At 26.0% G+C, this 72,089-nt stretch overlaps 1 protein-coding gene and 1 long non-coding RNA gene across 6 annotated transcripts; both read left to right on the top strand.

Annotated features, from left to right (window-relative positions):
- The first annotated feature begins 25,341 nt into the window (after window positions 1–25,341).
- Window positions 25,342–25,944, top strand: LOC135922264 (uncharacterized). 2 transcript variants are annotated; one of them, XR_010570818.1, is made up of 4 exons: window positions 25,342–25,518; window positions 25,563–25,631; window positions 25,681–25,731; window positions 25,781–25,944. It is a non-coding gene; the product is annotated as an uncharacterized LOC135922264 (long non-coding RNA). The 2 variants fall into 2 exon arrangements; XR_010570819.1 differs by having other exon boundaries at window positions 25,681–25,745; window positions 25,808–25,911.
- A 16,038-nt stretch (window positions 25,945–41,982) lies between these two features.
- LOC135922037 (zinc finger MYM-type protein 1-like) lies at window positions 41,983–48,878 on the top strand. 4 transcript variants are annotated; one of them, XM_065456448.1, is made up of 16 exons: window positions 41,983–42,092; window positions 42,135–42,219; window positions 43,671–43,755; window positions 43,799–44,056; window positions 44,365–44,448; window positions 44,554–44,637; window positions 44,794–44,880; window positions 44,990–45,073; window positions 45,230–45,316; window positions 45,426–45,512; window positions 45,557–45,807; window positions 45,869–46,969; window positions 47,009–47,298; window positions 47,342–47,492; window positions 47,535–47,839; window positions 47,882–48,878. In XM_065456448.1, the coding sequence occupies exons 4-16, from the start codon at window positions 43,799–43,801 to the stop codon at window positions 48,244–48,246; spliced, it is 3,234 nt and encodes a 1,077-aa protein (XP_065312520.1). In that variant the 5' UTR covers window positions 41,983–42,092; window positions 42,135–42,219; window positions 43,671–43,755; the 3' UTR covers window positions 48,247–48,878. The 4 variants fall into 4 exon arrangements, with proteins under 4 accessions (XP_065312520.1, XP_065312518.1, XP_065312519.1 ...); XM_065456446.1 differs by having other exon boundaries at window positions 42,639–43,755; XM_065456447.1 differs by lacking the exon at window positions 43,671–43,755.
- The last annotated feature ends 23,211 nt before the right edge of the window (window positions 48,879–72,089 follow it).

Genomic DNA, 72,089 nt, shown 5'->3' with positions numbered 1-72,089 from the left:
AATCATTACAATGACAACAGAAAATTTAATAATTAGAGGCAATACAACGAGAGGTTTAACGATGAAAATAATGCAAGAAATTTTGACAGGTACAATCAAAGGTTCAATAATAACACGCAACAATATAGATATTACAATAATAATGATTCACAGCATCAAAACAATAGAGATTACTGACCAGATACAAATCAACCATATGATAATAGATCACATTACAATTACAACAAAAATAACGATACTAGAAATCAGGTAGAATATGGCAACAAGATTAATACAGTAAACATCTAAGAAGATGATGAATTTAAAAGTGATAAAGCAGAAAACAAAGATTTTGACCTATTAAACATAAGCGTAAATAACATGACCGAAGATTTTAATGATAATGACAACAACTCGTATAAAGTAACTTTGAAATTGAACAACCTGTCAACGGTCATGCAGGTTGACACAGGTTCGAGGTTCTCAATAATACCTAGTTCGATAGCTAAGAGCACAGGCGTCATTGAATTGAAGAAATCTAATTCAAAATTAACAGGCTATGACGGCTATCAAATCAAAATATTATGGACGACGCAAATCAGCATAAATTTCGAAGGAGTAACTAAAAACTTACAAGCGATCGTTGTTAATAGCAATAAGAGTCCATTACTTGGCAGAACTTGGCTAAGTGCCTTCAAGAATATTTTAAAAAAATTTGTAGGAAATATAGATGATGATTATTGTAATGATAAACTTACTAAACTCATACATGATTACAAACTAAAAATGGCCGGTAAACCCATCTGCAAAACCAATATCAAGCTTCGCTTATAGCAAGATGCCGTACCAAAGATAATAGCGCCGAGAAGAATACCATACTCCAGAATAGATATAGTAGGTAAAGAATTAAACAGATGGATACAGGACAAAATAATAGAGCCCGTAAAAGATGTACGTTGGGCTAGTCCATACTCCAGTCTTCAAAGACGATGGTAGTCTCAGGTTATGTGCTGACTTTAAAGATACAGTCAATCCTGCGCTGGAAGATTTCAAATACCAAGAATAGACGATTTAATAGCAATTCACCAAAATCGACTTCAAAAGCGCATTTTTGCAAATTCCCATAGATAAGAGCTCTAGGGACATATTGACCATTTCTACACACAAATAATACTTCAGATTTACCAGATACCCTTTGGTCTCAAAACTGCATCTGCTTTATTCCAGCAGACCATGGATAAAATATTCGGAGACATGAAAGATGTAATATTTTATATTGACAATCTTTAACGGGTAAAAATGACGAAATACATATAGAAAATATAAAGAACGTTTTTGAAAGAATATTAAAATATGGTCTCACACCAAATTTTTCAAAGAGCGTATTTATAAAAACCAACGTCAGATTTTTAGGTCATGTTATAGATGCAGAAGGTATACACCCTAATCGAGATAAAATTAGAACTATAATCAACATGCCAGAGCCAAAATCTTATGACGAACTTTCTACATTTTTAGGAATGGCAAGTTACTACAAAAAATTTTTGAATAATTTTGCCGACCTAGTAGACCCGCTATATAAAATAGTCAAAGAAAAATGGAAATGGGAAGCTGAACATGTCAAAAGTTTCAATGAAATAAAAACATTAATCAGTCAACCTCCTACATTAAATTATTTTAATCCAAACTTACCTATAGGTATGGCTGCTGACGCATCCAAACATGGACTTGGAGCAGTACTTTTTCATATAGAGAGCAACGGAAAGGAAAAAACCTATAGACTTTGCATCAAGAACATTATTAAAGGTAGAGATAAACTAATCGAGAGAGAGGCTCTTGCCATAATATTTGCAATTAAAAGATTTCAAGAATACCTAATAGGTACGAAGTTTATTATCATCACCGACCATAAACCCTTGATTTATATCTTTTCCAAAGAGTTGAAAGAAAATACTTCGATGTCGATGCGTTTACAAAAGTGGAATATAGCAATGGGAGCTTATGATTTTAAAATAATTCATAGAACAGGCAAATATAATACAGTTCCTGACTGTCTATCAAGATTACCACTCAGTGTAGATAAGGAAACTATTGATAATATAACACGGACAACACAAAAAACGACTTAGGCGATATTCCGAAATTTTAATAAAGTATTAGAGGAAACATATAAAGACAAAGAAATATTATATTATTAATGACATGAAAGGTGATGGTATAAAAAACAAATCATACAAAAACATGGAAAATGAATTAAGTATTATAAATAATTGTTTGTTCAAAGAAAACAAAATTGTGATTCCTGCAGGCATGAGAAAAACTATGTTGAAGGAATTACACATAGGACACTTAGGTGCCGGAAAGACCAAAGCTTTAGCCAAGGATTATATGTATTGGCCAGGTATGAACACGAGTATCGATCTTGAAGTAAATAATTGTGAATCATGTAATATTTGGGCATCGAATCCCAATTCAATTCAACATCCATGGGTTACTACTTTTAAACCTTTCGAAAGAATACATATAGACTATACGGGACCTTTTTATCAAAAATTTTGGTTAATAATAATATATGCATACAGCAAATTCCCAATAATAACTCCAGTCAAATCTATTACAACAGACATCACTTTAAAAGAACTTATGAAAACAATCAGTATATTTGGAATACCGGAAGAAATAGTAACGGATAACGGTATAAACTTCACGAGGCACTCGTTCGATAAATTTTGCAAAGATCACGGAATCAAACATACCCTAACCGCCGCTTACCATCAGCAGTCTAACGGTTAGGTGGAAAGGATGGTGGGACCTTCAAAATGAGGATGAAGTGAAATATGGAAAGAGAGAACACCAATTTAGACATAGCTCTAGAAAGGTTTTTATTTAATTATCGTAATACTCCGAACAGCTCAACAGGTATAGCACCGAGTAAACTAATATTTTCACATGATACAAGGATAAAATGGGTTCTATTGAAACTGAAAAATGATGACAAAGGTAACAAACACGAACAGGATAATAATGATAGGAGACAACGTATGGTATAAAACATTCATCGAAAACAAATGGGACAAAGGCATCGTCATTGAAAAAGAGAGTGAATTATTATACATAATAGACACCGGTTGTAAAATAATAAGAAGACATATAAACCAAATAAAAAAAAGATCATGCGAGACAGTAACGGTGAACGAACCGATAAGAAATCTTGGAGGGGAAAGAGATGAAAGACCTGTAAAAGCAAAACATTTACCGAGTCATTTCAAAGACTATGTAATGAATGTCAAGGAATACAAAAATTATTTGGAAAAACAAATTATAAACAACACGCGATTTAATAAACATTAAAAAATGAAATAAAAAAAATATAAAAAATAAAATGCTATAAAAATAATAATAATGAAAATTCACATTAAAAAATAAAAAAAAATCAATTATCATTCTATCATTCTATGGATTCTTATTATAATTATTCTACTACAATTCATTAAATGATAATGATAACGAACAAAGAGACGAACAAAAAAACGAACAAAGATATGAACAAGAAGACGTATGAATAGGACAGAAACAAGAGAAACTGGGATAGCAAAGAATTACTCGGAGAAAGAGATGTTAAGATAGTTAAAGGCGATCAAATTCAATTTATTATGTTAAAATTATTCTTATTTTAATGTTACTATGTAAATGTTTTCAATTACTTAAAAACTATATATACTTGTCTTTTTTTTATGTAAGAGATACATATACATTTTATTTTTGATTGAAATTGAAATATAATTTTTACACAAAATGAAATATAATTTTTATACAAAATGTCACAAACACATAAACTTTAATTGACATTTGTCAGAAAATCAACGATAACTATCATAATCGTATCAATTAATGGATTTAAAAAGATTATTATTCAAATCAAAAATTAACCCCCCCCCCCCCCAAAAAAAAATCAATACCTACCCCCAAAAAATAAATGCCTACCCCCAAAAAATCAATATCAACCCCCAAAAATAAATACCTACCCCCAAAAATGCCAATATATTTTGGAGGCATTTGCCCCCCCCCCGGCCATGTAGACGCTGCACTAAATATTAATTTAGCATTAGTTGAAGCTTAATTGACTATTATTATTTAAATTATTTTATAACCCTAATTAAATAAATATAATCATTTATTAATTGAAAACTAAAAAAATTAATATTGTAATTAGCAGAGTTCAAAATGACTAATCAACTGTATATTATTTTTAAATTTTATTATAATACCTATTCCTAAAAATATTTTCAAGGTCCAAATAAGTATAATAAAAAGTAAGTAAGTAGACATATAGCTTATAATCCTCTATTATATACAGTTGTTTATAAAATATTAGATAAAATGCCACTTTTATAGACGTATTTGACAGTTATGATATATTACAGCTATTATTATAATGAATTTTACTAATGTTTTGATAATAAATATAGTAACACTTTGCTTTCAAGTATTTAACGCCATCTATTTAGTTATTAATAATTGTAAAAATTAACCATTTTATTATTCATCCTAAAATAGATGTAATCAATTTGATATCTTTTCTTTTCTTTTTTACGTTAGGAAATCTATTTTTCTCTTTCTCAAAAAACAGTTTTGAGTTAAATTTTTAATAAAAGTATATTTTTGATATTTTTACAAACTACTATTATTTTAAGATTTAATATACCAACTAGAGGTGGTGCGACAATATATAAAATCTTAATTGTTTCATCATATCATTCTGGTCCTTATTTTATAGTTCCAAAATTTTTATTTTTATTATGGCATCCAGTGGCGTCGCTAGAGGGGGGGCGCGCAAGGGCTCGAGCCCCCTGAAAAATTTGAATAGCCCCCTGAAGCAAAATATTTTTTTTAATGGCTCCTTAATAAATCCTTAAGCTAAAAATAAATTTTTAATTGCCCTCTGAATAATTTCTTTTATAATTCTATTGAGTAATATATAGATTTAATTTCATTAAAAAATTAATAAGACTATCTTAATTTTTATTAAATGAATACTATTTTAATTATTACATTAGATTATTACATATAAATTATACTATGTCAGCTTGCAATCAAATTCTGTGTTAAAAATATAACAATTTCACTCACTAAATATTAATTTAGCTTTAACAGTTGAAGCTTAATTGACTTTTATTATTTAAATTATTATATAACCCTAATAAATATAATCATAATTGAAAATTAATAATTTAATATTTTAGCTGAGTTCAAATCACTAATCAACTTTATTATTGATTTTTAAATTTAATTATCATGTCTCTTCCTAAAATTATTTTCAAGGTCCAAATCCAAATAAGTATAAGAGATTTATTTATAAAAAGTATGTAGACATATAGTATATAATCCTCTATTATATATAATATTTTATAAAATATTAAGTAAATGCCACTTTTACAGACGTATCTGACAGTTATATAATATATTAAAGTTAATATTTTTAAAAATTTTACTAATAAATGCTTTTGATAAGAAATAAAAATAACAATTTGCTTACAGATATTTAACGCCATCTATTTATTTAAAATATAATTAAAGTTAAACGTATTATTATTCATCTCATCACACAATAGATGTAATATATTAAGTATCTTTTTTTACTTGTTTTTAGAAAAGCTATATTTTTCTTCTTCGAAAAATAGATTTGAGTTAAATATTTAATACAAATATATTTTTGATATTATTACTAACTACTATTATTTTAAGATATAATATACCAACTAGAGATAGTGCTACAATAATATATAAAATCTTAATTGCTTTCATGATATCACTCTGGTTCTTATTTTGTAGTTAGAAAATGTTTCATTTCTAATATGGCATCCTTGCCGTGTAAATAACTCAAGGCTTCCATATATTTGCATAATTTCTTCTAAAGGTTTTAATGTTTTTGTTGTATCAATTTATCTAACAGAATAAATTGTGATGGGTTACCATCGTGAGTGTTATAGATAAGACTGCAAATTAACCAGCATCTATTATTTGTGTGGCTATGTAATTTAAGATTATTACTACAGCTGCTGTGAGTGCATATGATCGCATATTTTAGATAAGCAACAACTGTGTAGTCGTTTATATAACATTGAAAATGGAAGATAATCTTTCAGAAATTTAATATCATACAATAATTTTCTCGATTACCTATCTAGCTTCCATCATGTCATCTAAGAGGAAGCTCTAACCACCATATAGTTTTATGTGGATTGGTCATTTATATTCTCTTCTTCAATAATTGTTGATTTGGTAAGGTCTATAAATTTTTTCTTATTAGTCTATTCTATAAAACATTGTCTAAAATGGTAATAGAGAGTTATATTAGTTTCATGACCTTTTGTCAATGTAAGTTGATAATATTATATTATATTATGAGTTTTCAAAAACCATTATCAATTGAGGCATATATATATGAATTAATTAACCTTTTTTATCATTTATAATTCTTTAGGCGCAAAATTTTTTTATATCAACAATTGAAAAAATTTTATATTGTAATAAATAGATTTTGTATTAAAAAATATTATTTTTAGAAATGTCTTGTATTATTTTAATGATTTATATGCTAGTTTATTTTGATGCAAAATATAATAAATGACATTCAGAATTATTTAGAGTTAGTAAATAATATATTAATATAAAACCCGCCCGAAGTCCCGCAAATTGGGGGTTATGGGGGCGAAGCCCCCATAAAATTTTTTTAGTTGAGCCCCCTGAGATTGTAAAGGCTAGCGACGCCCCTGTATACTAAGCAACTTAGAATATACTAGTGACGAAGCGTCCATAGAAGCAAGGGAAGCATTGCTTCCCATGAAATTTTTCTTACAAAATTCTTAAATAAACTGAATATAATCTTTATACTATGCTAAATATACTAAACTGACTTCGTTAAAAAAATTAATATTATTTTTACTATATTAAGAAATACTATTATTTTTACTACGTTAAAATTACTATTATTTTTACTACTTTAAAAAATTTACTATTATTTTTACTACGTTAAAAAGAATATATATGAGGGAAGCAAATTTAATATTGCTTATTTTTTTAATAAATAAAGAAAAAATCATGCCATGGTATTGTGTCATTTTACCATTAAAAAATAAGTATTGGGGAAGCATAATAAAAAAATGCTTATTTTTTTTAATAAATAAAAGCGAAAGGAATTTTTTTATATAATATTTTTTTCCTGACATTTTTAAAATAAAATTTTTTTTCGTTTTTAAAATCCTTTAATATTAATCAACTGTGTAGTCGTTTATATAACATCGAAAATGGGATAATCTTTTAGAAATTTAATATCATACAATAATTTTCTCGATAACTTATCTAGCTTCCATCATGTCATCTAAGAGGAAGCTCTAACCACCATATAGTTTTATGATTTGGATTGGTCGTTTATATTCTCTTCTTCGAGAATTGTAGATTTGGTAAGGTCTATAAATTTTTTCCTATAAGTCCATTCTATAAAACATTGTCTAAAATGGTGGAGTTATATTAGTTTTATGACCTTTTGTCAATATAAGTTACTAAGAATTATAATATATTATGTTGTTTTCACAAACTATTATCAATTGAGGCATATATGAATTAATTAACCTTTTTTATCATTTATTATTCTTTAGACGCAAAATCATTTCATATCAACAATCGAAATTATTTTATACTGTAATTAATAGATTATCTATTAAAAAATATTATTTTTATATGCTAGTTTATTTTGTATGTAAAGTATAATAAATGACATTCAGAATAATTATTTAGGGTTAGTAAATTTAAAAAAAGTATAATATATTAATATAAAACCCGGCCGAAGGCCGGGCAAAAGCGGGCCAAAGTCCCGCAAATAAGGGGGTATGGGGGCGAAGGCCCCCATAAATTTTTTTAGTTGAGCCCCCTGCTAGCGACGCCCCTGATGGCATCCATGCCGTCTAAATAACTCAAGGCTTCAATATATTTGCACAATTATTTCTTCCAAAAATTTTTAATGTTTTTACTTTATCAATTTATCTAACATATAAATTCTGATACTAGTTTACATCTTGAGTGTCATGGCTATTACTGCAAATTAACCAGCATCTATTATTTGTGTTGCTATGTAATTTAAATTACTACAACGGCTGAGAGGCTCTGATTGCATATTTTAGATAAACAATAATGGTCAACTGTGTAGTCGTTTATATATTATAGGTCATTTAAAATAGATCTTTTAGAAATTTAATATCTCACACTAATTTCTCGATTACTTATCTAGCTACCATCATGTCATCTAAAAGGAAGCTCTAACCACTTAATAGTTTATGATTTGGATTGGTCGTTTATACTTTCTTCTTCAAGAATTATTGATTTGGTTTAGGCCTATAAATATTTCCATTTTAGTCCATTCTATAAAGTGTAAAATGGTAACGGAGAGTTATATTAGTTTGATAACCTTTTGTCAATGTAAGTTGCTAAGAATTATATTATTGCATTATGTAGTTTTTTTAAAAACTATTATCAATTGAGGCATATGTATGAATTAATTAATCTTTTTTATCACTTGTAAGTCTTTAGAGGCAAAATTTTTTTATATCAGCAATTGAAAATATTTTTTAATGTAATAAATAGATTTTGTAAAAAATATTATTTTTAGAAATGTCTTGTATTGTTTTAATTATTCTAGTGTATTTTGTATGCATAATATAAAAAATGGCAAAATCAGAATAATTGTTCAGAGTTAACAAATTTTAATAAAATATAATATAATAATATAAAACCCGGCTGAAGGCCGGGCAAAAGCGGGCCGAAGACCCGCAAATTTGAGGGTATGGGGGGCTACGCTTCCCATAAATTTTTTTTAGTTGAGCCCACTGAGATTGTAAAGGCTAGCGACGCCCCTGTTAATAGTTACTCATCACTTAATTAATAAAATACCATGATATATTTCTTAAAAAATCATTTTTATTATTATTCTAAAACTGGAGATAGAATAAATACCAAATTTTATTTTTTATTAAGAAATATTATTCAATTCTCCAAACAACTTCTCTTTAAATCCAAAAATTTTATAAAATAATAATTACTATTTATTTTAAAAATATAATATATTTTAATAGAATGAATAAAAATTATGGTAATATTATTTTTCTTTAAATAATATCAAATAATATTCTTTTTAATTTTTTGTTTTTTGAACCAGTAATATCAGGTTCTTTATATGAAACCATATATCAGTTAAAAAGCTCTTAATTCAATACTTGAAAATGTTTTAAAGAATCAGAATAATATATTTTTATCAGTAAGAAAAAATAGGGATATAGAATAATCTATTACTAGCTATAATTTATTTATAAGTTAAAATTCTTAGATTTTTTTATGTAAATAGATTAATATATTCTTAAATAATCAATCAATCAATAAAAATTATTGACAAAAATGGAGATAGAATAATCTCTACCACAGGTGACAAAATATTACAATGAGGGATGCCAGGTATAATATATTTACTAACGTGCCTGGGCCAGGACAGGGTTTTTAACAAAAAGCCTAAAAAATTTTCATTTAAAGCCTATTAAACTGTTCCTAACTTAAAAATATATTGCGCTTTTTTTCTTCTAATAATAATAAATGTCAGTATTGCAAACAAAGTGATTTCCTAAATACACTTAATTGTTATTCATTTAAAACAATAAATTAAATTTTTGAATATAGGCATGGGCAAAATTTTTGAAACTTATGATGAGTTTGGGTTTGAATATTTTATTAAATATGGACTGGGTCTGCAAATTATTTTTACTGCTGACCTGGGCTGGAGGCTGATGAAAATCAAGTCCCGTGAAGGTCTCTAATTTCAATAACTGAATTATTTTATTTTCCATCTGACTTTATTTGAACTTATAGGAATAATCAAGCCACAGATATGCCTTATTTAAATCATTTGCAAGAAATTTCTGATAATTGCTAGATTCAAGAAATTGTTATATACAAGGAAATAAAGAAAGCCATTGTGAAGTGTATATATGGAAGAAATATTAATCCTTTTTTATTTTAACATAAATAACAAAAAAAAATAATGCTTATTGTGACCTTTCCTTTTACATATATTTTAGGGATTTTTTAAGAACCCGTTATCAAAAATATAGGTTACTAGCTGATTGCCTGACGGGGAATCAGATTTTCTTCTTTATTCAATGATAGATGAATAATAAATTTTCCTTTGTTTGATGATGAATGAATCAGAAATTTTCCTATCTTATGAGATGTGATATAGAAATTTATATTTATTTATATGAGGATTTATTCTAAAAATTTCCTTATACTTTTATAAATTTTGTTTATGAAGTATATGGTTATTATATTAATTTATGTGCACAATAAAAAATCTTTTAAACTAAATTTTTATTCATTTGTATTTGTAATTTATAGTATATGTATTAATTTAATCTAATATTTAAAATAGTATTCATTTAATAAATATTTAGATAGTCTTATTAATTTTTAAATAATAAAATTAAATCTATATTTTTCTTAATAGAATTATAAAAGAAATCTTTCAGGAGCAATCTTTAATTCCAGGGGTTAAGATTCCATTTAAAAAAATTTTTTTTGCTTCAGGGGGCTATTCAAATTTTTCAGGGGGCTCGAGCCCCTGCGCGTCCCCCCTGTAAATTACTGTCAATTAGTGGATCAGTTACCATCATCCTTCTTTAATTAAATGGGTCCTGACAGTAGGGTAAATTTTACTGCCAAACAGTGGATGAAAATTCACTGCACTGGATATGCCCCCTTTTGGGTGATGGAAGCCACTTAATTGAGTTTTATTAAATGCAATGATATGCCTTAAATTTTTATAATAAATATTAACAGTTGATTCTTTAAATCTTCCATCAAATTTATTCTGAAATCTAAATATTTGCATATCATCTTTAACCTCCATCAAGTTTATTCTGAAATCTGGGTATATATTTGAGTATCATAATAATATTTTCAGAGTTTTCATATGATTTATAAATAGAACTGACTGAATGAATGTCTAGTTTGTAAGGTGTTTACTATTGGACCGATTATGCTATAATCATTTTTATTGGACAAATATATTTTAAAAGACCACTATTGGCTAAATTTTGTCGGTTTTTGAGGATTATTATAATAGATATATGAAATTTTTTTTAAAAAAATGATCTTATCTTATTATATTCTTTTTGTATAGCTCTTTTAATATTGTTTATTGCTGGAAAAAAAGAAATATTTTTTTGTATATTTTTATGAAACCTTACTTTTTATATATTTCTTAATTAATTAATAAACTTTTGATCTTTATTTTTTATATATTTCTTAATTAGTTAGTAAACTTTACTTTTATTTTTATACTCCTTAATTCGTTGATTAACTTTACCTTGATTAATTAAATAAAATATACACCATTGAATTTAAAAGATTTAAAAAAAAATAGACACATTTGAATTAAAATATATCTTTTATTTCTTTTTAAAAATTAAAAGTACTACAATATATCAATGACATTATGTCATTGTAATATATACGCTATTTTGAATATGATGATCACACATTAAGAATTACATTTCTTTATAAAATTTAAAAAAATATACATTAAAAAAAACAATGAACGCTAATTACAATAAGATGATTATTATATAATAAAAATTACATTTATTTATAATAATATAAAAAAATTAACTTATATTACCTAACATTATATATAATATTTATTTTTTTAAGAAACGAGTAACCCGTTACTTTGTTGAATAGGCAGTAACGCGCGTTCTTTTTTTAAAAAGGTAACGAGTAACGGTAACGCATTACTTTTTTCAGACGTAACGAGTAACGATAACGCGTTTCTTTTTTGTAGTAACGTTTACAGCACTAGCTAAAACTAATATTAAAAAAGGCTTAATTAATATATTAACTCGTCATTAAATATTTTAGTAATTATTCTAAATATTCATTCTTATTATATGACAGTGTCTACATTGCCGGGGGAAGGGTAGGAGACAAATGCCTCCAAAATATATTGGCATTTGGGTGGGGGGTGGGTATTGATTTTGGGGGGTAGGTATTAATTTTTAGTGGGTAGGTATTAATTTTTAGTGGGTAGGTATTGATTTTTGGGGGGTAATTTTGATTTAATTATAATATTTTTAAATCCATTAATTGATACGATTATGATGGTTATCATTGATTTTCTGACAGATGTCAATTAAAGTAAAGATATTTGTCAATTAATAAAATATAAACTTTCTTTGTGAACCATTTTCATTTACCATTTTATTAAGTTAATATTTCCAAGTTAATACATTTCTTATTTGGTACTTTTCTTAGAGGTTAACATATTTATATTATGTTTTTTAATAAATTTCTAGATTTTTTTAGCGGGATAAATTTTTATTAACAATTGTTTCAATCAGCAATCACATATTTTACCAGTATAGATTGGTAATTTTTAATAATTATATAATAATGAGTCATGCTTAAAAACATATACCAGCAGGCAAAGAATAATAAAAAACATAATATGTAAAAGTAACATTCTAATAATTATTTCATTCTAGATGCCAAGTAACAGAACCTTATTTAAAGTGTAATGTGATTATATTAATTGTAAAACTGCTAAAATAAGAAGTGACAAGATACATGAACATTATAAACATAAACATCCTCATGTCAAGCCAGTTGATATGAAATTTACAAAGGTAGCCATCAAAAGAGATAATAATAATTGGGTATCCTTAAATTGTGATATTCCATATAATATCACAATTGGAGTTGAAACCCAGTTGCAAAAAAAGACAATAACATCTTACTTTCGAAAAGTAATATTTTTTATTTATTATTGTAACTAAAGACAATAAATATAATTGAAAATATACCTTAAATTTCTGAACATTTAAAATTTTACCAGAATACTTTAAATATTTATATTAATATTAAAGTAGGCAGGGTAAAGAGAAAATAAATTATATTTTTTATTATTAAATATTTTTTTTAACTGTTTACCACACCATTTTAATCTATATTTATTTTATAAAGTTCAATTTAACAATATGTTTAATAGGTTAATAATAATCATTTAAAACCAAAGTATTAAAAAAACTTATTAAGTTAATATAATGTAGTAAAATAATAAAAGTAAGGTAATGTTAATTTAAGGAATTTTTAAATTTAAATCCTTTCATCTTTTATTGAAATAAGATTTCAAAGTTCTAACTTTTACTTTTTTTAGTTTAAATTTTATCCTTAAAATATGAATTGGATTCAACTATTTTCAAAATTTTATTTGTGTGAATTTCATCTCCTTTATTTACATTATGTATTATATTAGGTATGTTTTATATTATTATCATTGTTTTATTTAGCTACTAGAATTTCTTTAGATAATATACTTTAATCATGAATTTCACAATTTTATTTATACTAATTTTTCTATTTATAAGATTACTATTGTTTTTACAGTCATTATAATATTCTATGATTTCTTCATGTGATCGCATATGTTTTATATTAATCAGCATCTATCATGCCTATGAATCTTATAAGTATATTTTCAAAATGAACATGATCTCCCTAACAAAGACATTTTATTACTGTTTATGATTAACGTGTTCAAAATTTGAGAATTCCTTTTGTATTCTACATTCACTTGTGCTGTACCTATCATTTGTATCGTCTTGCTATTGTAACCTGATAACTTTATGTTGGACTTCATAATATTTTTAATGCCTGTTTTCTCAACATTTATTCTGTAGAATTAAATCTCATGCCAGTATCTACTTGTATTGATGTTGAGACGTTGTTGATTTTGATGTTTATCATGTATGCATCATCTTTATAATTTTGAACCTCTTTTTCTATGTTATTTATGTCAATATTTAATAAATTGTAATCTGTCGTGATATAATTTTGCTGTCCTCGACCTCTTCTATATTAATTGTATTGATCTTATTTAAATAAGGCGCTTGGTGTTTAGGATTATGAACCATGATTTCTATTGTCATTTAAACTATTCTTTACTTATTAATTAGCAAACCTCCGTTATTGAAGATTCACAAATTGTATTATCTCCTCATCCAATCACCAGTTCCAGTGAGGTGCTTACTTTGCATGATGAGGTATTTAATTTAAATACGAATTATATAATAACTTTTGTAGGGAATAAATTATGATTATGAGGATATTCAAATATTTCCAACATTTATTAAAAATTTAATTAAAATGTAGTTAAGAATAAAATGACCATTTGACTAAAATTTTATTAAAAATATAGTTTTTCATAAGTAAACAAATTATAACTACTCTTTATTTATAGCAAATCTCCGTTATTGAAGATTCACAAATTGTATTATCTTCTCATCCAATCCCCAATTCCAGTGAGGCGCTTACTTTGCATGATGAGGGATTTAATTTAAATACGAATAATATGATAACTTTTAAAGGGAATGAATTATGATTATGATGATATTTAAATATTTCCAACATTTATTAAAAACTTAATTATAATGAAATTAAGAATAAAATGACCATTTGGCTAAAATTTTATTAAAAATATAGTTTTTCATAAATAAACAAATTATAACTATTCTTTATTTATAGCAAATCTCCGTTATTGAAGATTCACAAATTATACTATCTCCTCATCCAATCCCCAGTTTCAGTGAGGCGCTTACTTTGCATGAGGTATTTAATTTAAATAAAATTTATATAATAACTTTTGTAGGGAATAAATTATGAGGATATTCAAAGTCCAAGTCTTATTCAGCTATACAAAAAGAAGGAATCAAATGACCCATTTCACTTCATATTATTTAGGATAAATATTTGGATTAATTTCATAATTGCTGTAGGCCCATGTCAGCCATGTACAAATAAATTTCAATATCCTGTTACTCACAAGAGGTTTTAAATAATATATAATTTTCATTAATTTTTACCATCCATTATTTCTATACCAGTATTTATTTTTTTATTTTTTAAACAGGAGCATGAATATAACCTATTATAGAAAGGTTAATCTAGATGGTTCCCTCACCCAGAAATTGGCTATCTTATAGCACCATTTCAGACAAAGTCTTTTGTCTATATTGTATTATGTTTAGTGGCCCTATACCTAAAACGAATTATTTGTTATTCGATATTCGACTCGATTCGATTCGATTCGTAAAGGAAAATATATTATTCGTCGAATAAGGAAAATATATTATTCGTCGAATAAGGAAAATATATTATTCGTCGAATAAGGAAAATATATTATTCGTCGAATGATTTTTTATCTATTATTCGATCGAATTATTCGAGATTATTTGAATAAAATAATAATATTGTAATCATATTTTATTAGTAGGAATTATTTGCAATTATTCCTATTTAATAAAATTTCCTAGTGGAATAATGAAGAAACATTTTATGTTTCCAAAATTGTTGTTAACGGATGTAATAACTTCATAATATAAGATTAACTTCCGAAAATTGTTTTATGATGGATGAAGGAAGTATTTATGTAGAAACTTAAGTCTAGACAATCAACTATTGAATTTATACATTATCTAGACAAATGATACCTTACCAACACCTGCTAATGAATTTGCATTAGATACATTTAACAGCATAAATTATTTATTTATTATAAAAATATATATAATTGATTTTGTTTTTTAAATGTTAATTTTTCTTATTTTATTTACTTGTGATATTTTTCTTATTATATTTACATGTGATATTTATGTTTTTTATATTTACAGGTGATATTATTTTTATATTAACATATTTATATATATTCTTACAGTTAATAAAAATTTTATATATTTTGTATAGTGTCTATTTTCACATTTAAATTTATTTCCTTTTAATTGTGCAGAAAGAAAGATGGAAGCCTTTCCGTGAGACAGAGCTTACTGTAAAAATCTTAGCGCGAAGGTTGCTTACAGATAAGAAAACTTTAGAATTCCTTTTTTATATTCAACCGCCTCACTTAAGAGAACTTTAGTATTCCTTTTTTTATATTCAGCCGCCTCACTTAAGAGGACTTTAAAATCCCTTTTTTATATTCAGCCGCCTCACTTAAGAAGACTTTGGTATTCTTTTTTTTATATTAAGTCGCCTCACTTAACAAGACTTTGGTATCTTTCATATTCAGCCGCCTCACTTAAGATAACTTTGGTATCCCTATTTTTATATTCAGCCACCTCACTTAAGAGGACTTTAATAAAAACGACACAAAATTTAAGGTCTAAAATGATTCAATTATTGATAATATTTTTCTTACAGTCTATGTTTCCAAAATGTTAAATTTACATTTACGACAAGAAAAAAATACAATGCTTTAATAATTTCAAAAACCAATATAATAAAATAATAAACTTAAATAAAATAAAATAATAATCCCCCTTTTTCTTCTTTTTTCCCTCTTTTATACTATTTCTCCCTTTTGAAATAAATTTATTAATAATTAATCATAAAAATAAAAATAAAAAATAAATTAATTTTTTTATAATGATGACATGCTAAATTAACAACAAAATGATAATGAATACACAAAATTAAAAGTTATATGACAACGAATACGCAAATTTCAAGAAAAAAATATATACAACAAAACCATTAATAATAAATTTAAAAAAGTAATTTAAATTAATTGTTCATAAATGGTAAACTTAACTAAACTTATAGTGCGCACAAATTGAACGTTTCAATGCAGCGTTTCAAAACGCATATAAAAAAACGTAAAGGCAGTTGTATTTAAAGAGTTAAGTTTTATTTTTTCAATATGAAACGTCTAAATTTAAAACAAAAAAAATGCTTACCTTATATTTACTTAAAAGAAATAAAGGAAGGATGAGGTGCAAGACATCTCAAATATATGTTAAAAGAAATCTTTTTTTTGAATATATTAATATAAGAGAATTTGCTTTATTCCTAATTTTAAGAAAGAGAAGATCAACCTTTTCATATTCTCTGGCTAATATATGATGATATTAATCCAAAAATTACTAATTGTAACAAGCAAATTGATGCCGAAGACAGATTGTTTGTTACCTTGAGGTAAAATAAATTTAATTCATTAGTAATTATTTAAAAGGTATTTAATTACTGGTCTATCCTTTACATTTTTACAGTACATTTTAAAGTTAGCATTGCCGTACATAAGTGGTGCCGGAATTTTTTTTACAGGTTTAACTTTTTATTTAAATATCTCACTCATGTAGAGGATATACTTCAAACGGATATTCTACTTTGGTGGAAGCGACAAGGAAAAGATTTATCGAAGCTATCAAGATTAACCAGTGCTTCTGAATAAGGAAATTAACATTACTGAAAGCAGGCGCGTGCGCAGGAATTTGGTCTGGGGGGGGGATAATAAAAATTTTTAAGAAATATTATTGTTTTTTAAAAATATCAAGCATAAATTTATTAGGACTAATAACTATTTCCAATACACAATTTAAAATTAATGTGAATTATAAAAAAATTATATGTATAAACCGGTATATAAAAAAAAAGTGAATTAAAAAATATCAAACGGATATAACTAGCACTATATGAAAAACAATGTGAATTACAAGTTATGAACTTGAGTCGTTAACTCAAGTCGCGACTCGAGTTAGGAATTTGAGTCGTGAACTCAACAGGTTAACTTAAATTTTATGAAACTCGATTACTTATATTAGTGTTGTTAATTGTTGGTTGTTTAATATCCAGACCTGGCACTTGGCTCTAAAATCGACTAAATCAGCTATGGCATGAACCCCGAGCACAGACACATATATTTTAATATTTCTTATTGAAATTATTAAAATATATAAATATATGGTTATTAGAGGTATCAATCGATAGATAATTTTAAAAACCTATTGAATAGGCAACAAGCCAAGCGCTACCTCTCGATGGGTGAAGCTATTAGTAGAGGGGGGCAGGATTAATTTAATGTATCAAATAAGCCTAGTTCTACCTTAATATGGTGAATATGAGTATAACCTGGTGGAGGGGAAAATATTTGATATAGTTACTTATATAACTGAACTGCTCAAGAAAACTATTGATAATATTTTTAACAAAAAAATATAAAAATGCAAATTTTATTAATTCAATGTTAAATAATTATAAAAATACTATAAAAACTAGTCCAAAATATCTTCAGGTATTTTTATTGTCATTGTTGTTAAAAAGTCGAGCTCACCCATCTACGACTCAGAGTCTCTAGTCATTAGTTGAATAAGTCGACCAACTTAAGTCGTGAACTCAAGACTCCAATAAATATAATAACATTTAGTAGATATTAAAATTATGGGCGAGTAAGTTATTTAAAGCTTCTTTTAATTATAATATTCTGGCTTACTATTATTAAGCATTTGTCATCGTTATTTTTTTAAACAGTGATGATGTACCATAAAAAAAGTGGCAATTGTCATAATCGTTATTTTTGAATTTTTTTAAAGCAAATGGGTAAAAATAGATATTGTAAACATGTTAAATTAAAATTTCAATAAAGATGTACCATAGAATCGTGATAATTGATTTTAAAAAGTGCGAGTGACCGCTTAAAAAAATTTAAATGAGGCATTTTGATGAAATAAATAGTAAAGGTATTTCTGAAAATGCCTTAGGAAAACTGGCACAATTCGCAAATATATTGAGCGTTTAACAACGTAACAAATTGTGTTCATTTACCAGTATATTCAAAGATTTAATAGCTGTTATGAATTCAAATTCAACTTATATTTATTCAAATTATATTTTATTTTAGTTACAATTTTATTTTTATATGTTAACCTTTTTAATATTATAGTCTAATTTTAGTTTGTAAAAAATATATAAATAGTCGATTAAAAAAGAGAAAAGTTAGTGAATAAAATATTTTTTTACTTACTCTCACCATAATCGTCATTTTCGTTATTCTCTTCACGGTGCTCCGTAGGCAAAAAAAACTCGCCACGACGTAAATTTTTTTTATAAATTTTTCTTTTTTAAAAAAAAAAAAAAATTTTGTAAAAATATTAATTTGACCTTAAATGAAATGGTTGAGCTAGGAATTAAATTAGATAGTATCAATGATTAATCAGATGTTGATAATATAAGTTATATGAATAACGATAAAAATTCTAATAAAGATAAAAACTTTAACAATAGAAATAGAAATGACAACAATAATTATTTTAGACCTGATAATAATTTTAGAAATAATTTTAGAAATAATTATGATAAAAGAAATAAAGATAGGAATTACAACAAAAATTTTAGATACAATGATAGGAATTACGGTAATAATAATTCGAGATACCACGATAATTATAACAACTATAACTACAATAACTATCGCTACAACAATAATAATCAATCTAATTATGGTAGAAATAATACATGGCATGATAATAATCAAAGAAAACAGATCCAATACGGTGACGGAAATCGTAACAATTACCAATCTTATTACAACAATTCAAATAATTATAATAGTAGTTACAATAATCAGAGAAAGCAAATACAATATAACAACAACTTAAGTAATTATAGAGGTAGCGACAACAATAATAGAAAGCAAATACAATACAACAACAATGATTACAATATGAATATTGAAGAAATTATTGAAGAGAAAGTTTACTCTACAAAGAACAAAGATGATAACGATTTCAATGTTAACAACTTATCTAATGACATGCTCAATGACAAAGATAATGCATTTATGACTACTTTAAAAGTGAACCATATTGTTACATGTATGCAAGTCGACACAGGCTCAAAACATACGATTATACCTCATGGTCTGGCTAAAAAACTTGGTATTAGAGATGTTAAAAAATCCGAGTTACAACTTGACTAATGGGCCAATCAACAAAGCAAGTGTCAAGTTACATTTAAGAAGAGATGCCCATCTAAAATTATACCGGCTAGACGTATTCCTTATTCAAAAATTGATCTTGTTAGCAATGAACTTAAAAAATGGATACATGATAAAATTATTGAGCCGGTGAATGATGTCCGATGGGCAAGTCCTGTGACCACTGTCTACAAAGATGATGGGAGCATTAGGCTTTGTGCTGATTTTAAGGACACTGTAAACCCAGCTCTAGAAGATTTCATATACCCTCTACCACGAATCAATGATCTAATAGCTAAACTTTCAGAAGGAAAGAAATTTACGAAAATTGACTTTAAAAATGCTTTCTTACAGATTCCAATTGATAAAAGTTGCAGAAATATTTTAACCATATCTACGCACAAGGGATATTACCAATTTACTAGACTTCCTTTTGGGCTTAAGACCTCATCTGCAACGGATCAAATCTTCGGTGACATGGGTAACGTCATATTTTATATTGATAATTTACTTATAACTGGAAAAAACGATGAAGCCCACCTTAACAACATAAAAAAGTGTTTGATAGAATATCATCGTATGGGCTAATACCTAACTTCAATAAAAGTGTGTTCTTTAAAAACAAAGTGAGGTTCCTGGGTCATGATATTGACGCTAAGGGGATTCATGCTAATCACGACAAAATTGAAGCAATAATTAATATGCCAGAACCAAAATCAGCTGCTGATCAACATTTCTGGGAATGGCTGGCTACTATAGAAAATTTTTGAAAAATTTTGAAGAAATACTCTCTATAAGATTGTCAACAAAGAAAAATGGGCTTGGAACCTAGAACACTCTAAAAGTTTTAATAATCTTAAGAAGTTGATTAGTCTTCCACCTACTTTGACATATTTTAACCCTGAATTACCTATAGGGATAGCCACTGACGCATCGAAATGTGGTTTAGGAGCTGTATTATTTCATACTGAAAAATATGGTAAAGAAAAACCTATAGCTTTCGCGTCAAGAACTTTATTAAAATCCGAAATGAACTATACCAATATTGAGGGTGAGGCTCTCGCTATTATGTTTGCTATAAGGAGGTTCCAGGAATACTTAATCGGCATGAAATTTACAATTATTACTTACCATAAACCTCTAGTTCACATCTTTACCAAGGGTCTTAAGGATAATAGCACTATGTCCTTAAGACTCCAGAAGTGGAATATTACATTAGGAGGATATGATTTTAATATAAAGTATAAAGCCGGTAAATATAATGTTGTTCCTGATTGTCTCTCGAGATTACCACAAGAATGTCATGATGAAGCTGTTATAAATATCACTATAATAAATGAATAGGAGATTTCCCTATTAATTTTAATCAAATTCGTGATGAAACTTTGAAAGATATTGAATTAAAACAAGTCATAAATGATATTAAGAATAACAGGCCTATAATGAATAATATTTATAAAAACATTGATTTGGAATTAAGTATAATTAAGGATTGTCTTTACAAAAGCAACAGAATCATAATTCCGTCTTCTATGAGAAAAAATATACTACAGTCATTACATGAAGGTCACTTGGGAGCAGGAAAAATCAAATCCTTAGCCAAAGATTACATGTGGTGGCCTGGTATAAACAATGACATAGTAATGGAAGTGAAAAGCTGTGACGATTGTAACTATATCATGATAATCCTATAAAGATACAAAAACCATGGGTTTCGGCAATCAAAACGTTTGAAAGGATACACATAGATTATGAGGGTCCGTTTTTCACAAAAAATTGGTAATAGTCGATGCCTACAGCAAATTTCCAATTATAATTCCTGTTAAAAATATTACGACTGATGTTACTTTAAAAGAAATTTTTAAAACTATTTCGCTATATGGAATACCTGAAACCATAATTACTGATAACGGCACTAACTTTACGAGTAACGATTTTGAAAAATTTTGCAACAATTTTGGTATCAAACATGTGCTCACATCTGCTTATCATCAGCAATCCAATGGCCAGGTAGAACGCATGGTGAGAACGTTCAAAACACATATGAAAAGGAATATTAAAATTGACCTAGATATCGCACTTGGCAAATTTTTATTTAATTACAGAAATACGCGTAATGATACTACAGGAGTTATACCATCTCAGAGAATGTTTAATCGAGATATTAGAATTAAATGGGACTTATTAAGACCGTTGGAGGAGAAGGAGAATAAAATAAACGTTACTTCACCACGAAATAGAACCTTTAACGTAGTAGATTTATTTTGGTACAAAGTACAAGGTGATGATAAATGGTGCAAAGGTATGATCACACATAAAGAAAGTGACATGATGTTCCAAATTAAGACAGAGAAAGGTATTTTGAGGAGACATTTAGATCATATAAAAATTAGAAACTGTTTTAACACACTTATTAATTATGACTCTAAGGATTCTTTTAAGGAGGGAAGTCTGGACAAAAATATAAAAATTACTGATAATATCGATATACCACCTATTTCTAGACCTGTGCGAATTAAACAAAAACCTGTTTATCTAAAAGACTACATAACTTAAAATATAAAATAAATTAAATATTAAAACGCAAAAAATCAAAACGCTGAAAATATTAAATAACAATCTTATTGATTTATCATTCTTCGGTTATTCTTATATCCAATTTGATGAACTATTATTCGCAACTTACTGATAATAACAATTTTGAAAAATGATAATAATAACAACTGAGTACTACCAAGCAAGCTATATAACAACATTATGATTTATGGAGACAACTTATGTAAGGAAATCAAGCTTACGATTTAAATAAACCAACGTGCAAAATCGATTTAAACAAACCAACGATTGATACAAGCCAACGATTACATGGACTTATGAAACAACTTTATGAATAAACTAACTATGATAACATAATTAGACTTATGTGAAGGCTTTTTAGAAGAAGGAGAATGTTATGAATTCAAATTCAACTTATATTTATTCAAATTATATTTTATTTTAGTTACAATTTTATTTTTATATGTTAACCTTTTTAATATTATAGTCTAATTTTAGTTTGTAAAAAATATATAAATAGTCGATTAAAAAAGAGAAAAGTTAGTGAATAAAATGTTTTATTACTTACTCTCACCATAATCGTTATTTTCGTTATTCTCTTCAATAGCAAAATTAAATGAAATGGACGATGATATCATATGTACAAGTGAGGAGTTAAATGAAGAAGATAGAATATTACAATATGATTTGATAATAAATGTAATAAGTATTTAAGAGGCGTGTAGGAAATCATTAAAAGCTACAATATGCACAAAAGTGCGTACACTAATTTATTTTTGGTATATGAATACATTTTATTTTAATTTTGTCATTTGCGGAGGTTAATTGCGAGAGAACATTTAGTAAATTAAAAATTATAAAAATAGGCTGAGCTAATATAGACCAAGAAAAATTAGAAGCGTTTTTAATTATGTCAGTTGAACGAGAAGTATTAGCGCAGGTTGAACTAGAAGATATTTTTGTTTATTTGCTCAAACTTAATGAGAGATTTATTAACGTAAAAATGATATATTATCTTAATTCTTTTAAATCTTATTTATATTACAATATGATCTGTACCTGATTTCATAAGTGCAGCAATTTTATTTTCTGTGCAATATTGTGTAATTGCAATAATTTTATCTGTAATTGATTTTTATATTGAGTATGTATTCTTTTATATTTAACAAAATAATTTGCACTTGTAATCAAAAATAAGAATAAAATTTTTGAAAAAATATATTATCAAAAATTTATTTACAAATAAAAAAAATTATCTTTAAAAGAAATAAATATTGTTAATGGTGAAAAAAACAAGAAAATTTTACTTTTTTATAACTTTTTAAAATAGCCCAAAATTTTTTTTAAAATGATAGATTTATTTTGGGAGAAAGAAACAAGGGGAGGGATTGGTTATTTATTTTCTAAAATAATAATTTTAAAATATATACAAAAAATTGGTGGTGCCAGCTAGGCGCTAAATTCATTCAAAATTAAAATAAAAAACATAATAATATGTGTATTGTGATTTGTGACTAATAAATTGAATTAATCTAAATGTATTATTTTCCTTTAATCTTTTTTTCAAAATATAATTATAGAATTTTTAGATTTTAATTTTAATGTTATAAGGGATATTCAATCATCAAGAAAAAAGAATTTGAAATAAAATTATAAAAATTTTTGTATGCTATTCATCTACCCCCCCCCCCCCCCCCCCATTTTTTATAAAAAAAAATTTAAACAGCTCTTGATCTTATTTATTTTAAAAGTACCATGAAAACAAATAATATTTTATTAAAAGAGGAAAATTTCGAAAAAACAAAAAATAAATTCAAATTAAATTAATTATTGAAAAAAAATTTTCAGGCCTGGATAGGAATATAATATTAGTGAGCCAGCTAAATTATTTTCGTGGGATAAAAAATTATCCCGATAAAAAAAAGGTCTAAAATAAAACCAATGTTTGTCTTGACATAATAGAGCTTTGGTTCATCTAAAAAACAGTCGGCAATATACATCACAGTATGATTTAAGCAGTAACACCCCCCCCCCTCCCCTTCTTCGCGATTTTCATAATAAACATCTTGTTAGGTTAAAAATTTTATACGAGTAACCATATTATTTTATACCCCCGCTCATAAGTCAAATTTATATACACCATATTTAGGTGAAACTCGACTTATTTGATACCAATTCATCATATCAACATTTGGTGCCGATAATAATTCTAACCTAGACCTACGTAGTAATTGCCATAGAGAGGTGGCGCTTGGTTTACTAATTATTCGATAGTTCTAATTAGCTATCGATTGATGCCTCTAATAATCATATATTTATATACCTTAATAAGGTCAAGAAAAAACAACTTAAAATATATTGGTTGTGCTTGTGGTTTGTGCTCATTGCTAGTTTAGTTGATTTTTAGACTTAAGCCACGGATCTGGGTTTTACACAATTAAATTAACCAATAAATAACAGTTATATAAGCAATGTTTCATAAAATTTAATAAACTATTTATTGAGTTTACGACTCAAGTTCAAAACTCGAGTCGCGACTTGAGTTCACCACTCAAATTTATAACTCGAGTCGCGACTTGAGTTCATGACTTGACGTGAAAAATGTATGTTTTTTTAAAAAATAAATTATTATCATCTTCGTTTCTGTGTTAAAATACTCTATATCTAATTATTATTATATAGTATGAAATAAAAAGTCTATTGCCTATTTTAAACAAAATATTTGTCTAATCTTTAAAATACTGTTTTCATGTGAAGATGATAGACTTAAGCCAAATGGCCTTTTAGAATAAAATTATATTCGGTTGCGATTTAGACGTGATGAATACAAAATACAGTAAATATCATATCGCATTTATAATTAACCGCGCAATTTGAGTCACAAAACAAATCATTTGTATTTGTCGCCTGATTTTGAAATATTGATTCGTTAAATACCGCCTTTGGTGAATATATCACATATTTTACATTTTTTAATCTGAAATTACTCAATTCTGGACTTTTTTTGAAAATATCAAACCTATTAATAAAGATAAAATTATTATTTAAATTACAAAAGTCCTCATTTTTATACCACCAGATTTAACAAAGGTGTCAATGAAATAAAGGGGAGATAAAGGATGTAAAATATAAGATTTGAATTGGTAAGATATTTATTTAAACTGAACTCATTGATATTATTATTTAGCTGACCTCATTGATAGTGACAATACATTGAAAGGTAATTATTCCCAAAAGTCCTGCATCAATTAACATGGTACTGAGTCTGGTAGTTAATATCTAAAAATATATTATTTATATTGAAGGATCTATATCTTCTGTTGTCATAGTTCATATTATAAATGTCCTAAGAGAAAGTTTAATGACATTGGTAATTTATGTTTATTATTTAATTTATGAAAATAGATAAACTTAAAATACTTATAAAATTAGAAGAGGAAAGTATACTAGATGTTTAAAAATAAAAATTATGAATATGGCATATGTCTTATATTGAGGGAAAAATTGGATAAATGTACAGAAAAGCAAAGCAGAAAAATGATTTAACTAATCAAATATATGATGTTCTACACAATTTTAATATATTATATTTATGTATAAATTAAATAAAATTATTTTGTATAATCTATATTATTTGAAATAGATATTTTATATATATTTATATTATTTGAAATAAAATATATTTTTATAAATATTAATACCTTATTTGCTTTTTTTTAAATAAAATTATACTACATAGCTTTTTTAGTGACATATCCATACATTTATATTTTATAATGAGTTTAGACTATATTAATTGTAAGTTTATTCTTATTAAAAAATATATAAAATACAAAATAAGATATAATTTAATTTATAAAAAATATATTTATAAACATAATATTTATCTATAATATAGGATTTTTGAATAAATATAAGCATAATAAATTTATATTAGATTTTGTAATAAGTGTTTTCCATCAATACTACCAACACAGGTAAATTCCACTTTATTTCAAACTCCTTTTAAATAATAATATATATAAATACACTATATTACACCTCTGCTAATCTCACAAAGTTAGTGGTGGCATATGAATATTAATTAAGGTTTACCATATAGCTAGGCATTTTGTTCTAATAATTTTTAGGATGGTTGAAATCCTCATTTTGAAGGAATAGGCTAAAGTAGAGTATCTACAGACAGGCTAAATACTTAGATAAAAAAATTTATTTAAATAATAAAGTACTTTATTATTACCATGAGGTTTACTTCAATGGTTATAGGATATTTAATACAATTTGTGGTTATTGTGTATGATTTTACATGTTTTAGAATGTAATTATAAGTTTCCTATATAATATATATAAAGATAAAATAGAATTAATAAATACTTTGGCCGTTCTCATGTAATTAAAAAAATTTCGCCCCTTTTCATGCCAGCTGATCGGTTGCTTACGATATCGCTGCTAAATCGTAATTGCGCTTCACTATGAATTAAGGGTTATTTTTCCAAATCGATAAAAAGTTACGAAGATATATTGATAAAGGCAATTACCCAATATTTTTTGATCAAGAAAATGGATGTATAAATAATATCGTGAAAGAAATACAATTGCTTAAGAAATTAAATAAAAGTGCTAAATTAGGATCAGGGGCGGACCGGCGACGCTACTGTGTCGTGGGCATTTTTTATAGCGGTTCGCTCTCTTTCTAGCGGGTCGAAGGCTTGTTTTTGTTCCGCCTTCGGTGGGTTCCCGTAAATGGATTCATCATGATAATCATAATATTTTATTTAAAAATTGCACATCTAAAATCATATTGATGGTGTATATTATATTTATAAATCAAATAATACATCACATGTTAAATATAAAATAATACATGCTTTAATATATAAAATCAATTATTACACATATAAAATTATTGCAATTATACAATATTGCACAGAGAATAAAATTGCTGCACTTATAAAATCAGGCACCGATCATATTGTAAATAGATATAAATATGATTTAAATAAAATAATTTTAGATAATTTATAATTTTCTACATTGATAAATCTCTCATTAACTTTGAATCTTTGCGCAATTAAACAATATTTTTGATTTCCTGCGATAATAGTTTTCGTTCAACTGACATTATTATAAACACTTCTAATTTTTCCTGGCCTATATTAGTTCTCAGCTTATTTAAAAATTTTTTTAATTTTATTAATGTGTTCTCTCACAATTGCGTAAATGACAAAGTTAAAATGTATTCATATGCCAAAAATAAATTAGTGTATGCACTTGTATGCATATTGTATCTGTTAAGAATTTCATATACGCATATTAAACACTTCTCGTTACATTTATTATCACACTCTGAGGTATTATCATATTGTAATACTCCATCTTCTTCATTTGACTCCTCACGATACGATATCATCGTCCTTTCATTTAAGCTATTAAACCCTTGAATACACTGGCAAATGAACACAATTCGTTACGTAATTTAACTAAATATATTTGCCAATATGCTAGTTTTTCCAAGGCTTTTTCAGAAATACCTTTAATATTTATTTTATTTCATCAAAATGCCTTGGATTCAAATATTGCGCATGAAATATATATAAGTTGTTATTGACTTTTTACATACATCTCAATTTAATGATCATATAAATAATGGGAGATATATCTTAATATTAGGGTATACTTTAATATTAAGATATATCTCCCACCCCGTTGATTATTATATTTGGTTTGTACAATAAATTTTACTGAAAATTTTTGCAAATGATATCTAGTAATCCAAATATTAGGTAAGATTTCAACAATCTGTTCGTTGAGTTAATTAGTAAAAAAATAACATAAAAATTAATTAATATTAAAAAGAAACATTAGAAAATCAAATTGATCAAAAATTTATTTTATTATAATTATTATACCTGGGTTTTATTTAATTTCAATGAATTAAGAACAAGAAATATAATATAAAAATTCACCAAAACTTAGTTTTCATTCTACTCAAACTCAAACGAAAGACTTTTCACTTCATATGAAAAAAACAAAGAAAAGCATGTGGTAATGATGTATAGCGTCAAGCGACGTTATTGATATTTTATGGATTAAAATATAGTAAATGGCATGATAATTCTCAAGGAATGTGATATTAAAATAATAGAGATATTAGATGAATGCATTGGTCGGGTTTTTCGCACGTCCGCCCATGCTTGCCTGCCCACGCCCCTATACTTGGGCATGGTCGAAGTTTTATAAATACCTATAACATTGGACGGGTGGCGGTCTTGTTAAAAAAAAATTTTTAAATGGGCGGGCGTGGGCGGGTAAATTTTTGATATTTTTAAGGCGAAATGGGCAAAAAGACTTCAATTAATTAAAAATAAGTTTTATTTCATAATATTGCATATTTATGTTTAATTAAATATACATTTAAATATATAAAGAGCCAAACCAGCCATTAAAATAATTTTTAAACATTAGGTGGGTGAGCGGGAACAAAATTTATAGATAAATGGGCGGGCGGGTATAAAAACCCGCCCATTGCAGACCTCTAAGAGATATCATTAAAAATAAATAAATGATAAGAGAAAATAACGTGAGCATAAATCGGCCTCTTTTTTGATATTTTCCTATGATAGGCTTTAAAAATCGACATTTTCTCGTGTACTCGTGGGCAAAATGCCTCTAGTATTATGGCCAGTCCGCCCCTGATTAGGATTTACATTAATGGATTCGCAAAAAGTATTTTGATTTTATTTATTGTTAATTGTAAATTATATAGAAAAAGCTTACAATTCCAAAGAAAATCATAAATAAAAAATTCATAGACAAAGTGATTTAACTACAACATGATGTTGGCTATCAAGATCAAGACCTTAATTCCCAAAATTTTACTGACCCAAAAATAATTATTACCAAAGGTAAATTGTTGATATAGGCAAATTTATAAACCTTTTTAATTATATGATAAAAAATCTTCTTCAGCCTTTTGAAGGATCTTCAAGTGAACCTTGTAGACTTTGTACACTCAGACTCAAAGTTAAAATATTATAAGATTTTTTAATTATTTACAGTTAATTGTAATTTTTAAAAATCGTGATTAATTAGATTTTTTTAAATATTTTAGGCCATAGATGACATGCTAGTGAAAATCATTCAGTATCCATTTTAAAAATTTTATAATCCAACTACCAATATTTGGAGGAAATATCATGCTTCTCGCATAAATTTAGTATCAGCAAAAAAGAAAGTCCCCAAAAATATAGGAAAAGTGCTAACTGATCCATCATGGTTGGAAACAATTGAACCAGATGGGAATTGTTTTTAATAATAATTTAAAAATGATAATAAATTTTGCCTGATTATATGGGTTTATTTTTTTTGTAATATTCATAGTATATGGGTTTGTTTCTTTCATTACCTTGAATTTTGATGATTATATCTTAAATTCAGAACATTATTTTTTTTAAAATTTAAATATGTTACTATTTAAGTTTTTAAAAAATAATTAGATGTATAAGTATGAAGATTACAGGAAAACAAGACTCCTATGGTTTGATTAGATCACATATGGTCTTTCTGATGCTGCAAAAATGATAAAATATATATTATTTTATACTCAAGATGGTATATAATAGAAAAGGTGAATAAGAATGCTGAATGGGCCATATATCGTGCGAATTGTTGCCACATTTTTCAATAACCCAATAATAGTGTATACTAAGTATGAAGCTTTATTTTGCTGAAAATGTATCTGCCATTTGAATATGATGATGTAAATGCAAAAAAAATTGACCAAAATATTTATAATAACAATTCTATTTTGTTAATATTATTGATTTTGAAATTAATCACAAATCTTGATATTTTTTAATAAAAGCATTTAGTTGATTGTATTTGTCTAGTTTTTATGCATATTTCTTTTTATTTACCCTATTTTGAAGATTATATATTATAAGCATACTATATATAAAGATATTTGCAGCAATTGAAAGCTGCAAATATTTGGGCTCCACTATACAAACAAACGGCACAACAGAGAAAGAGATAAAGAGTAAAATTAATCAAGGGTGGTTAAAGTGGAGATCTTTATCTGGAGTGCTCTTTGTCAAAAGTATCCCACACAAATTGAAAGGGAAAATCTACAGTTCCATAGTACAACCAACTATTCTATATAGTTCGGAAACATGGCCAACCAAATAATCAGACGAGAGAAGTCTACAAACTATGGAGATGAGAATGCTGAGGATGATTGCTGGGGTAACAAGAAAGGATAAGGTGCGAAGTTTAAAGGTAGTGCCCATTAAGACTAAGATAATGGTAAACAGACTTAGGTGGTATGGACATACAATGAGAAGGCCTATGAACTACATAGGAAATAAGGTTGAGAGTTTGGAAGTGACGAATAAACGTAAAGGAAGGCCAAAACTTCAATGGGGCCATAAAATTAGAGCCAATATGAAGAAGTATAAATTAGATAAAAGAGATAGTATGAATAACATAGTGTCGAGAGGGATATTGAAGGAGCTTACCACTATAAAAGGTGAAAGCTAAAGAGAAAAGAGAAGAAAAAAAAGATATGTTTTTTAATCATGCCCATTTTTTATATACATTTCATTAAAACAACATATAATACACCAATTATTATGTTTACTTTAGATTAATTTTATTGCTTATATAAATTTTCTCACATTTTAAAAATAAATTTGGAGATTTTTTTAAAAAAATTTAGTATATATATATAACATGACATGAATATCATTTTATTAAATAAAAAAATTGCCACCAAATAAGATTTAATAAAATATTAAAATTTGTAATGAATTTTTTAAAGGCAAAAATTTTGCCAAAATACATAAATTTCACCAGTTTGAAGTAATTTTAAAATAAATTATAGGTCAGTTTTTTATCTAGAAATGTAGCCAAACCTAGTACTATTTCTCTTCGCAAAGTAAATATGAATAATAAAAAAAAATTATAAAACGAAACAAATATATTTTATATAAAGAAGAAAAAAAAAGGTAAAAATCATTTTAAAGTTATTTCCATTATGTTTTCTTTCAAACTCGTTAACATTCCCTAGGAAATTTCTGTTTATGATATACTATTTGAATTAACTTATAATTGTGATGTGCACTACTCAAGGATACTGGGTAGTGATGATGTCTTGTTTGAATTCGGGAACCTTAAGGATATGATCGTTTTGAACTACTTAACGGGAAATTTTACGTATATAAGGATTCAGAGTTTATCCAGCTCCATTGTATTTTTGTTAAAATATGATGTGTTATAATTTCTAATATATACGAATTATTAATAAAATATGGATATAAAACCAGAATTAATATATAAAATTCCAAAATTGGTTGGACCACTTACTGAGATTTACTTAGATAGAATATTAAGTTATTTTTCGACCAGCACATTATCGGACTCTATTAAAATAAATACTTTAATAATTTGTCAGACGAGGTCTTTGACAACATTAAATCAATTTGTTCCGATACCGACATATTAGATCTTAAAATAGTGACTAAAAAATTAACTTACCTTTTACCTGTGCAAGATAAAAGCATTTTAATAAATAAATTTAACTTATTACAGCAGAACTCGAGTGAGAATTTCATGCAATGGTACATAAGAGTATTGAAACTGCATAAAAAATGTAATTTTTCGGACGACAGTAGATTAAAAGAAAAATTACGTACATCTACCTTAAATGACAAGACAAAAGAGTGGACCATCTAAATAGAAACTCTGAAGAGTCATAAGAAAATCTCAAGAAGTCTGTTAGAAATTGGTATAAATATTTTCCAAATGGTTCATAAGTTTTTAAATTTATATTAATTTTGGTAAATTAATTAAGAACATTATGGGGCTCAAAGTACTTGAGCTTTGGTCTGGCTTCATTAAGAGTAATTTATTTTTTTAAACTTCATTTATTTAAAAAAATTATAACAAAAGATAATTTATAAATTTTATATAATAAATTAAATAAAAAAATTAATATAAAAAATGAGCAATTGTTTGTAAATTTGAAGCTTGCTAGGGATTGTTGTGTGTTTCAATTTATACAATAGGTTATCACGAGGTAAAAGATTTAAAGCATCCCAGTAACCTTTAAAATAAGACATATATATTAATTTAAAATGTATTTCTTTATATTTTCTTTTCTCAACCATTTTAAATTTCCTAATTTATTGCAATCTTATTTATATTTTATATATCAAAAATTATCTTTAAAAAATTAACAACTATTATTTGGATTATTTGGAGTGACAAAAATTTTTAAAAATGATATATAACATACTAGTGGTCTGCGTTGGGCTGGTTTTTAGCCCGCCCATGTTTAAAAAAAGTCGCCCGCCCATTAGTCCAAAATTTTTCACTCGCCCACCCATTATTTATAAAAAAAATTTAACCCAAGCCTGCTATTATAAAATTTAATTATAGCCATTTTTTCAATTTTTTAAGCATCTAATAAAAAATAATTTCATAAGGTTTTAGGAAATTACTAAATTAAGCAAAAAAAATTATAATGTAATTAATAATGCAAAAATAATAATGAATCAACATTTTCTGGATTCAAACACGTTCTTCTTTGTTCTAAAAACCTTCCAGTAATAGCAAATCCTAGTTCAGAAATAGCACTAGTTGCAGGATTTGCCAATTTTTTCTTGCTAATCTTGATAGCTTTGGCAAATCTCTTTCTTGTCGTTTCCACCAAAGTAGTTTTAAATATATAAAAAAAGTTTATTTATTTTAAGAAAATTGTGTTTATGATACCAAAAAAGAACATTTTAATTTTTAATATCCAAAAAAGTTCATAAGAACCAATAGGAACAACTTTTTATTAATATTTACTTAAATGATTGAAATTTTTTAACCCTTCCGCCCCCCTGTTTGTTTTTTTATGTGGGCTGAAAAGCTGACAATAGATATCATTATACCTTAGAATAATCTGATTTAAATAATGTTAATATAAAAAAAAATAACTTAATATGCAAAATATGGTTAAGGGCATCTAGTTAAATATTAATATTCATTTCATGATATTTGAATAAATCTATTAAATATATCGTTACTATCAATATTATATTGCTGTATTTTTATATTATCTTTAAATCAATTTAATCTCTACAATCCAAAAGTATGAAGATATTGTATTAATGTAAGCCTTACAATAAGATTCTAAATATGAAATTGATCATTTATCTCCCAGAAATTTCCGTAAATAAATTTATTCCAGGTTTTTCATAAAGAAGATTTTTTATTATCTAATTAAAAAGGTTTATAAATTTGTCTATATCAACAATTTACCTTTAGTAAAATTTTGGGTCAACAAAGTTTTGGGAATTAAGGTTTTGTTCTTGGTAGCCAACATCATATTTTGTAGTTAAATCACTGTGTCTATGAATTTTTAACTTTCTATGATTTTCTTTGGAATTGTATTTTTCTATATAATTTACTATTAACAATCAATGTACTTTTTTGTGAATTCAATATAATAAATCCTAATGGTATATACTTTTATTTAAATTCTAAGGTAATTGAATTTCTTTCACGATATTATTTATATATCCATTTTCTTGACCAAAAAATATTGGGCAATCTTCGTAAAATTTTATCGATTCGGAAAATGCGTATAAATAAGAAAAATATAGCTTTATTTCTTGCTAATAGGCCATTTGGCGCAAGTCTATCATCTCCCATTTCCATGAATTTAGAATAGAATGATTTGAAGAAAATATTATTTTTATTTTTTGATATCTAAGATACATATATATAATTTGTTTCATTATAATATAATTTACTTGCACACTATAATTAAAATTTTATATAACCTATTAGAATTGAATACTTGAATATTGTTGATTGAATTTAGAATAGAATGATTTGTAGGAAATATTAATTTTTTTATTATTTTTTTTTTGAAATTGATAAATAAATAATAAATATGAAACGATGACATAACGCCACGACGTAGTGAGGCGAGGACATCGGAAAATTATAATATTGGTCAATTATTTGCAATAATATTGTATTATAGCCTATACAGAAGTATTTAATAATTTTTACAGCAATATATTTTGTCCCATTTCATTTAACCTCTCAATCTACCCCCTTAAAAAATTAAGAGCAAACTCTACTTCATTCTGTAGTAACATATTGTGTGAATAAATATCATGGCCAAGGGTCGCAAAATTTTTTTAGAGGAAAAAGTGGTTTGCCTCTTATCTTCTTTTATGTAGATGCTGCCTACACATATTTTATTATTGTCAACATGTTCATAATGATTTTTTTTAAACATAAATTAATTTAAAAAATGGTTCATTGAAAAAATGAGATAAGGATCTTAATAAAGAAAATATCCAAATTTATTATTTCTTTCAAAGTAAAATGTTTATACTAACAACCTGCGTATTTAAAATTTCAAATTCCTATTTAAACATTTAAAAGAATTTGTACTATTCTTAGGGATGTAAACCCTTCAACATAAAAAGGGTCACAGAATAAAATTTTTAAAAGGGATTTGGAGAACTTAAAGTAATATTGACTAAAAATAACATTTTTTTTTATACTCCATATAAATAAAAAGATGAATTTATTTAACTGTGAAAAAATTTTTTAATTTATTTTTAATAATTTTTTTGCGACCTAGAACTAATGTTGTTGAAGGGCTCGATTTGAGCCGATTTTTAAAAACGACTCACTCAATATTTTATTCAAAAAAATATTACGCAAACAGGTTATAGATACCATAAAGGGTTGGACACATTTTCACGAAATTTTATGGTTTAAGGAATATTTTTCTATCTAAAATAGAATTCGCTGTTTTTAAAAATCGGCTCAAATCGAGCAGTCTAACAACATTACCTAGAACCCTCCCCTTTTATTTTTAAATTGGCTAAATTCTAACAGTCGAAAATCGGTCTTGATATTTTTTTAAGATTGAGCTATCACTTAAGTTTAAACCTCGATCAAAACATAATAATTTTCACTGAAAAATTCGGTTTCCTTTTAAGAGTTCACAAAACCTACTAAAAATGGAGATATTTATCATCACTACTTATTGAAAGGACCCTAACTATATTTTAAATAAAACAGATGTAATTTATAATAAACTTTTTGTTTGTCTTACATGGTTATAAAAAAATTTGAAGAAGATTTTTGACTATAAAAATTTTTATTTCTTTAATAATGAGAAAAGGGATTTAAATAACACCTTTGAAAAAATATTAATTTTTTTGCAGGGGGCTCAACCCCTCTTCAGAATTTGAAAAGCAGGGTAAAAAATTTAAAAAAAAAGCAAGAAGCTAAACTCTCTTCACAATACACCCCTGCTCATAACACCTAATTGTAATTTTATGAGGATCCACAATGATTTGAGAAATTTTTTCTCTAAAATCATAAAAATGATAGCCTAGGGAGATAAAGGACCCATTAGTAGATAACTATTGGGATAAAATAAAAATTTGAAAGGTCATCGTTTTTAATTTATAAAGCAATCCATCTGATTCCAAAAATGGGGGAATTAATGAATGATGTACCCCCCCCCCCCCATTAACTAGTATGTCACAAAGATTGGTCAATGCCTGTAATAGAATTAGAGGGAAAGAATTCCCTATATTTATAAGATCTTATAGAAACACTGGCAGGTTGTATTAACATTAATTGGATGTTTAGAATAGTGATCTACCCCAGGCCATATTTTTTAAGTCTTGGCCCATAGATAATTTATCCTGCCCAACCTGATCCAGAACAAAATTTTCTTATTTCCCAAAATAAAACTTATTAATCAGTCCAGCAAAAATTTATTTATAGGAAAAAAAATTGTGCGAATAAAAAATATTAGCACCTTGTTTCTTGCAAGAACTTTTAAATATATCAATTTGACAATGTAATATAATATTTAAAAATTTAAACCCAACCTTGCTCATCCCAAATTTTTTAAGAATTATTCCTGACTCAATATTATTTTAAAAAAATAGATCTGGCCCAACCCATTCAGTGATTTGCAGATATTTAGTTTAGAAAGAAGTTCATTAAATGAAATTACTTCAATGCTTAATAAACACATTGGTGGTAAGTAGGGGTGGGTCCAATACCAATATAATATTGGTTTACAATACCAATACCAATATAAACCAATATATATTTAAATATTGGTATTGCTTTTACAACCAATACCAATTACCTAAATATATTGGTTTTGATATATTGTTTAAATACAATTTTATCCAATACCAATATTAAAAATAACATAATTATTTGGGTTTATCGTGGATAATTATATCGTGGTATTTTTTTTACTTTCACTGCAAAAACTGATTACATCTGTTATTTCTTCCAAATACTACTGTGATATCAATATTTTTGTTATTTATAATTATAGTTTATTTTTATTATGGAAGTAAATTTTTTACATGATATCTATCAATGGATATTATAATAAATGAAGACCAAATAGAGTTAATAAATATAGATGCTGTTGGTACTAATAATAATAGCGACAATGAACAAAAAGAATTATCAATATCGAATAAAAGACGAACAGCAAAAATCTGAGAATTTTATACTACTTGTGATAAAAAAAAAAGGCAATTTGTAATAAATGTAAAAAAAAATTATCACTTCCCAATTTTGGAACCTCAGGATTATGGACACATCTTAAATAAATCAGCACATAATTCTATTATTATTTATAATATTTTTAATTCTGTATTAAAAGTAAAATTTGAAATTGATTTTTTTTGCATTACATTAGACAATGCAAGTAATAATTTATCATTTCTAAAAATTTAAAAACAAAAAGATAATTTTGATAATGTGTGCAAATGCTTTTGCCCTATTTTACATTTGGCTGTCATCGCTTCATTGGAACCCTTAAATACAACTTTAAAAAAATAAGAAATTTTTTAAAAATTTTTAAACTTTCTATATCTAAATTTAATAAACTCGAAAAAATATATCTTGAAAAAAATCCACATTTAAAATTTCCTCACCCAATTTTGGATATACCAACATGTTGGAATTCAACATACCAAATGCTTAAAAGAACAATATAGCTCAAACCCTATTTGACAACATATACCAATCATTTACAAAATACCAATCAAGAAAATTATATTAGTGCCTTAGCCTGGAATAATATAGAAATATACCGAGAATTTCTGGAACCATTTAATTTTGCTACAGAGATGGCCTCATGTGCTAATACTCCAACAATTATTCCTTTATATACCAGTATTTTTGAGCATGTGGAGAGTTATAATAATAATCCTAATGCTATTTTAAAGACAGCTTCTTTAGCTGCCTTAACAAAACTTAATAAATACTATAATTTTAATAAACACCTCTTTATTATTTCAACAATGATTGACCCAAGATTTAAACTATCAAGTCATTTATTAAAGCATAATAATATGGAAACTCTTATTGGATATCTTACTAATGAATACAATATTTATATAATAAATAATAACAAATCAGCGAAACTTACAAATAAAGCACAAAATAACAAAAAATTGTCCTTTTATGACAAAATTTATCAGGTGAAACCTCATAATAATAACTTAGAAATAAGTAAATACGTGGATGAAGCCACAATTTCCAATGATACAAATCCATTAGATTGGTGGAAATTAAATAAAAATAGATATCCAGTATTATCAAAAATTGCCAGAGATTATCTAGCAATTCCGGCCACCTCATCTAGCTCTGAAAGAGCTTTTTCAGAAGGACAGTATGTTATAACAGACCAACGTTGTTCACTAGATGAGCATACTATACAAGCTTGCCTGTGCCTAAAAAGTTGGATGCGCATGCAAGATTCTTCTTAAATACATAAAATTATTTCCTCTTATATTAAAATTATATCATTCTTTTGCATTATATTTTGTATAAATAGACAGTTATGTTATATTTTTAGTTTACTTATTTTGCTATGTTCTTTGTGATAAATAAAATGGTTCAAAATCAATACGTTTATTATTGTTGATACAAAAAATACATGATTAAATCAAAATTTTTTATATTCACATCACCTAATATATTCCTAGTTTAAAAAAAGAATTTGAATTCAGTAAAATTTTGAGAGTTGGTTATTAGCCCTGATTTTATGGTATCATGATTTTTTTTCCCATGTTTATTTAAAATTAGAAATTAAGGGTTTTATAATCACTATTTCTATTCTTTTAATTAGTAATTTGAATTTAAACCAATACCAATACAAGAAAATATTGTTTATACAAATATTTTAGACCCAATACCAATACAATATTTTGTTAATATTGGGTTTTTACTATTGGTTCCCAGCCTTAATATAAACCAATACCAATACAAGAAAATATTGTTTAATACAATATTTTGTTAATATTGAGTTTTTAATGTTGGTTCCCAGCCCTAGTGGTAAGTATAAAATATTTCACCAACATTTAGTCTTTAAAAATATAACCATATCCATTTCCAAATAAAGTAATTTCATATTTACTAAACAAAATTTCTGATGTGCAAAAAAAATCATTCATATTTTTAGATATGATTATTCCCTACAAATGAAAATTGTAACAAATAATTTTCAATAAATTAATACTCTTAGAGCTTATTTTATAGTATGGGTTGTTATAATTTTTTTAGTGTTATTCCAAAAAAGGGGGATCAAAATTATAATGATATTTAACAAAGGATAAAAGATTTAATTTGTGTTATAAAAAAATTTTTGCATAGTTTGTAACTTTAATTCTTGAAACTATATTGATTTTAAGAACCAGAACCTATTATATTAAAAATATTCATAACTAGAACCTAGCTTGATAGATGTTCCAAACTTTTATATTAAAATATATTACAGATAAATAATAAAATTTTATTTAAGAAACCATTTTTTTTTATCTTTTTAAACAATTTTCAAACAAAATGAAAACATTTCTTATCAAATAGAAATGATATTAAAGATGAAAGGTATAATATCTTATTTTAATATATATTTACAAATAACCAGTAAGCTGAAGAATATGAATCAAGTATATTACTTATAATTATTAGTTGTTTATTATGTTATTTAAATCAAACTTAATAACTTTACATTTTATAATAAATTTAATATTAAGAATAATATAAATTAACAAATCATAAACAATATAAAATATTTCAACAAAACATCATGATTCTTTCAACTCTTTTAACCTTCTAATTGCACTCCTAACACTAGATGCTGCACTTGAACTGTAATTGAAGTTAAAATAAAATCTAATTAAAATATATACCTATACACATATGCTGCACCAGCTACTTTCTTTTTGCAACTTTTACATGCCCATATTCCAACACAAGTACGCCTCATATTTTTCTAAATACATATATATATAATTTAGGAATCAAAAAACAATCAGAGACCTAGGTACTTTTCATATTTTATCAATTATATGTTTTCATCATTATTAATATAATTACTTTTCCGCAAAAGACACAAGTATATTTGCTATGTTGTGTAATTTCCATCTTCTTAATGGTTTTACGGAGTGAGGCACCATAACGTGTGCCATATTTTCCTGTTATACCAACTTTCTTAGTATGTTTTCCCTAAAAAAAACTAGTTTTATTGTGAATAAATTAAAAAATAAACCATAGTTGTAAAGGTAAGGAAATGATTATAATATTTACAAACGAGACAATTTTATCATTATAATATAAATAAAATCTAAAAATTATTTTAATTATAAGTAATATAAATGTGAATGTGAATGTTCATGATAATTAGCAAGTAACAAATAATATTTATTTTAATTTTGACATTGTTATCAAATATTTTATGATAACTAAGAATTAAAAATTAAATTTCTTACCTAAACTAATAATTTTTGATAAATATTTATTTAAATCATGAAGTTAATCTTCAAATGTGATCCAATAACCTAATTAAAAATATTTTCTTCTATATTAAAAAAACAGTAGGGATATATATTGCATTAACCTTGATTTGGCCTTTATTCATATAATTTCATAGTAAAGAAAATTATAGCTAGGCAGAATTTTATTAAATCTTTTAATATAATAAAAATATATGTACATTTAAATATTTCTGAAATTGAATTATATTACTTCGATTCCTTTTCTAAATGGTATAGTGTTGTAGAATGATTGTTGTGGTAAATTGATTGCGATTCAAAAATTAATCTTCCAATTTTATCAATCATGAACGATGCTTTTAAATTTTAAAGATCAGTGGCGTCATTAGGGAGGGGGCGCAGGGGTTCGAGCCCCCTGAAAAATTTGAATAGCTTCTTGATGCAAAAAAATTAATTTTTAACTGCTCCTTAATATCCTTTTGAACTAAAAATATTATTTTCTTGATTGCCCCTAAACGATTTCTTTTATAATCCTATTAAATAATATAAAGATTTAATTTTATTATTTAAAAATTACTAAGATTATCTAAATTTTTATTAAATGAGTTATTTTAATTATTAAATTATATTAATACATATAAATTATATTTTATTATTTGAAAATTAATAAGACTATCTGAATTTTATTAAATAAGTGCAAATTTATTTTTTAGATTAGATTAATACATATACATATATATTATATTCACTATATCTACTTGCAATCAAATCCAGTTTTAAAAATGAAATATCAATATCACTCATAATGTTTAAATATCAATTTGACACTGCAGTCAAAACCGTTTAATTGCGAAAGCTTGGGACCGAAATATTTAAAAATTTCGCAATTATCCGATTTTTCGCAATTATACGATTAAAATTCAACAATTTATTTATTAAAAATCAGTTTGTGTTTTTTATAAAGATATTTATCATCTATATATATTTTAATCATATAAGCCATCAAACTTTGCAATAAATACAATTTTTAATTAATGTAACCAACTATATATTTTAATTTGAATAAGTTATATAACGAATAAAAAACTCAATTTTAAAAATTTATCTTATTTGTTGAACAATATGATCATAGCTTTTTTTTCTTTACACCAATAATCCTATATTTTTATCGTCAATTATCAAGTTATTATTATATAAAAAGTATTCAATTAATTTAGATCAATCAAATAATATTAAAATATCTGAAGCACTTGAAAGTAATGTGATATATTTTGATATATTTATTTATATTTTGATATATTTATTTATATTTTCTTTAGATCTAGACATGATTATAGACAGAAAGGAACAAAGAAAACAAGACTTTTAATTATAAAATGATTGTAATTATTTATGTATTATATATATGTATTAGCATTATAGTTGTTAATAAATTATTTTTTATTGAATAAAATTATTTCAATTAAATTTGTTTACTTTTTTTATTTAAGATATGTAAGAATTAAAGCAAAAAAAGCTTTTGTGGAAGATAATAACATTTTTTCCTTTACAATACCCAGTGTCTACATGGCCGGGGGGGGTAGGAGACAAATGCCTCCAAAAAATATTGGCATTTTGGGGGGTAGGTATTAATTTTGGGGGGTAGATATTGATTTTTGGGGGGTAGGCATTTGTTTTTGGGGGGTAGGTATTGATTTTTGGAGGGTAATTTTTGACTTGTATTATGATATTTTTAAATCCAATAATCGATATGATTATCGTTGATTTTCTGAAAAATGTCAATTAAAGAAAAGATATCTGTCAATTTATAAATATTATACACTATATTTATTTTTTTAAATTTTTAGAAAATTCATTTACATAATGGGATTTAGATTTTCACAGTATCAATTTTAAATTATCAATATATATTTTTTTATAATAAGGACCTTTTGAATAAAGAATCCCTTTTATGATAAGATAATCCTACTCAATTAACAATATAAAGAAACATTTTTGGATTTTAAAAAGGTAATTTTTTAAGCATATAATTGCATTTTCCTTAATTTGATGATAGATAAATAAATATAATAAAGAATGAAGCTATTTTTATTTAATCTTAATATGTATACTTAATAAGTTATCTGGGTTTTGAACCATGGCAATTATTTTTGCTAATAATTTTTTAAATAATCATTTTCAATGGGGTAAATATTACCACATTTTTGTGAGGCAATCAGGTTGGACCCATAATTGATTTCTATTTATGATAAATGATTCTTTGAGGTAAGTGTAAATTATATACAAAATTATAAGTGAGAGGTGAAAACCATTGTGTGATAAAAAATTTGTTAAAAGAATTGATAAATTTTTTATTTCATTATTAGATAAATTTTATATAACATCAAATTTTCCATAATATATTTGGCCTTTTTTCTAAATATTTATAGAAATCTTGGGAGAATGAACAGATAATCTATTCCTCTCATTTGATTATTGATTTAAGAAAAGATTTCAATTAAATGAATTGACAAAGTGATTCCATATACTGAAATATTGTTTATTTTTGTTAACAATAAATTAAATTTTTGGATATGGCTTGGGAATAATCTTTGAAACCTATGATGTGGTTTGGGTTTGGATTTCCATTAAACATGAACTGGGCCTGAAAATTATTTTTACTTATGACCTAGGCTGGATGAAGAAATCAATGCCAGTGAAGGTCTCTAATTTCAATGATTAAAATATATCATTTCTCAGACTTTATTTGAAGATAAATGAATGGGCAAATCACAAATATGCCTGTTTTCAATTATTTGCAAAATTTATTAGGATTGTTAATTTAAAGAAACTATGATTTCAAAGCATCATACATTTCTAAAAATTGTTGGACACTAAGAAATAAAGAAATCAATTGTGAAGTGTATAATGGAGGAAATATTGATCCATGATTGTTTTGGCATAAATAACAAAAAATATTATATTTTTTGTGACCATGCATTAAGCTTACATATAATATAATAGGAATCTTTTAAGAAAACATTATCAAAAATATAAGTTAATAGCTGATAGTCCATTATGAATGACTGGTAATCAGAATTTTCTTCTTTATTCAATGATGGGTGCATAATAAATTTCCTTTATATGATGATGATTGAATCAGTAAATTTTTCATTATTTTTATAAAATATGTTAATAGAGTGTATATTTATGAATTTTAATTTAAAAACAATAAGGGTCTAGAATATATTTTTTTGATTATAAATTACAAATACAAATGAATAAGAATTTATTTTAAAAGATTTTAATATATTTTTTAGATTAAAAATATAATACAAATGAATAAAAATTTATTGTGCACATATATTAAAATATCTAAATATATATTTCTTTAATATATTTTGTAAAACCACTGGAAAATTTTAAAATTACACCCTCATTTAAACAAATATAAATTTAATTTCTGAATCACACCTCATAAGATAGGAGAATTTTAAGATTCAGCCATCCACCGTCAAATAAAGGATAAAATTATGATTCTCCATCATTCTTGATGGCCATCAGTGAGTAAAAAAATATTATCTAAATATTTATTTCATTTTTATTCTAGATGCCAAGTAACAAAACAATATATAAAGTCAAATGTGACTATATTAATTGTAAAACTTCTAAAATAAGAAGTGACAAAATAAATAACCATTATAAACATAAACATCCTCATGTCAAGTTATCTGATATCAAATTTACAAAGATAGCTATCAAAAAGGATAATAATTGGGTATCCTTAAATAAAGATATTCCATTCAATATCACAAATGGGGTTGAAACCAAGTTACAAAAAAAATCAATAACATCTTACTTCCAAAAAGTAATTTTTTATATATATTATTTTAATTCATGACAATAAATATAAGTAAAAATAACCTTAAATTTTGTGAATTAGTAGAAACCAATTCTTCATCTATAATTTGAGCATAATACTTTTAATTTTTATTAAAGATAAGATTTTTAATATATAGGTACATTTTTATTATGCCCTTTATCAATTTTGAAGGAAATAAATTATAAGAATATTTAAATATTTCAACTTTTGTTAAAAAAAAATTTATATATTATAATTAAGAATAAAATAAGTCATTTGCCTAAAATTTTCACTACTCTTTATTTAATAATTAGCACAAATCTTTTATTGAAGATTCCCAAATTATATTATCTCATACAATGCCCAGTTCCAGTGATCTGCTGATTTTGAATAATGAGGTACTTAATTTAAATAAGATTTGTTTTATAATTTTGAAGGGAATAAATGAGGATATTCAGATATTTTCATGAACAAATTTTAATTAATCTTTATTTAATAATTAGCTCAAATCTTTTACTGAAGATTCCCAAATTATATTATCTCATACAATGCCCAGTTCCAGTGATCTGGTGATTTTGAATGATGAGGTACTTAATTTAAATAAGATTTGTTTGATAATTCTGAAGTGAATAAATTATGAAATATTTTCCACTTTTCTATATCTTAATTAAGAATAAAATTTTTATTAAAATTAAGATTTTCATAAGTAAACAAATTTTAACCACTCTTTATTTAATAATTAGCATGAATCTTTTATTGAAGATTCCCAAATTATATTATCTTCTCATACAATGCCCAGTTCCAGTGATCTGCTGATTTTGAATAATGAGGTACTTAATTTAAATAAGATTTCTTTTATAATTTTGAAGGGAATAAATGAGGATATTCAGATATTTTCATGAATAAACAAATTTTAATTATTCTTTATTTAATAAGTAGCACAAATCTTTTACTGAAGATTCCCAAATTATATTATCTCATACAATGCCCAGTTCCAGTGATCTGGTGATTTTGAATGATGAGGTACTTAATTTAAATAAGATTTGTTTGATAATTCTGAAGTGAATAAATTATGAAATATTTTCCACTTTTCTATATCTTAATTAAGAATAAAATTTTTATTAAAATTAAGATTTTCATAAGTAAACAAATTTTAACCACTCTTTATTTAATAATTAGCATGAATCTTTTATTGAAGATTCCCAAATTATATTATCTTCTCATACAATGCCCAGTTCCAGTGATCTGCTGATTTTGAATAATGAGGTACTTAATTTAAATAAGATTTCTTTTATAATTTTGAAGGGAATAAATGAGGATATTCAGATATTTTCATGAATAAACAAATTTTAATTATTCTTTATTTAATAATTAGCACAAATCTTTTACTGAAGATTCCCAAATTATATTATCTTCTCATACAATGCCCAGTTCCAGTGATCTGCTGATTTTGAATGATGAGGTATTTAATTTAAATAAAACTATACACTCTTTAATAATAATTAGCAAACACACAAAGTTATTGAAAATTCCCCAATTATATCTTTTTTTCATCCAATTATCAATCCCAATGCAAGCCAAAATATTTCAAACATTAAAGGCCCAAATATTATTCAATTATATAAAAAAAAGGAGCCTAATGACCCTTTTCATTTCATATTCTTTAGAATGACAAATATCTTGATTAATTTCATAATTTCCATAGGCCCATGTCAGCCATGTTCAAATATATTTCAATATCCTGTTACTCACAAAAGGTTTTTAAAAAATTTAATTTTTATTAATTTTTACGCATCCATTATTTCTACTTTTAAATAGGAGCATGAATATATCCTATTATAAAAAGGTTAATATTGATGGTTCCCTCAAACCAAGAAATTGGTTATCCTATAGCACCACTTTAGACAAAGTCTTTTGTCTTTATTGTCTTATGTTTGGTGGCCCTAAATCCAATACTTTTTGGACTCAACTTGGAGTAAATAATTGGAAAAATTTTAAGCGTGACTTAGAGAGACATGAGTCATCTTCTATTCATAAGGATTGTGAATACACCAACATGACTTGGCTTGCAAATAAGCGTATTCAAGATCATTTTCTATCAAATAGGCTTGATATAATAATGGAAAATCGTAATATAGTTCATAATATTATTGATGCCATTATATACCTTATAAAATGTAACATAGCCTTTTGGGGCACTAATTCGAATGAAGGTAATTTTATGTGCCTCATAAAATTAATGGCAAAAACGGTTCCAACTTTACGGGCATACATTGATAACAACGAAAAATTGAGGAGAAAAAAATCAGATAAAATTTCAAGACCTTATATAAATTTATTGTCATATGGCCATGTGAAAAAAATTATTGAAGTCATTAAGATAAAAATAATAAAATGTATTATTCAAAAAATTAAAGAGAATTGTGCCTATAGCATCATATTAGATGGAACATATGATGTGTCTAAAAAAGAATGCATTGCTTTACTTGTAAGATATATAGAAGATGATCCGCATCCACATCCTGTAGAAAGGATCATCCATGTTTTTACAACATCAGAAACCACCGGGGAAAATATAAAGAAACATGTTTTTTCTAAGTTCAAAGATCTTGGTCTTCCTCTTGATTATATGGTTGGGCAAAGTATGGATGGTGCAGGGAATATGAGAGGAGTATACAAAGGAATGCAGGCTTTAATATTGAAAGAGGCTCCAAAAGCCATATATATTTGGTGCCATGCACATAGGCTCAATTTAGTAGTTGCTCATGTTTGTGGATGCAAAATAGAAATGAAAAAGGTAATGGGAATATTGGATGAGTTATATAATTTCATGAATGGGGTAAGACGTCAAGGAGTGTTTGTTAAATATCAAATGACAAAGTCTAAAAAATCTCTTAAAAGAATAAAAAATACAACAAGGTAAATATAATATTTTTAATGTAACTTATCTTTTTTTAGAAATTGGTCATCATCTTATAAAGCTGTAGAAATTTTTTTAGATGTTTATGAACATATTATAGCATCATTAAATGAATTAAAAGATTCTAATGACCCAAGCACCTCTTCTATTGCCGATGGATTATTAACAAGAATTAAGGATGAAGATTTCATATTAAGTCTATTTATTTTGAAAGAAATATTGAAATGCACACATGAGGCTTGTATTGAAATGCAGGCAGTTGGTAATGATTTGGCTATGGTAACTAAATTAATACAACACACAAAAAATAAATTACAAAGACTAAGAGGTTAAAATTAGTTACGATTTCTATAAATAATTTTAAAATGTAGCTAATGGGGATAATATTTTTTTAAAATTGCATTCCTTATCTAACAGTTATTTGAAAAAGAATAATGTTACAACGGAATTGCATAATATAAAATCAATATTCAAATTTGATCAAACAGCATTCAATAATTATGTTAAACAAAAAAAAAACAAGTTGAATAAAAAAAGATTTAAAATTATTATTTAGCATTATAGATATAAAAGGGAAATATTTTTCCCTGTGCTTGATACAATCATTAATGATTTAAATGAAAGATTTAATTATGATTGTTTAAATTTTTTATCTCAAATATCTCTTTTTACACCAGCTGGAATTATAGCCAATGATAGAATAGAAGGGTGGCAAATATCTCAAATTTGTCATACTTACCAATTAAATGCTCAAGATATTGCTCGTGAATATAATGATTTTCGATCTTTATATTTGGATTCACAAGCAATCATTTATTGCAAGGATCTTTTGAAAATAAAAAAGAATGATGGGTTATATATTGATGAAAGTAATTTATTGATATTTTATTTAAAATTATATATAATTAAAGGTATTGTAAACGATGAAACCGAGGAAGATATCAATAACGATAACATAATTAATACAAAAAAATGGATAAAATATTCATTTATACTACCATATCGTCTTTTAAATAAATTAAATTCTTATTCTAATTTATATTTATTATATAAATATTTATTGACTCTACCAACTACTTCTTGTTCAGCCGAAAGAGTGATGAGCAAAGTCAAAATAAATAAAACTAGAATGCGGAATAAAATTTCTGACCCCTTTTTAGAAAATTTACTTCTAATATCCAGCGAAATTGATGTTTTTGAAAGATTTAAAATAGACGACATTATAACGCGATTTGCATCTACGTCTAAAAGATTAACTAAATTATTAATAAAATAAGTTATATCTTTTTCACAGCTAATTATATACGCCTTTTTAATAATGTAAATTTAATTTAATAGTTTTTTATATCATTCTAGTCCGGTGCATAATATAATACTATATTCATTTTATTTAAATATTTTATAATAGTTATATTTACATAAATGTTTTTATAATTCCAGTGCAAAATATATTATATTCATTTTATTTTAATATTTTATATAAAACTTATATTTACATAGATGTTTTTATAATTCCAGTGCAACTATATTCATTTTTTTCTCATATTTTATATAAAAGTTATATTTACATAAAAAAATTTATATTTCCAGTGCAAAATATACTCTATTCATTTTATATTTTATATAATAGTTATATTTACATAAATGTTTTTATAATTCTTGTGCAAAATATACTATATTCTTTATTCTAATATTTTATATAAAAGTTATATTTACATAAAAAATTTTTTTATATAATAGTTATATCTATATGAATGTTTTTAATTAATATAAAGGCATTAGTATTTATAGAATCAAGCTATACCTCTTTAAAATTACTCATTTTGTTTTTTTTACTTAATATAAAGGTATTAGTAATTATAGAATCAAGCTATACCTCTTTAAAATTACTCATCTTATATTTTTTTACTAAATTTTTGATATTTTTTTATAGTAATGTAAATATGTTATCTCATTTAATACTATTATATTAATTTTTATGAAAATAAATTGATTATCAATCAAATTATGAAAAGATTGCACTACCTACTTAAATATAAGTTAATTGAAAACGGATAGTAACAATAGTTATCAGTTTGTAAATTTTTTTTTCCAAAGCAGGTCTGAATGTTTGTAAGGGTATAAATAGTGACTTAATATAAGATTTTCTTGATTAAGGCAAATATCGCGGCCGAAGGCCGCGAAATTTTTTTAGGGGGGTAGGGGTAGATTTGGGATGGGGGTTGCCTCCATCAAATTTTCTGCCATGTAGACGCTGACAATACCCTAATATTTATTTCCATTAATTTTAACTACTTTTGTCATTTTACATTCATTAAATTTACTGAAATATAATTTTACACAAATATATTATCACTTTTTAAATTCTAATTTATTATTAAAGTCAAATTTTAAAATATTTTGCCTAAAAAACTGGAAACAATAAGATTAATATAAAAGAATTTAAGTTTATTAAGTGTTTTGTTTTCATTCACATTATATTTGATTTAAAATCCTGTGCCTATTCAAATCTTATGAATTCTAATATTATAAATGTAAATGTATTAACAGACCATGCTGGAATGAAAGTTTATTAATGCTTTGTTAACATAAGATTTTATTTGAACTAATTTTATTATATATGCATCACAATTATTATAAAGTAATGAAAGATTTCATAAAAATATTTTGTGATAAGAGTTTGGCTAGACTCTGGAGTAAATATTTCTTTTTCCACTATATTCTCTAGCTTTCTTAGTGAATCTTGATCCCTTAGATGTTTATGAGCATATTCAAGAAAAGTATAATAACCATTAAGAGCCTGATCTTTTGTAATTAAATGATCAGATATCTCTAGGCTTAGGTTCCCTTCGTCATTCTCGGAGCTTTCATAACCTTCTATAAAAAATAAGATTAATTAAAATTTTAAGTAATTAAACCTTCCAATTCTAATCTTATCTGATTACAAATATCCTGATCATCCAAAATTCCATTGCAGCTAGCACAATCATTGAGCTAGCATCATCATCGTGTAACGCATATTCTTCAAATATGGAATCAAATTCATCTTCTTGGTTGTCAGTTAGTGCTATATCATCCTCCAATTCCCAATCAAATGCCATAGACTTATCAAAAAATTTAGCTTCAATAAAACATTTTATGATTGTGGTACTTGTCACCTCACCCCATGCAAATTTTATAAGATAGAGGCTATGATAAAGTGTAAATCTTTTATAAAAAGAGGTGGTGTCATTTCCTTCCATCAATGTTATCATTTTTCTCATGATACCCTTTTTATAATGACATTTAAAGGATCTAATTGCACTCATGTCCAAAGGTTGAATTAATGATGTTGTATTTGCTGGTAAAAAAATTAATTTTATATTGTTAAATGTTAATTTTGTTTTGTGACAAGATGCATTGTCACAAAACTAAAATTTTCTTCATTAATAAGGAATCCCATTCACTTAGGATATCTTCAAAAGTTGAGGTTGTCATCCAGCTGCTTTTATTGGAGTAGTATTTTATTGGTAATTTTTTATTTTTAAAGCACCTAGGGTTTTTAAATTTCCCTACAACATATAACTTTTTATCAGATCCATCCCCATTTATGATAAATAGAACTGTGACCTTTTCCTTGTCTGGTTTGAAGCCCAGTGTTGAGTTCCACTAAATTCCATTGTGCCCTTTGGTAATGCTCGGTAGTATAGTCCTGTCTCATCACAATTGTAAATATTACTCCTTTGATAATCTTTAATCAGAGATGGTAGTGTATTTCTGCTCCATTCATTTGCATTAATAATATCTGCACTCCCCTTTTCATTGCAAACATTATGAAAATTTATATTCTCTCTTTTCCTAAATCTCTGCAACCAGCTGATAGTAGGAATGCCTATAATTTATATATATATATTATAAAAACTTATAATTACCTTCATTGAATGTTTGGCTAAAAAACATAGCTTTTTCTAACATCACTGGCCCATTTAGACTGCAATTTTTACTTCGCATTTGGGTAAACCAAACCAATAAAGCTGCTTCTGTCTTTGGGTAACAATTCATTCTAACTCTTTTAGTTGTAGGAGGTTTATTCCTTAGAAATTGTGAGCATATATTTACTTTATTCGCTATTAAATGGTAGATTGTCGAGACGTGGCAATTGTAATTTGATGCTAATTGTGTTTTTGATGTAGTGTTTAATTTATCAATTATTTCTTTTTTATGCTTCAGGGTTAATGTTTGGAATGATTTTTTTTACCATTTTTATATTAATTTCTGGCGTGGTAATGAATGATGAATGGAAAAAGGTTAAATAAAAAAAAATGATGAATAATTTTTTTCGATAAATTTTTTTTATTTTTTCACTTATCCGATTAAATTAACGTTATTGTCATATAAATGGGGCCTGAAAAATTTTGCAATTATCCGATATTTCGCAATTAACCGATTCGCAATTATAAATATAATTTAACATTATACCATAGTAATTATTATCAAAATCGCGGGGTTTTTTCGCATTTAAAAGTTTTTGCACTTAAGCGATATGCAATTAAACGGTTTTGACTGTAACAGTTGAAGCTTAATTGATTTTTGTTATTTAAATTATTTTATAACCCTAATTAAATAAATATAATTATTTATTAATGAAAATTAATAAATTTGATAGCCGAGTTCAAAATTACTAATCAAAAATATTTTTCATTTTTAAATTTTATTGCCATGCCTCTTCCTAAAAATATTTTAGAGGTCTAAATAAGTATAAAAGATTTATTTATAAAAAGTAAGTAGATATATAGTTGATAATCCTCTATTATAATTGGTTATAAAATATTATGTAAAATTTCTTACAGATGTATTTGACAGTTATAGAATATTTTACAGTTAATATTTTAATAAATGTTAGTAATAAATGCTTTTGATAATAAATATAAATAACAATTTACATTCAATTCTTTAACGCTATCTATTTTATTAAAATATTATTAAAAATTAAACATCTTATTATTCATCCCACAATGTATGTAAACTTATTAGATATATTTTCTTCTCTTTTTTTACGTGTTTTTAGGAAAGCTATATTTTTTTCTTCTTTGAAAACAGTTTTGAGTGAAATTTTTATACAAGTATATTTTTGATATTATTACAAACTACTATTATTTTAGTATATAATATCCCAACTACAGGTGGTGCGATAATAATATATAAATTCTTAATTGATTTTATGATTTAACTCTGGTCCTTATTAAAATGTTTCAAATATGGCATCCTTGTTGTGTAAATAAATCAAGGCTTCAATATATTTGCATAATTATTTCTTCTTAAGATATTTAATGTTTTTGTTTTATCGATTTATATAACATAATAAATTCTGATAAGAGTTTACATAGTGAGTGTCATGTTCTTAACCCCTTGAACTAAAAATAATTTTTTATGATTGTCCCCTGAAAGAATTCTTTTATAATTCTATTAAGTAAAATAGATTTAATTTTATTATTTAAAAATTAATAAGACTAAATATTTATTAAATGAATACTATTTTAAATATTAGAATTAATTAATACATACAAGTAGAAAGCCCGTCAAAAATTACGGGGAATGAGATTTTTATTCATTTTTTACGATAGATGTCATGCCAGGTTCAAGCTCACAATATTAGGAAGCATCCAAGATCTTATAATTATAAAAAAGTTTATCAAGCCCAGCTCAACCCTTAATAAATTGTTAAAGATATTCCCAAGTCAGGTGCAAGCTAATATTAATTTTAAGGTTCCAAGCCCAGTCCTACCCATTATAATTTTGAAATTTTTTCCCGCCTCGGAGATAGTTAAATTTTTAATATCATCACATGAACGGGAAATATCTGATTTACCAATAAGTCTAATATGGAAAAAAAACATGTAAATTCCGTATTAATGGAAACTGGGAAGGTATGGGCAACCACTTATTAGAGAATCATGACAAATAAAATAAAAATAACCGACTCTTATACTTTTTTGTAATATGATCAATTAAAATTATATCTTAAAAATATGTTGTTTATTATATAAGGTTATTGTTGATTTTCAGATAAATTTAATGTATGTCTTGCATTTCTGCAATTATTTGTCAAAGAATTTGATAAGGGATATATATTTTTTTATGTTAAGTAAAAAAAATGATGTCTATTTAAATTACAAAAATGCCATTAAACACTAATGTAACTTATATGCAAATTATATATATATATTTTTTAAGATATTTTTTTTATTGACATATAAATTTAGGATAATTTTTTTAAAAAAAAATGAGGAATATTTATTATGTATTTAATAAAATTAAGAGCAAATCCTTGTTGACACTTTAATTTTTGATGGGAAAAGTGACTAAATTAATCTGGGTGGTTGTCTGGAGAGGAAATAATTAATGTATAATTTTATATCATTTAGGGTTAGATGAAAGTAATGAAGGATTACCAAAGCAGTGTACAAAACACAATACGTCCTGATAAAGATGATATGTCTATAATCGTAAAACAATATTTCTATCAATGTCAGCATTGGCACCCCCCCTCTAAAATAGAATCATGAACGACAATGTTAACTAAACCATAAAACGGTCGTAAATATTGTTATAAAGGCGACGACAGAACTACTGCATATTTTTCAATTAAGAAAGTTGATGAAATTGGCTGTACTGTACATTCAAGTTTGAACACGCAAAACGATATTTCTGTCAATGTCAGAATTGGTATCCCCTTCTATAATAGAAACATGAACAACAATGTTAACTCAACCACACGACAGAAATACTGCATATTTTTCCATTAATAAAGTTGATGAAATTGACCGTACTGTACATTCAAGTATGAACATTCCTCTAAATATTCATGAAAGTTTCTCAGAGAATCGGAGGAGTAATATTAATATTAACTCCTAGTGAAGTGAATGATAGCACAGAATTAAATGTTTATATTTGTTAAAAAATCGGAGGAGGTGGCATAGGGATTGTGGTAGTGGTGATAGAAATATCATTTGGAGGAATGGGTGAAAATAAAATAATCATGTATAGAAAACATAAGATAAAAAAAAATAAATAAACCTCCAGATGAGTTTATTTCATGCTAGTTCTTTATCATTTTGTCTACCAGTACCTCTAGAATGGGTAAGGCGTTTGTTTAATCGTCATTATTTTATTTGCTTATCTTTAATAATAGATTCATCATGTTTTGTAGCAATGTGAGGGATTAGGGTTAGCCTAGACAAATAAAGAAATCAGGCAAAAATATAAATAAACTATTGTTGAAATTAAACAAACATTAAAATAATGTAAAACCGGTAGATGGGTCAATATTAGATGCATATTTCTAGTAGTTGGAGGGCTATCATCAAAAAAATTTTTTGGGGGACTTATCAAGCCTATTATGATATTCTAAAAGTTAAAAAATAATATGATGAATGTAATGTTATCAGTGGCGTCACAAGGGGGAGGGAGCGCGCAGGGGCTCGAGCCCCCTGAAAAAATTGAATAGCCCCCTGAAGCAAAAAAAATTTTTTTTAATGGCTCCTTAATATCCCCTTGAACTAAAAATAAATATTTTTGATTGCCCACTGAATGATTTCTTTTATAATTCCATTAAGTAATATATAGATATAATTTTATTATTTAGAAATTAATAAGACTATTTAGATTTTTATTAAATGAATATTATTTTAATTATTAGATTTGATTAATACATATAAATTATATTTTCACTATGTCAGCTTGCAATCAAATTCTGTATTAAAAATATAAAATTCTGTATTAAAAATATAAAATTCTGTATTAAAAATATAATATCAATAACTCACTAAATATTAATTTAACTTTAACAGTTGAAGTTTAATTTTATTATCTATATTATAATTTTCCGATGTCCTCACTACGTCATCGTGACGTCATGTCATCGCTACGTCATGTCATTTTTTTATTTGTTTATTGTTTATTTAATTTAATAAAACAGATGATTGGATTTGATGGTGTACACATACCTAGCATGGATGAAAAACAATATTCCCTCAAATTTGTAAATATGAATGTTTTTATTTCACTTAATCCTTTCTTTATTTTTTAGATTACCTTATCAATTTTCATCTCATATTATTAATTACACATTAATGAAATCTTATTGTACTCATATTTTTCTTTCACCAATAATTAAGAAGATAACCAAGTATATTCAAATATTTAAATATTCTTATCTTAATCTATTTATACTTAATAACATTACATTCATCATATTATTTTTTAACTTTTAGAATATCATAATAGGCTTGATAAGTCCCCCAAAAATACACATTAATGAAATCTTCTTATACTCATATTTTTCTTTCATAACCAATAATTAAGAAGATAACCAAGTATATTCAAATATTTACTTATCCTAACCTATTTATACTTAATAACATTACATTCATCATATTATTTTCGGTATGACTAAATACTGTCTTGCTAAACTGCCTTGCTAAACTGTCTTGCTAAAAAGCAATAAATCATAATCAATCATAATTTGATGATATAATATCTTTAAAAAAAAATTTTTCAAAAACATTTTATTTATTTTACATAAATCAATTTTTAATTGATTAAAGAATTGATATTAAATATCAAATAATTTAAAATTCTATTTTTACTTAATATTATTGGAAAAAAAATATATTTACTAGCTTATTAGAACTTAAATTTTATTTATCAATTACAAAATTTAACAAATTTATATACATAAGAGGGTGTTAAATACATAAATATGAAAATATATACTTAGGAAACCAGAATAAATATTGGATAGCGCTTTTTTTGTATTTAAGTGTAAATACATGTGAAAAACCTAAAAAAAATTTAAAAAATAGAGGTTTCTTTGAGATTTAATTAATGAGTAGGTTTAGAATCGAAAAATAGTAGAAAGTTTGTAAGGAACATATTGCTGGCGTTATTGATCAAAATCTCTTCATTTTTGGTTTTTACGTGTATATTTAGGTGTTAAACATTATCCTAAAAAATATTTTGAAAATATTATGATTCGACCGAATGCCAAGCTTAAAACCGACCAATTACTAAATATTCGATCGACCAAATTTGGTGTTAATATTATTTGGAAAATAATCATTTTTGGTTTATTTATCTATATATATGTGTAAATCATTATCGCAAAAAATATTTTAAAAATATCGTGATTTGACAGATAACCGATTTGAAACCGGCCTAATGACTAAATACTGCCTTGCTGGCATTATACATGAAAAATTCTTCATTTTTGGTTTATACTTGAACAATAACGTGTTAAGCATTATCCTAATTAATTTTTTGAAAATATTATGATTTGACCGAATGGCGAGCTCAAAACCAACCGCTTACTAAATATTCCTACCAAATTTGGTAGTAATATTATTTGGAGAATGTTCATTTTTGGTTAATTTATCTATAAATACGTGCAAATCATTATCCCAAAAAATATTTTAAAAATATCGTGATTTGACCGATAACTGATTTGAAACCGAAATACTGCCTTGCTGGCGTTATACATAGAAAATTCTTTATTTTTGGTTTATACTTGAACAATAACGTGTTAAGTTTTATCCTAATTAATTTTTTGAAAATATTATGATTTGACCGAAAGGCGAGCTCAAAACCGACCACTTACTAAATATTCCATCTACCAAATTTGGTAGTAATATTATTTGGAAAATGATCATTTTTGGTTAATTTATCTATAAATACGTGCAAATCATTATCCCAAAAAATATTTTAAAAATATCGTGATTTGACCGATAACCGATTTGAAACCGAAATACTGCCTTGCTGGCGTTATACATGGAAAATTCTTCATTTTTGTTTTATTCGTGAACAATAACGTGTTAAGCATTATCCTAATTTATTTTTTGAAAATATTATGATTTGACCGAATGGCGAGCTCAGAACCGACCACTTACTAAATATTCGATCTACCAAATTTGGTAGTAATATTATTTGGAAAATGTTCATTTTTGGTTAATTTATCTATAAATACGTGTAAATCATTATCCCAAAAATATTTTAAAAATATCGTGATATGATAGAAAACCGATTTGAAACCGGCCGAATAATTAATTTTTTAAAAATAAAATTATAAGTGATTTATGGACTAACAACAATTGTGAGTCCATGAATCATGTATTTAAAAGTTATACAAATTGGCAATCAAATAATTTAATTAATTTAATTGATATAATATATAATAAAGTACAAATACAAGAGAAAGATCTCGAAAGAGCTTTGATAGGAAAAGGAGAATATTATTTGGCTGAGGGGTATAAGTTATTTCAGATAGATTTATCAATTTGGGAGAAATTTAGTGAGGAAGATAAAAAAAAAGAGGAAGAAAATTTAATAAAAGGAAGTAAAAAACGGGAAAGAGAAAATGTCATGTCATCATGCGGGGAATTAATACTTTTAAAGCCTAAAAATTCTAAAAAACCATGTCAAAAAATTAGAATAAAAAAAAATAACAGTATCAATAAAAAAAATTAAAGTTGAAAAATAATAAGGCCCTAAACGTCATACTCTCTTTCATATATATCAAATGAATTTTTTAATTTACAATAGATTTTTGAATTGAAACAATACTTCATCCTAATCATAGTTTTAAAAAAAAATTTATTCACATCGCATGCAAATATTAATTTTTTTTTTAATTTTTATTCATATCGTCACAAATACCAAATTTTTTAAGTATTAATTTTTATATCGTCACAAATACCAAATTTTTTTTAAATATTTTTTTTTACATCGCATATAAATATAATATTATATTTAATTGATTATTCATAATTTCTATTTTGTTAAATATTTTTTAAAATATATGAGGAAATGACGATAGGGATATCTGATCCTCGTTTTATTATATTTATTTTTCGCTTTTGTTTTTGGTATAATTATTGTATCAAATGTCTTTTATTGACATTAATTTAATAAAATTATATTTTATTTTTTGGATTAATATGATATTATATAATAGATAAAAAAATATTTATTAAGATAAAGAATTTTCTATGGATAACGCCAGCAAAGCAGTATTTCGGTTTCAAATCGGTTATCGGTCAAATCACGATATTTTTAAAATATTTTTTGGGATAATGATTTGCACGTATTTATAGATAAATTAACCAAAAATGAACATTTTCCAAATAATATTACTACCAAATTTGGTAGATCGAATATTTAGGAAGTGGTCGGTTTTGTGCTCGCCATTCGGTCAAATCATAATATTTTCAAAAAATTAATTAGGATAATGCTTAACACGTTATTGTTCACGTATAAAACAAAAATGAAAAATTTTCCATGTATAACGCCATCAAGGCAGTATTTCGGTTTCAAATCGGTTATCGGTCAAATCATGATATTTTTAAAATATTTTTTGGAATAATTATTTACACGTATATATAGATATTTAAACCAAAAATGAACATTTTCCAAATAATATTACTACCAAATTTGGTAGATCGAATATTTAGTAAGTGGTCGGTTTTGAGCTCGCCATTCGGTCAAATCTTATCATTTTCAAAATATTAATTAGGATAATGCTTACCACGTTATTGTTCACATATAAACCAAAAATAAAGAATTTTCCATGTATAACGCCAGCAAGACAGTATTTAGTCATTGGGCCGGTTTCAAATCGGTTTTCTGTCAAATCACGATATTTTTAAAATATTTTTTGGGATAATGATTTACACGTATATATAGATATTTAAACGAAAAATGAACATTTTCCAAATAATATTACTACCAAATTTGGTAGATCGAATATTTAGTAAGTGGTCGGTTTTGAGCTCGCCATTCGGTCAAATCATAATATTTTCAAAAAATTAATTAGGATAATGCTTAACACGTTATTGTTCACGTATAAACCAAAAATGAAAAATTTTCTATGTATAACGCCAGCAAGGCAGTATTTCGGTTTCAAATCGGTTATCGGTCAAATCACGATATTTTTAAAAATTTTTTAGATAATGATTTGCATGTATTTATAGATAAATTAACCAAAAATATTACTACCAAATTTGGTAGATCGAATATTTAGTAAGTGGTCGGTTTTGTGCTCGCCATTCGGTCAAATCATAATATTTTCAAAAAATTAATTAGGATAATGCTTAACACGTTATTGTTCACCCAAAAATGAAGAATTTTCCATGTATAATGCCAGCAAGGCAGTATTTAATCATTAGGCCGGTTTCATATCGGTTATCTGTCAAATCACGATATTTTTAAAATATTTTTTGCGATAATGATTTACACGTATATATAGATAAATAAACCAAAAATGATTATTTTCCAAATAATATTAACACCAAATTTGGTCGATCGAATATTTAGTAATTGGTCGGTTTTAAGCTCAGCATTAGGTCAAATCATAATATTCAAAATATTTCTTAGGATAATGTTTAACACCTAAATATACACGTATAAATTAAAAATGAAGAGATTTTGATCAATAACGCCAGCAATATGTTCCTTACAAACTTTCTACTATTTTTCTATTTTAAACCTATTCATTAATTAAATCTCAAAGAAACCTCTATTTTTTAATTTTTTTAAGGTTTTTCACATGTATTTACACCCAAATTCAAAAAAAGCGCTATCCAATATTTATTCTGGTTTCCTAAGTATATATTTTCATATTTATGTATTTATGTATTTAGCGCCTTCTTATGGATATAAATTTGTTAAATCTTGTAATTGATAAATAAAATTTAAGTTGTAATAAGCTAATATATATATTTTTTTTTTCAATAATATTAAGTAAAAATAGAATTTTAAATTATGTAATATTTAATAATTTTTTAATTAATTAAAAATTGATTTATGTAAAATAAAAAAAATGTTTTTGAAAATTTTTTTTAAAAGATATTATATCATCAAATTATGATTGATTATGACTAATTATTTTTAGCAAGACAGTTTAGCAAGGCAGTATTTAGTCATACCCATTATAAATATCTAAAAATCGATAAATTCCATTAATAAATTTTTCTCAGTCTTAGAAGATAATTATTTCTAATTCGTTATCAATAATTAATAGGAATTGAATTACTCGGTCTCTAATTTTTAATTTATAGATTATAAGAAGAGAACATTTTTTATAAAAAAGGAATATAATATTAAATAAATATGATTATTTTTCATGTTAATATTGAAATATTAGTCCTCTATATTTAAAAATATGATTGCGCAAAATATTCACAATAAACTAATAAAATAAGTTTGCTTGGAGTAAGTGCTCCAAAATATTAGGCCCGGCCCGAACCCGAGTATTTTAAATATAATTAGGCCCGAGCCCGGCCCGAAGCCCGTTCGGGCTGGGCCGGGCTCGGCCGAGTACCGCCGGGCCTAACTTTACAGATCTCTACTTTGAGATGTCTTTAAAGCTCGTAAGAATTGAATGAATATTCCATTTTTCATAGGGAATTCAGAAATCAAATATGCTGCATTCTAATTTTCCTTCTCATGGCATAATTTTATCATTATGGATCTTCTCTTTATAACATTTTTAATTACAAATATATCTTATGGTTTTTTATTGTTAATAAGAGGCATTAAATAATCAGATTTGTTTGATAACGGAAATATATTGTTTTATAATATATGATTTAGGAGAGATTTTGAAAAATATCTTTATTTTCTAAAAATCGACTTGATAAAATTTATAATATTTGGAAAACATTAAGATACATAATAAAATAGGAAATTCATAAAAATCTTCTTTTAGCCACCCGTTAAAGCAGGTTAATAAATTTTAGATCTCATGATCAATTTTCACCCAATAATAAGAACCATGGTTTTGCCGGATCAATTTTTGTTAAAATCATAATAAGCCTAATAATAGTTGTATTTAAATATATATCAGAGACTTGCAGAGATACCATTTGCACGGCCCGGCCAGGATTTTTTCGAAAATTTTTTCGGCCCAGCCCGGGTTTTATATTTTTAGGCCCGGCCCGGCTTTTTTCAAAAAAAAAATTTTCAGACTCGGTCTGGATTTTTTTTAAAAATAAATTATATTTATTTTTGATTTTTATAGCTAATAATAGCGATTTCAAATATTTGGTTTGCCCTGATATTTCTCTTCTCTTCTCTTCTCTTCTCTTCTCTTCTCTTCTCTTCTCTTCTCTTCTCTTTCTTTCTTTCTTTCTTTCTTTCTTTCTTTCTTTCTTTCTTTCTTTCTTTCTTTCTTTCTTTCTTTCTTTCTTTCTTTCTTTCTTTCTTTCTTTCTTTCTTTCTTTCTTTCTTTCTTTCTTTCAATAAATTTTCAGGCCCGCCCCGGGTATAGTTAAAAAAATTATCGGGCTGGGCTTAGGGCCGGGTCTGCAGGTCTCTGATATATATAAAATACCATGAGATAGCCCAACTTGAGTCTGATGATAAAATGAGGATGTTAATATTAATTATTAATAGTAATTTAATTTCTAATTTTTAATGCAATTCTTAAGTAATAACTTATGACCAGTTGAAACATACTATGTTACTCCCCGAAAATCAACTCTCACATAAACTCATCTTGTTCAAAAACTATTATAGATACAGCTCTGATTCAAATTTTATTTTAATGATAGGATTGGACTAACATCGATATTAAATTTGTTGGATATATTACTTTTAAATGCTTCTCAAGTTGAAGCTACTAGTCTTGTTTAATAATATAACCTTCTGCCACATCTTACAGCGTAATTTATACCCTGTGTTAATTTTATCATCAAAATTAAAATATATTGCGAATTTAGGAAAAGGATATTCCATATTATCATAATTTTAAAGAAAAATTACTTTGTCGATATGATCTGGGCCTATTCAAAAATGAATTCGAATCGAATAAAGCATTATTCGTATTCATATCATTTTAACGAATCGACGTATTTGTACGAATAATAAAATCTAAAATTTGAGTCGATAATCCGAATTATTCGAATAATTGGAATGAAATTTTATAATAAAATAAATCATATTCAGATATATTGATAAATTTTTTTATTGCAAATTTGATTTCAAACAAAAAAAATTATTATAATAATCTGATAATAAAAAATATTTAATCAAGTTATAAACAAAATTAAAATGTATATTATTAATTTAATTTATAATTCTAAGCCAATTTTTAAGGCAAAGAGTTTTTTCTTATATTTTCTTCCTAATATGACATGCGATTTGACAACAAATTAGTTCTAACTAAGAAAATCCTTTCATAAGCAGTTGATGTTCTTTGTATAGATAGGTAATCATTTGCCATTTTCGAGAGTATGGGGATCCGATATGTATTTACTTTCTACCACATTAACGGGGCAGTATCATTCTTTGCTCTTGGCTCACTCAGATAAAAATTTATTTCACACAGTTGACTCATTTTTAAAAACAATGTCTAGTCTGTTTTGGGAATTTCATCCTTGTTTGTCAGTTATAATCAGCTTATAAAATAAAATTATATTTATTCAAATGGGGGTAAATTAAATATCTGTATAGCTGTTAATCTCTTTAAATTTTTCCATTGACTTGATTATATCAATATCATAATCAACAGATATTGATTTGAAATATTCTACTTTATACCTGGGATCCAATATTGTGGTTATTATTGCATCATCAGCAGTTAAATTATAATAGCACAACAATTTATCATAAGCTGCTTTAAAACCATTGTTAAAGAATTTATGGAAATCAGGTTTTCCATTTTTTTAGGTGTTCAAGAATTAGAATATAATAAGGTATAACCAATTTTAAATAAAATAATTCTTCCCACATATCATATTTGTAGTTTTATATAAAGCCAATAGAATAACTTTAATTTTTATAAGATCCTCCCATTCCTCCTATATGTTAGGAAAGTGTTATATTATTCCCTAGTTATAAATTTTAGTTTACCTCTGATATTTGTTTTCCTTGAAGAATTTTAATATTCGTTATTACCTCATTGACCATTTTGTTATAGCAGGCTTTAACAACAAATCTCTTTCAAGCATTTGGTAGGCGATAATCAACCTTATTTCACAATCTTATTTTGGTTTTATAAAATTTATGGAAGGGTATAGTGATCTACATATATTTTTTAAAAAATTTAACTTTTTGGAAGAACTACCAATTATTCTAATAATGTTTCTCAGTTTTAAAATGATCTATAAATTTGAAATTTCTTTGGAAATCAAATAAATTTACATGGGCAAGGCATCGGATGTTCCCTATTTTTATTAATGGATATTATTAATAAAATGTATCAATAAATGTTTTATTATTAGTTGCATTATAACAAATCTTTATTCACCAATTTATAATTTTTAATTATTTTAAAAAAGGCTTTAAATAAATTTTCACCTGAATGTGCTTCATTTATTAGAGCAACATCCAAAATTATGTTATTTACTTTAAAATTATCATCAATAAAATGGCTTTTAGCCATAAAAAAGGAAGCTGTGTTGGGCTAGTCCAAATGTCAGATAAAAAATTCATCTTATTTTTGAATATTATTTCCTTTACCAACTGTTATTTTTCTGAAAATGTATTATACATAAGCAATTTAAGGATATTGGAGTATATTGAACAGAACAATCAAGATCACTTATCAAACCTTTTGTATTAACAGTTTTAAAAGGTATATTATTATTTATGAATAACTTTAGCAAGTTATTAAAATTAATTTTATTAGATAAAAAAAATTCGTGATGTAAGCCATAAAAAATATCAATTTTTATTGCACTTTTTACTGAGTTGAGAATGGAGCCTATTATAATGATTAATAAGAGAAGATGTTGTTTTGCCTTTAAATTTTATTATGCTCTTGCAATGATTACCAGCAGCCTTTTCACCATCTTTTTTTTTTTCATTTTTTTTTCTCTTTAGCTTTCACCTTTTCTGGTGGTAAGCTCCTTCAACATCTCTCTCCACTTTATGTTATTAATACAATCTCTTTTATCTAATTTATACTTCTTTATATTGTGCTCATATAAGCGCTCTTTTTTGTGAGGAAATTTTGTAAAGATCAAGCATAACTATTTTATCAGAAGCATTCTCCTCTTTCATAATTAAGCTAATATAAAGTGATAAGTGATAATAGACTGGGATATAAAAATTTTTTTTGATAGACAATTTAATTCAAGTATGATAATATCAAACAACTAAAAGAAATCTAAACAAAGATATTTAATATTAAGCATCACATTTTTGCTATTTGTTTGTTTCTTTTTACAACCCTTTATATATGATATTTATTTAATATGTTAATATAAAATAATAAAAATAACCATTTATCAACGTATCAATTTTCAGTTAATCGATCAGAGTATTAACAAAATAATAAAAGAAACTTAAGTTAATAGATAATATTATAATGTAAAATAAAAGAACAATAAGAAATCATTCGACAAAGTAGAAGGTTACTTTACGCTAAATATTAATTTAAAAACGATATTTATACATTCCACATTCCAAAGAAACCCCACCTAGGTACTTCTTGAACGTGTTAAATGGGCTAAATAACATTAGATCCATAGTGGTCCTTTGTCCACGCTATCGTTATCATAGCTCTGCCTTAATTTGGACGCGATCAATCACAGCTTGAGGAATTAAGAACGTCATCTGCTCCACAATAAAGTTAGTATGCCGCAAGAATTTTCCACTTGGCCTTCGTAATCGGGCAAATTTTGACACACAAAATCCCTCGTCGTTGTGGAATGTTCGCATTGCTAAGCTATGGCTGCTATCATGGCTTGAGCTTTTATAATTTAATCTAATGGTCCCCTAACACTTATGGATCTATCTACGTTGTATTCGTCAAATTCTCTATGGCACTTGATATTATGATTTTGGTATTCGAATTACCCCTGAATCTTTAGACATTATGGCAATGACTCTGCCATCAAGTTGTTGTATGCCAGAATTTATAGAGGTGTCTCTCTTCCCCCTTTTGTTTTAGATTCTTGAATCATTATATAAATAAAATTATTTCGCGTGTCTCGTAAAGATTGTCAAATCTAATGACTCTAATCATGGCATCATGCTTCAAGAGAATCCTCACTTGCCTGATCATTTCGGGTTTAGGAACGTGTTGACTCAAGGTCTTTTTTTATTATATAAATCCCCTTCTCGAGAGTCTACATTACCTACAATGAATGTTCTTAATATATTATTGAAGGCATGGAGTTATATGCGTCCTAACAAGGGGCTCTTATCATTATCAACCACTATACCTCCAGCGTTTGTATGTTTCCTTCAGACTGACTAGACCTATGATCTTAGAAGCGCTGCCGTCGTATTTCAGCCTCATAACAGTCTTGCGTGTTATGGCTATCCCTATAGCCTTAGCCGTGTGCCTCGGTTATATCATGTACCTGGTATGTGTCCATCTGCATTGACGTGTGTATATTGTTGATGCTCACCATGATGTTGTAGGCATTATATCTGGCGTCATTAACCTCCAGATTGATCATAGAATGTACTCTCTGACATCGGTGTTTGTGACATTCTCATCATCGATCTCTTCGATGTTTATAGAATTGGTGGTGTTCGATTAAAAGGCGAGTTGGTGTAGTTGTTGTAATGGTTGAGCCTAGCGAATAGGATAACCATTGTTGTTTTGAGGGTTATGTCTATGAAAACCGTGACCTGGTATGTTGTTTCGATTATCGCCTCTGTTGTAATCATCGCATTGATCATGGCTTTGACGTTGGTCACAACGACAGTTGTGGCGGTTGTCATAAGAGTTGTGCCCGCGATTGTTGTATCGATCGTCGTAGTGATTGTCGTGACTATTGTCAAGATAGTTGTGGTTGTCATGAAGATTATCGTAGCGCTGATCGAAACGGTTTCGTGGAATATTGTAGCGTTCATCGCAACGTTTATCGCTGCACTGTCGTGGCGAATATCGTAGCGTTCATCGTAACATTTGTCGCTGCAGTTGTGGTAGCGTCCGTCGAAACGTTTGTCGCTGCAGTTGTCGTAGCCCGTCAAAGCATTGTTGTAACGGTGAGTTGAGGTTGATTGGTGAAAGCATCATATTTTGCAAGAGATTTATGATGTGCATTAGAGTCCCGTTTGGATTTCACGGTCTCGTAGCTATTTTTAGCTCTGCCCATGTAATTTATCTCCTCTTATTCCCGATGATTCACCCAAATGTGTGGCTTCTACTCATGCCCTTTTGACTTCCTGATAACTTCCTCTAGACCTAGATTATATATGTCTTCTATGGTCATAGAGTTCCTAACAGTTCTCCTGATCTCTCTGGAAATGGTATCCACTATGACCTTCTCAATGATGCGTTGAATGCCACCAAATTTGCATATTAAATCTGGCTATGCTCGTAACCCATGCTGTAAACGTCTCCTCCTTGCCTTGCATGGCAGCATAGAATACGGAGAGTTTAGCATTCTTGGTCTTGGAAGGATGTTGAAGCTTGAATTTGCCAAGAAGAGCGATGGGGTCCAGGAGGTATGCTTCCGAACAGATTGCAATCCAATGTTGATAAACTCGTTGTCAGACTTCAAAGAAACAAGGCGCCCTTTTCCCCGCTGGAAATCCTGCTTTTATCGAAGAAACTTTACAATTTCCCTATGTAGACGTTATCATCTCTACTAAATTTAGGAAAATCTAGACTGGGATATATAAATGTTTTATTTGATAGACAATTTAATTCAAGTATGATAATATCAAACAACTGAAATAAAAGCAAAGAAAATAATAAAAGTTATATTTAATATTGTGCGTCATATTTTTGGTATCTGTTTGTTTCTTTTTATAACCCTTTATATATTATATTTATTTAATATGTTAATACAAAATAATAAAAACAATCATTTTATCAATTTTAAGTTAATCGATCAAAGTATTAACAAAATAATAAAAGAAATTTTTATGTTAATAGATAATATTATAATGTAAAAAAGAAATAAAAATCAATCTACAAACTAAAAGGTTACTGTTAAATATAAAAATAAAATGAATTATATAGCCTTTAAAATTTTATAACCTTAAAAAATTTACTTTTTACTTTTCTTTTTCTATATAAACTTTAAATAAAATTTTTTTCTTTAACCTTAAAATAAATCTTCTTAAATTTTATAAAATTCTTCTTTTGTATTTATGTAAATAATTATAAAAAATAATATATATGTCGTATTGAGATATGAAGTCATGTGGGATTTGGAGTCATGTGGGATTCGGAATCCCAACGTGTTTAATAATTCCGAATCCCCATGAAAAAAAAAATATATAATTACTTTTTCTTCTCTTTTTTGCGGCTGGCACCATATAATTAAAAGGCCAAAATAAGGGATTTAATAAGAGAATTTAAAAAAAAATAAATAGTATAAAATTAAGGCATGAATGAAAAGGGAGGAAGTTAAGACTTTATTGTTTTTAAAAATATTAAAATATATTACTTTTTCCTTTTTTTTTGGCTGGCACTATATAATTAAAAGGCCAAAATAAGGGATTTAAAAAGATAATTTAAAAATAAGTAAATAGCATAAAATTAAGGCATGAATGAAAATGGATGAGGTTAAGACTTTTTTGTTTTTAAAAATATTAATAAATATAATTATTGCAACAATTTTCGTTGAACATTTAAGCAGGGACCCGAACCGTTATTTATAACGGTTCAGTTTGGTTACGGTTCAGTATGTAAAAAATTATAATGGTAAAAAAGAGCCACTGGAATCTGAAAAATTTTAAAATGCTTATATCTCAAAAACTATTTATAGTAAAAAAAATGTATAATATATCATATTGTAGGTAAAAAAAAATCTCTAAATGGCTATCAAAAATTTAATAAAAATTGGCGCCAATTTGCTTTGCCTGTGTTTTTAAGCAAAAAGGGGAGTTTGTTTTCAAAATTTTCTTATTGCTTTTTATTTGGACACCTTTGCTAAATATATATACGATATCAAAACCTTGGTGACGCTATCGACTCCAAAAATTGATTAAAAAATAGATGGCGCTTTATGAAATTACGGATTATGGTTAAAATTTTGCTGCTAACTTATCAATAACCATCACTTTTTACACTAAAAAATTTTGAATTTCTATTAAATATACTAATTCAACTGAGGAGCAGAGTGGGCATATGCCCATTAGACACTTAATAGTGTAACAAATTTCCAGAGTTGTTAAAGGATCTAGATATAAAAATGTGGTATCTGTATCTAGATAGATTTTTGATTAAAATATCTGTATCTAGATATTATTTTAGACGATGTATCTGTATCTAGATCCATTTAAAAAGTATCTTTTAACAACTCTGCAAATTTCTAATAATAAATATCTTTTATATAATTATTTTAATTTTTAAGGTGTCTAGAATTTCATCAAATTTTTTATTATTTGATGAGGATAATGGTATAAATTTAGTCGTCAAACTTTTTTTACTCTAGATATTTTTTTCTTAGAATATTTCTTTTCACATAAGGGTTTTCTTTTAATGAGAGATTCCTCATTTGATTTTAGGGATATATTAATGTTATCAATAGCCTCTTGATTAATTATAAAAAGGGGAGAATCAATATCTACATTGTCATTTGAAGTATAAGGAATGTTTGCTAATTTTTGTCGGCATGAAGAGCATATTAACATATCTAAATTGAAGTAATTTTTTTTGGGTCATCCAGGGTAAAATCATTCTTAGATTCTGTCGATAATAAGCATGTCTCTGTAGATTAAGTGGGTTGCAACATTTTAATATTTGGTACCTCCATCTGTGATATAGAATAAAATTTTAATTGATCTGCACCTAGAATATATGTTTTTGCACTCTCCAAATCCAGAATGTTATTGGTAGACAAACGATAAAATAATAAGCTGCATATGGGTTGAATTATTTAAAATAATCTGAACGGCAAAAATATCACGCAGAAAGAGAGATCGTTTTAAACAGTTTATTTTGTAAAATATAATCGATAATATGCCTAATAAAATATTCGTTTTTACTGCAACTGTTATAAATTATCGAGCTAATAAGTCATTCGCTATAGTAGTAAGTAAAGATCTAAAAAATGTAAAATATTTTAAGAATGGTGGGGGTGGGAGGGGGGGGGGGAGAACTGGTAAATTTTATCCCATTTGTTATAAACGTATCAATATTTTTTATTTTCCTTAAGAATAATATTTTTCCACCATTAGCGCCATCTACTTTTTTCTTCAATTTTTGGTAAAAATGTATATTTCGGAAAAGTCGATAGCGTCGCCATGGTTTTGACATCGTATATATATTTATAAAAGGTGTCTAAATAAAAAGCAAAATGACGCCAATATTTATTATATTTTTGATTGCCTTTTAGAGAATTTTTTTACCTACAATATGATATATTATACATTTATTTACTATAAATAATTTTTGAGATATAAGCATTTTAAAAATTAGATTCCAAATTGGCTCTTTTTTGCACTTTTGAACCCCTATATCTCGGGAACCAGATATGCTAGCTAGCTAAAATATACGGATTTCTCATTTATATACATATCTAAATACATAAATTTTTAACAATTTTAAAAGGGGTCGGCCTAAAATGTCTTTTTTGATCGATTTGACATGGAATGGCCCATATGCAATTATTAAATAAGCATTTGTATTATTTTGGTTGATATTTTTAGGCATATTTTGAAATTGGTAAAATAATTTTATGACAAGAAATCAACCTAATTTGCTAAACATCGATCAAAATTTATTAAAATGTAATAAGACCCCCATTTATTATTTAATTTAATATGTATACGGAATCACGAAGTCGAGTCCTATATCATAACAGAAATCACTTGGTTATGGAAGTAAAACAATAAAAGAATTAAATAAAAAAATTATTTAAAGTACCCCAAATTTTTAGAAGCAGTTGCTTCGGACCCTCACCGTTGTAGGGGCCACTGGGTAGGTAGGGTTCACTCGTTCCCAAAAAAAAGTCCAGAAAAAATAACATTTTGAAAAAAGGATTAGATATATATTTATGAAATTTTAAACTACTATAAAACTAATCCATTTTTTCGAGTATTTAATGATTTAAAGCATAAAAGTAATACATATTAAATATCTCTAAAAAATAAAATTTTATGGTGCCAGCCAGACGGCAAAAAAAAATATAATTTAATTGTTTTTTAAAAAAAAATTCCGAATCCCCTTAAATATTTTTTTTAAAAAATTTTATTTTTGTTATAAATATCTGAACAATAACCGTAAACCGAATATAATTATTTTTTGAAGGAGTAAAAAGAACCTTTATAAAAAACGTTTAAACCGGTTCAGTTTTTATATTTTAGAAATGAAAACAATTTGGATATCCAGAATTATATAAACGTGCTCTTATAGTACTGGCGGTTCCCGCAACACAAGTTCTGTAAAAAGGGCTTTTTTGGGGCTAAAATTTGTGTTATCGTCACAACGAACAAAAAGGAATCCATTTATACTTGAAAATATATTACTTATAAGTTCAAATAATTTATTTAAAAATGAGTTATTTTAAATCTTATATATTTTTTTAATATATAATTCATAGATGCTTATAAGATAAATAAATTAGAAGATGGTGTTGCTTCAATAAAAAAAAAATTCTAACCGTATTGAACTAAACTTTTATAATTAGCTGAACCGAACCTAACCTTTATAAATTTCTTCTGAAGAACCGGAAAACGTAACTTATAATTTTTTACATACTGAACCGTAACCAAACTGAACCCTTATAAATAACGGTTCGAGTCCCTGCTTAAATGTTCAACGAAAATTGTTGCAATAATTCGGATTTTTTATAAATATATTTATTAATATTTTTTAAAACAATTACTTTTTTTAAATTAACTTTTTAAATCCCTTATTTTGGCCTTTTAATTATATGGTGCCAGCCGCAAAAAAAGAGAAGAAAAAGGTATTAAATTATTTTATTTTTTTTCGTGGGGATTCAAGATCTTGTATCCCCACGTTGGGATTCCGAATCCCACATGATTCCATATCCCAATACGACATATATATAGGAATGAAAATTGTAAAAGATAGAGATATATATAATTTAGATAGATAAAAAAGTAATTTAATTTATTGTTTTCTCACTGCCTTCCTTGCAGTGGCGTATCCAGGATTTTCTTATGGGGGGGGGCTTCGCCACCAAACCTCTCTTACCTGGTCTTCGGCCAACTTTTCCCCGGCCTTCGGCTGGGTCTTATGTTTTAGTTTTCTATTAAATTATTCATAATTTAATAATAATTATATTTCTATTTTTAACTATTATTTACTAATTCGTGCTTATAGGTACTACAAACCTATTTTCCATTATTTTAAGTTAGGTATATTATATTTAATAAAGTTTTTTTAAATGCAAAGTTGAAATAAAGTTTAATGTCATTCTTTTTTATAAAATTTGCTTTAAAAACTAGGCTCAGCTTAAATTCTCATACAATATAAGTAGAATATCATTTTTTTATTGAAAATACTAATAGTAGTGTGTATAAAATATTGACTAGAAAATAATTTAAAAAAACAAGTTTTTTTTTAAACTTCTTATCAAATACAATATTATATAAAATATTTTATTAAATACTATAATTATAATGTGATTTTTAATTTTCATGGGAATGTTGCCAATTTATCAAGAATTTCATTTGTCGTTGGAACCAAATCTCTGTGGATATTTAACAGAGCTAATCCATTTAGCCGAGATTCGGAAGTATTACTTCGTAAATATGTTTTCAACCTTCTCAAGTTGGGAAAGGTCCTTTCATTCGTACATGTTGTAATAGGCAAACATGCAAGAATATAAAACACCTTCAAAATATTAGGGAATTGAGCCAAGGTTTTTTTACACCGATTGAGCGCATCAATAGCATGCTCAGGTAAAATAGCTAAAGGTAGTAAATATTTATACCACAATTCGAATTCACTGATTAAATTTATTTCAGTATAAATATCATAAAAATAAAATTTTGCCAAATATTTAATTTTATCAATAGTGGCATTAGAAAACGAAGAAGGATGGGTAATAAAACTTGTAGATTGCTAAAGACTTGTTTTTTTTTATCTAAAAACCGTACTTTTATTTGCGATAAAAAAGTATCTAAGAATGGGATGGATATTTTATAATATTCTTCAGTTGAACCAATATTTATTTTATATCTTAATAATTGCCTAGGTGCTAGACG

Source organism: Gordionus sp. m RMFG-2023, chromosome 1, assembly GCF_954871325.1.
Source record: "Gordionus sp. m RMFG-2023 chromosome 1, tfGorSpeb1-WG-v2, whole genome shotgun sequence".
Lineage (NCBI taxonomy): Eukaryota > Metazoa > Nematomorpha > Gordioida > Chordodea > Parachordodidae > Gordionus > Gordionus sp. m RMFG-2023.
The sequence above is the reverse complement of the archived record's forward strand: the minus strand, read 5'-3'. Positions and strand labels throughout refer to the sequence as shown.

Coding starts and splice junctions, on each gene's coding strand:
- LOC135922037 (XM_065456447.1), top strand. CDS start 43,799: ATGCCAAGTAACAAAACAATATATAAAGTCAAATGTGACTATATTAAT. Junction 44,881..44,989: donor TGCTGATTTTGAATAATGAG/GTACTTAATTTA, acceptor TTTAATAAGTAG/CACAAATCTTTTACTGAAGA. Junction 47,493..47,534: donor GTTAAACAAAAAAAAAACAA/GTTGAATAAAAA, acceptor TTAGCATTATAG/ATATAAAAGGGAAATATTTT.